At 40.3% G+C, this 72089-nt stretch overlaps 1 protein-coding gene across 1 annotated transcript; it reads left to right on the top strand.

The window, feature by feature from the left end:
* Positions 1-32554: 32554 nt before the first annotated feature.
* Positions 32555-47953, top strand: Xkrx (XK related X-linked). Its single transcript, XM_004668785.2, has 3 exons — positions 32555-32901; positions 37516-37784; positions 47208-47953. The coding sequence occupies exons 1-3, from the start codon at positions 32564-32566 to the stop codon at positions 47951-47953; spliced, it is 1353 nt and encodes a 450-aa protein (XP_004668842.2). The 5' UTR covers positions 32555-32563.
* The last annotated feature ends 24136 nt before the right edge of the window (positions 47954-72089 follow it).

The following is a 72089-nucleotide window of genomic DNA, read 5'->3' as shown; positions in this document are numbered from 1 at the left end:
GTCTGTTGAGGTATCCAAGTCAGCTTGTGACCAAGTGAGACCCTTCCCTGGTGCAATCCCAGTTACCTTGGGTGATTTTGGTCTCAGTCAAGTTGCTGCCTGGGTCGTCGGGCTGCTGTTCTGATTTCTGGAGCTGGGCACTTGCTTTTCCTACGGGGCAAACTGAGCCGCTGCTGCTGCCTCTGCTGCTGTTGTAGCTGCCACCACCGGAGCCACCACCCTGCCGCTGCCGTGTCCACCTCCGCTGCTCACCCCAAAGCCGCTGCTGCGGGATCTGCCACCGCTGCCGCTCCTGGGTCCGCTGCTGCTGGGGCCACTGGTACCGGTGCTGGAGCTGCTGAAGTTGCTGCTGAACTCTGCTCCTGCTTGGGTCCTGCTGTCAGCCCAAGTTGGCGTGGCTGGGTCACGGGCCGCTGCTGTGTTCACTGGAGCTGGGTTCAGGCGGCGGGGGAGGGGAGGGAGCTGCGGCTGCTTTGGTTGTATCGCTTCTCCACGTGTGCTTCTACCTCGCGGTCTGCTCCTCCCTCCGTTGCTCGCTGCCGCTCTCCCCTCACGTTTCCCGAGTTGCGGAGAGCGCGGTGTGAGGGGAAAATCCCGCACCTGGCTTGTCCTGCGGCTCGAGCCGAGCGTCCGGCAGCTTTCTGCCACTCCACGGCTGCGGCGGGTGGCCGAGCCGCCCCAGAGCCGCTGTTCCCACCTGTGCAGGCTCTGGATGCTCTGGAACTCTTCTACTTCTCCGCTGCCGCCTCAATTTCCTATACACCTCACTTTTTAGTAAAAGTGTGTATTTTGCTGAGTTTTTTTGGTCTTTTTCCCCCCTAGGCTGCTTTGGCGTGGTACCTACGCCGCCATCTTAACCGGAAGTCCCCCAGGACCTTACATTATTAATAAATTAGTTGCTTTGGTTAGGGAACACATTAATACAGTACATCTTATGGTTTTAAGATCACAGTATATACACCATTAGACTCCACTCACTAATTCAATTGGGATCCAAGATTGGCTCCTCATGGTACAAAGAGAGGAGGGAATGAAGGACAGTAGGCCTAAGTTTCTGTTTCCCAGCAAAGTCTAAGTTTTTATCTTCCAGTAAGGGTAGGCTTAACACTTACGGGAAACTGATTACACCATACATTCCTGTAGTCATAGATAAGTTCAATTTCCCTAGCCCCAGCCCGCCAACTTTGCCTGCCAAAATCCTGAGCCAACCAGAAGAGTACACTGTTTAAATCAACCAATCATGTACCCATCCCCTTCTTCTATGTTCAAATCCCTATAAAAACCCTACCCTCCCACTACTTGGGGCTCTTGTACAGATCCACTGTGTTGATGAAGTCAAGAGACCGAGCTTAAGCTCAAAATAAAGCTCCTTGCCCTTGCATACGTGTTTGGTTCTCCTTGCTGGTCACTGGGGGTGCCGAGAACTGGGCATAACAATCAGACCTTTTATTGTTACAGCATCACTGAAGCAAAGGAAGACAGACTTATTTTATTTGTTTATTTGAGAGAGAGAAGGGTTGGGGGGGAGAGAGTGAGAATGGATGTATCAGGGCCTCCAGCCACTGCAAACAAACTCCAGGTGCATGTGCCACCTTGTGGTCTTGGGGAATTGAACCTGGGTCCCTTGGCTTTGCAAGCAAGTGCCTTAATCGCTAAGCCATTTCTTCAGCCCAGGAAGACAAGTTTTTGAAGAGAGATAACTCTATTCTACATAATGCCTAATGTACCTGAGAGGTCAAAGTGGATGAGAATTGAGAAATGGCAAGGGTTTTGAGATTTTATTAGACTTTTTGTGTGACATTTACATTTGAGAGTTATCTTCCAACTTTTTTTATTTATTTATTTTTTTACTAGCAATAGGAATTAAAGTTTTCAAAACTCCATCAGCTTCTGTGCTCAGGATACATATTTACTTTCAGTTCAGAGCAAAACAGTGTATATAGGAACAGTATGTAAGATGGTAGCTGCAGCTGTGGCAGCCAGGGCAGACCCTTTCTGCTCTGCCCATTAGCACTTTCTCTAGTATGAAAATGATCCTTTTCTGTACTATTTAACAAACATATGGCTATTGAGCGCTTGAAATGTGGCTAATGTGACTGAGGAACTGAAAATTTTAATTTATTGGTTCTTATTTGAGTTCCAATTTACATAGCCACATAGGGGAAGTGGCTACTAGAATGGATAGTGCAAGGCTCACTGCCTGGAAAAGGCATCAGTTGAATTAGGTAAGCAAATCATATATTCTTGAGACTTGTTGCCAAAAAGAGGCCTAGTTCGTTCAGAGGAAAAAGTGATGTCCCTTGGTGAAAAGAGTTTAAAGTTTCTTATAGTGCAGTTGAAAGTTGGGCTTCACCTAGAGGGATATAGACTGTCAGAATAGGAGAAAACAAGGCACAGTTATACGAGATGGGTTGGAAGAGGTAGGCAAATGCTTGAAACTAGAATCTAACACTGTAAATGAGAAAGTTGAGAATAATGATTATTCTGAAATAAAGCATTAGGACTGGAGGGATGGTTTAGAGGTTAAAGCATTTGCCTGGAAAGTCAAAGGTCCCAGGTTTGATTCCCCAGGACCCACGTTAGCCAGCTACGCAAGGGAGTTCATTTGCAGTGGCTGGAGGCCTTGGCGCTCCCATTATCTCTCTCTCTCCCTCTTTCTGTCTGTCAAATAAATAAATAAAATTTAAATTAAATTAAATAGAGCATTAATCCCACAGGTTAGATAAGTTTAGTGCAGATTATAGACCCCCTATAAGTTGTAGTACTCCACATAAACAATATTCTGCAAAAATTGCTTAAAACACATATTCCCAGGGCTATTTCAGACTACTCAATAAAATTTTCTAGTTTGGAGCCTAGGAAGTCTGTATTTTAAATATTTATGATGGGGCTGGAGAGATGGCTTAGCGGTTAAGTGCTTGCCTGTGAAGCCTAAAGACCCCAGTTCGAGGCTTGGTTCCCCAGGTCCCACGTGAGCCAGATGCACAAGGGGGCGCACGCGTCTGGAGTTCGTTTGCAGAGGCTGGAGGCCCTGGCTCGCCCATTCTCTCTCTCTCCCTCTATCTGTCTTTCTCTCTGTGTCTGTCGCTCTCAAATAAATAAATAAATAATAATAAAAAATATTTAAATATTTATGATGCATATTCAAGTTTAAGATCTATTAGATAGGGAGGGTGATTTGAAGCTTTTGGTTGAAATAATAACAGGCAGATAGAATTATCTTAGGATGTATAATAGGACCTTAAAAACTAGTGTAAGAAAACCTGTCAGGTGCCTGTTAAAGAAGTTCAGCTATACACTTTCCAGGTGCTTTCTGAATAGTGTCCTTGAATTTGTCAAATTGATTCCTAAATGTTCTTTACAACATTTGGATTTTTAAACAGTTTCTGACTATGACCCAGACACAAGAGCCTGATTTCTGGTTGCAAACTGAGCCTAACTACTTAAGTTATTTTAGTATAAACAAGTCTCTTCTATGTGAAATGGAGTTCATCACAGGTCTTGTGTCATAATGGCATTGGGGTGCTACATTAATTCATTAAGAGCTTACAGGAGTTCCTGGCACATAGTGCACAGTCAAGGCTGGTATTATTGTTATTTAAACTAAAGAGCACTTCAGCTTATTTCAATTTGTATAATAAAGCCAGTCAATTAGATTTCACAAAAACGTGTTAAATTTGCCCATTCAGTGTATTAAAATTGAATGCTAGGCATTTTGCTTAATGAGTTGTATTTCAAAGCATAATGTTTCACTTAATTTGACATGTGGTTATCCACAAAATAAATCTAAACAGAATGAATTGTTCTTCCCACTGAATGATTAACCTATGGTCAGTTCTCAGCTATGAATTTTATATCTTCATAAACCTCACTCCTTTTCTGGTGCTATTAGCTTTCAGTGAATGCTGCTAAGATATTTGTTTTAGATAAACAATGTGACTCCTTTTTTAGAAGTAAAGCCAAGTGGGAAAGGCAGAAGTTCTAAGAGATCATGACTCCACATTCTTGATCTTTTCTGTTATCTTCTGCTCTTTGTTCACCCATTAAATCATGCTGCAATAAGAAGCCTCTTTCTCCTCACGGCACTCTAGAATATCTCTTTCACTTGGCATTAAGACTAAGCACTTCCAGCTTTAAACACTACATGTAAACCATCCAAGCTCAGGAAACCTTGTGGAAGAGGGGGCAAGAATAATATAAAAGCAGGGGGAGGGGAAGGAGGGCTGTGAAACACCGTCTTCTGGATACAACATGGCCATTTTACTCATGAATTCATGAGTAGCTGTGGTTTCCTGCACAAGATTGAGCCTGTCAGTATTTCACAATGGGTAGGGGAACCATTCATAAGACCCCCATATCTCCTAGAGTAGCTAATGACAGCTGGCAAGAAAGGCAGGTCATGTTCTTCAGTGATATTACTCTGGGTAAGTTGCCTGTCCCATAGTAAATAACCTCTCACCCATGATCATGCAAACATTTATTTTATTTTATTTTTTTTGGTTTTTCAAGGTAGGGTCTCACTCTAGCTCAGGCTGACCTGGAATTCACTATGTAGTCTCAGGGTGGCCTCAAACTCACAGCAATCCACCTACCTCTGCCTCCCAAGTACTGGGATTAAAGGCATGCACCACCATGCCTGGATAAAACAATCTTAATTTAATTCAGTGGGTCAAAAAACATATAAAAATAGGATGAGAATTAATACAGAAGAAGAAGGGTGCTACTGGGAGGGAAAAGAAGAGTATTTGGGTGAACAAGACAAAAATACATTACAAAATTGTATGAAAATGTCAAAAATGTATAGGTTGGGCTGGGAAGATGGCTTAACAGGTAAGGCATTTGCCTGCAAAGCCCAAAGACCCAGATTCGATTCCTCAGGACCCACGTTAGCCAGATGCACAAGGGGGGCACATGCATCTGGAGTTTGCAGTGGCTGGAGGCCCTGGCATGCCCATTCTCTCACTCTCTCTCCCTCTTTTTTGTCAAATAAATAAAAATAAAAATAAATGTATAGGGCTGGAGAGATGGCTTAGTGGCTAAAGCACTTGTCTACGAAGCCTAAGATCCAATGTTTGACTCTCCAGGTCCCATGTAAGCTAGATGTACAAGGTCACACTTGCACACAAGATGGCACATGCATCTGGAGTTCAATTACATTGGCTGGAGGCCCTGGTGTACCAATTCTCTCTCTGTCTCTTTCTCTATCTCTCTCGCATAAAAAAGGCTTGCTTCAAAAACATTTTATAAATGTATAAAAAATAAATTGGGCATATATATCTAATGCTGATGGCAATTGGGTAAAGCATACATACATCATTTTCTTCATGCCAGCAAGTAACTGACCATTTGACTGTGAGTTACTGTTTAATGCATTTATTTATTTAATTATTTATTTTGAAAGAGAGAGAAAGAGGCAGAGAGAGAGAAAGAATAGGCATGCCAGGGCCTCTAGCCTCTGCAAACAAACTCCAGACCTATTTGTCACCTTGTCCATCTGGATTTACATGGGTACTGGGGGATCGAACTCTGATTATCAGGCTTTGCAGGTATGCAACTTAACCACTAAGCCATCTCTCCAGCCCAATACATTTTATATTTGAAGACTGAAAACATATTTTATTGCTTTAATCAAAACAGAAGTTGGTTTTTGGGGGGTAAGTTATGCAGGAAAAGTAATTTAAGACTTCAATTCTGGAATTTGTCTGCTGGGATGAAAAGTATTGTATCTTCTAAAATAAAGATTTTTTAAATTTTAATTTATTTTTATTAGTTTTTTAGTCAGTGAATATAGTCAAGTTAGTACCATTTTTAGCCTATTCCCTGTCCTCCCTCCTCCACAGGGACCCTCCTTGTTGGGGTGTATGGGTCGTGAATTGGGATAGCCTTCAGTGTGGGGTAGGAGGAAATGTCTCTGCATATCATGACCCAACATGTGGCTTTGACATTCCTTCTGCCCCCTCTTCTGCAAATTTCCCTGAGCCATGCAGGGTTCATTTTAGGTCTGCTTTAGTGTTGAGATCTTGGGAGCCTCTGTGTCTCTGGATATCTGGTTTGGTATTGGTTGATTGTTCTCTCTGTCTGTCTTCTTCATTATTGTGCTGGTTCCCAGTTTGCCAAGAAAACAGCATTCTTCCATGTTTCCCCAATTATTCTTATTTTCAGCTGGGGCCCTTTTGAGGTATGATGGGGTGGGTCCCTCCTTAATATTTGCATCTATCTGAAAAAGAGAAGCAGATTCTCTGACAGAGCGAATAGAGTAGAGTTAGTACCAAATAAATGGGATAATCTTTTTTTTTTTTTTAGAGAGAGAATTTAATTAACATTTTTTTAAGTTTATTTCAAGATAGGGTCTCTAGCCCAGCGTGACCTGCATCTCACTCTGTAGTTTCAGTCTGGCCTTGAACTCATAATGGTTCTCCTATTTCTGCCTCCCAAGTGCTGGGAGTAATGGCATGCACCACCATGCCCAGCAAAAGTTGCTAGCTATTAAAAAAATGTACTAGCTACAGATGATTGGGCTTCTGCGTGAGAATGAAAATACTTAGTAGCAGAGGCCAGTAAGTTAAAAAGGAGACATAAAGGGAAGAGAAAGGAAGGGAGGAGGGTACTTAATAAGTTGATATTGTATATATGTAAGTACAATGATTGAGATGGGGAGGTAATATGATGGAGAATGGAATTTCAAAGGGGAAAGTGGGGGGGAGGAGGGAGGGAATTACCATGGGATTTTTTTTATAATCATGGAAAATGCTAATAAAAATTTTTAAAAAATGTGCTATCAAGAAAAAAAGAAAAAGTGAGCACCTCTAGGGTTAATATATGCTTAATATGCCCAATAAGAAAGAACATGAAAGTGTGTGCACATAGTTTTGTTATTACTAAATTATACTGGGAAGTTATTTTCTTTTTCTAAATGTCAAGGTAACTTTTAATATTTTAATTATGATCACACTGTAAATACAAATATCTTCTCTTTTTAAATTTTTATTCTAACCTCTCTCTCTCCATATCTATACCATGATCATAATTCCCTCCTACCAACTTTCTTTTTCCCTTCTAAGCCCCTCCACTGCTGAATCTTTTCTTTCCAACTAGTCTGCTTTTTTTCCCTCTTTCTTCAAGGCATGGTCTTGCTGTAGCCCAGGCTGACCTGGAATTTACTATTTAGTTGTAGGCTGGTCTTAAACTCACAGTGTTCCTCCTACCTCTGCCTCCTGAGTGCTGGGATTATGGTGTACACCACCATGCCCAGCTAGTCTTTTATTTTGATGTCATCATTTTCTTTCCCTACTATTATCCAGGTCTACTGTAGGTAGTATCAGCCAATATGAGGTCATGAATGTCTTGGTCACTTTTTGTGTGGAAGACAGTCCTGCAAAGCACTGCTCTCCTGCCTTTGGCTCTTACATTCTTTCCACCACCTCTTCCATAATGGTCCCTGAGCCCTGAGGGGTGTGATAGAGATGTCTCAGTGCTAAACACCCCACAGTTACTTCTTCTCAGCACTTTGATGATTTTTGAGTCTCAGTAGTCACTGCCATCTGAAAAGAAAACCTTCTCTAACCAAAAGTGAAAGTAGCATTAATACGTGGACATAAACATAAGTATTTAGAGGGCAGTTTGGTTGCCATAATATATCCATTTAGCCAGACAAACAGTAGTAGGTTACACTCCCCAGATCATATGATCTCCCCAGCCATAAGCTTTTGATTAGATTTTCAGTACCAGGTATCTATTTCCTCCTGTAGCATCAACCTCAAGTCCAATCAGAGCAGTTTGTTTCCCCCATGACAGACATGCCATCATTGTACCAGTTGATAGATTTGGCCTTGCTGGCCAGCCATGAAACTTGTAGGGTCCACTGCTAATTAATACCATTGATTCTTTTTCTCTTCCAACAGGCTATATAGGTCTTTCTGGCATCTTGACAACCAAGCAACAGAGAGGAGGCTTCCATTTCAGCTCCAGTTTGATTTCTTAGTGCTCTGCAGCCCAAGAATGTGGTGTATTCAGCAACAGAATCTTACCATCTAGTTCCGGTGAGAAACCAGTGTTTTGGCAATAATCTGCAATGTTTGGAGTGGGGGCAATAGGGACCTCCCTGACCAACAACTTGTTGGAAGGTACTTGACCCCTGGCAAATCAATGGATTCTGTGTACAGCACTATCTACCACCATAATGTACTTTTCCCCAAACTGTTTTGTAACTTATATATTATTTAGCTGGCAAATAAGTAGGTTTCTTTTTTGTTTTTTCAAGGGAGGGTCTCACTCTAGCCAGGCTAACCTGGAATTCACTATGTAGTCTCAGGGTGGCCTTGAGCTCATGGTGATCCTCCTGCTCTGCCTCGGATGGCTAGGATTAAAGACGTGTGCCACCACACCTGACAAATAAGTAGGTCAATGTTGCTTAACCCTCTTTCCAATCCCTTCTTTCTTTTATCCCCCTAACCTGACCTCACTTAGGTCATTACACTCCCCATATTCAGTTCCTCTACTTACATATCTACTAAATCTTCTTCTTAACCCTTCTCCCTTTTTCTTGGGCACTTCCTAGCTTCCTGGCCTCTACTACTGACTTTTTCTCCAACTCATATACAAATCTAAACATTTGAAGCTAGGTCCTACATATGAGAGAGAACATGTGGTATTTGACTTTCTGGGCCTGGGTTACCTCATAGTATATTTTTTTCCAGATCCATCTACTTCCCTGCTAATTTCATAATTAATTTTTCTTTACATCTGAAAACAACTCTATTGTGTAAATGTACCACATTGTCATGATCCATTTATCAGTTGATAGTCATCTAGGCTGGTTAAATTTCCTAGCTATTGTGAATAAAGCAACAATAAACATGGATGAGCACATATATATTTAGAAATATATAGAGTTCTTAAGTTATACACCAAGGAGAGGTATAGGTGGATCATGAGGTCCCAATGGCTAATTGGTGGTTTTATTTCCTTACCAGCTGAGGTTCTATTCAGAAAGCCCTTGCTTATGTTGGTATGTTGAAGTGTTTCCTCTATTTTTTCATCTAACAGTTTCAGGTCTGATGTTAAGGATTTTATTTTGAGTATGTTATTGGGCATGGAGAGAGATAAATGTCTATTTTCATCCTTATACATATAGATATCCATTTTTTTCCAGTAACATTTGTTGAAGAGGCTGTGTTTTCTCCAGTGAATAATTTTTTGCATTTTTATCAAAAAACAGAAGGCTGAGCTAGAGTGAAACCTACCTCAAAAAACCAAAAAAAAAAAAAAAATACCCAGAAGGCGTTAGCTGACTGGGTTTACATATATTCTTTGCCATTGATGTACATACCCGCTTTTGTTCCAGTACTATGCGGTTTTTGCTACTATGAATCTGTAATCTATCTTAAAATTATGTATGGTGAGGGCTAGAGAGATGGCTTAGCGGTTAAGGTGCTTGCCTGCGAAGCCTAAGGACCCCGGATTGATTTACCAGGAACCACGTAAGCCAGATGCACGAGGAGGCACATGCGTCTGGAGTGGGTCTGCAGTGGCTAGAGGCCCTGGCATGCCCATTCTCTTTCTCTCTATCTGCCTCTTTTTTACTCTTTCTCTCAAATAAATAAATAAATAACATATTTTTTTAAATTATGTATGGTGATACTGCCAGCAGTATTTTTGTTGCTTTGGCGATTTGAGATTTTTTTTTTTTCCTCTAAAAGAATGTTAGGATTTCTTTTTCTATTTCTATGAAGAATTTCATTGAAATTTTGATGAGAAGTACATTATGCCTATAGATTGTTTTTGGTAAATAGACATTTTCATACTATTGATTCTTCAAATCCATCAACACTGAATGTCTTTTTATTTCTTTTTTTGTTTGTTTGTTTGTTTTTCAAGGTAGGGTCTCACTCTAGGTCAGGCTGACCTGGAATTCACTATGTAGTCTCAGGGTGGCCTCGAACTCATGGCAATCCTCCTACCTCTGCCTACCGAGTGCTGGGATTAAAGGCGAGCACCACTATGCCCAGGTCTTTTCATTTCTTAATGTCTTCTTTCATTTCTCTCTTGAGTGTTTTAAAGTTTTCATTGTAGGGATCCTTCACTTCCTTGGTTAGGTTTTTTCCAAGTGTTCTTGTTTGTTTGTTTTTTGAGGCAATTGTGAATGGGAGTGTTTCCATGATTTCTTACTCAGCATGTTTGTTATTGGTAAACAGGAAGCCGACTGATTTCTGTGTGTTAATTTGTATCCTGCTATGTTGCTGACAGTATTTCTAAGTTCTAACAGTTTTCTGGTAGAGTCTCTAGGGTCTCATGTATAGAATATCATTTGCAAATAATGACAATTTCACTTCTTCCTGTCCTATTTGTATCCCTTTTATTTGTGTCTTTTGTCATTTTTTGAAGCTTTTGTGCCAGGGCCTTCAGCCACTGGAATCAAACTCCAGACACTTGGGCCACCTTGTGCACATATGTGACCTTGCACACTTGCATCACCGTGTGCATCGGGCTTATGTGGGATCTGAAGTGTTGATCATGGCTCCTTAGGCTTCAAAGGCAAGTAGCTTAACTGCTAAGCCATCTCTCCAGTCCTCTTTTATCTTATTGCTGTAGGTAAGACTATTGTTTTTAATTTTTATTTACTTGTTTATTTGACAGAGAAGGAGAGAGAGAGAGAGAATGAATGGGCACACCAGGGCCTCCAGCCACTGCAAACGCTAATTCCAGATGAGTTCACCCCCTTGTGCATATGGCTAATGTGGGTTCTAGGGAATTGAACATGGGTCCTTTGGCTTTGCAGGCAAATGCCTTAACCACTAAGCCATCCCTCCAGCCCTACTATATGGACTCGCTTGTCTTGTTCCTAATTTTAGTGGAAATGCTTTGTGTTTTTCCCATTTAGTATGTTGGCTATAGGTTTGTCATAAAAAGCATTTATTATGTGGAGATATGTTACTTTTAGTTCCTGTTTCTGTAGAAACCTTATCATGAAGGGGTGTTGGATTTTTTTTAATATTTTGTTTATTTTTATTTTATTTGAGATCGACAGACTGAGAGAGAAAGAGGCAGAGAGAGAGAGAGTGGAAGCTCCAGGGCCTCCAGCCACTGTAAACAAACTCCAGACGCATGTCCCCCCTTGTGCATCTGGCTAATGTGGGTCCTGGGGAATTGAGCCTTGAACTGGGGTCCTTAGGCTTCATAGGCAAGCGCTTATCCACTACACCATCTCTCCAGCCGAAGGGTGTTGGATTTTTAAATGACTTTTGCTCATCTATTGAGTTGATCATGCTATTCTTATCCTTCAGCCCATTTATATGATGTATTACATTTATTGATTTCCATAGGTTGAACCATCCCTGTATCTCTGGAACAAAACCCACTTGATCAGAGTGAATTAAGTTTTATATGTTATTGTGTTTTATTTGAGAGATTTATTTTTGATATTGAAGTCTTTATTGATTTAACAGTAACAAAGCAACCATTGGTGAGAATTTCCCACCCTACTTCCAAACACTTTCTGGCTTGGAAGGACAGTTAAAACAAAACTGGTCACGGACTCACACAGACCTGCCTAGGATAGCATGGTGGCCCGCTGTCTATGGCCAACCTTGAATGGCAGAGAGGTGGAGAGGGTAGAGCACAACAGGGAGAATGGGGAAAGTGCCCCTGTCTTTGCATAGCACACAACTAGACCTGGAAGCACTGGACAGGGAAGGGCTTCTCATACAAAATTCCTACAGAGATGCTTAAAATTGACACCTGGTTCTGCCAACCCCTAAGTATATCTATCCCAATTATGCATTCTGGAACTGGGGAAATAATCACAGGATGAGTTCGGGGACCCACTGAACCACTGTCCACCTAAAATTTTCCAAAACTCATTGATCACCTGACCTCAGTAAGCACCTACTTTAACTGGTGGGCCACAGTGCTGTTTGGGGTCTCCTGGAATCAATGTCAGTTCAGAGCCAGTGTCCAGTAAGCCCCTAAAGGTCTGATTATTTCCTTTTCCCCAGTGTACAGTTACCCTAGCCAAAGGTCACAGGTCCCTCTGAGGAAGTATAAGACTAAGCTTAATATTGAAACTTTTGGGGATTGTGGAAGTGTCCTTCTTCAAGGGGACCCAGCCATCCCTTCAATCAAGGGGCTTAGGATCTGTATACTGGCTCAAGTCTGGAAACTGGTTAAGAGGCCTTAATTCTCTGTTGCTATAATTCAAAGTGGCCTTTTGTTCCTTTGCTCTGGAACGTTTTTGGCTTATGCAGATCAAGCAGGAACTTAGTAGGCTTTTTATCTGTTTCACTTCAGGGAACACCATGATTAATCAGGCAGTACCAAAAGTCTACACTTGTCATACTGTTACGAGCATTGTTTTGCTGTCTATTATGGTGAACACCTTGCCTTTGGCCATTCAGTGCTGCCACATGGCCCTTGTACGCCAAGATCCAGTTATACCCATTGCATCTAAGTCACCTAGTGCAGCAACTGCAGCTCCCACTGTGATGTCTTCTTTACATAAAGGGCCAATGATTGGGCACTTTAAGTATGCTGGTGCTCCATCACAAATCTTTTTCTTATAGACTTAGTGAAGGGTACACCTTCTGGATGCTCCCATTGTGGGGGCAAGGATGAGTTTACATGGCAAATCCACTCCAGTATTTCAAGTTCTCTGAACTTTTTAGTCCCTTTGTTAACATTAAGCCAAGGGATATCCAGCAGCTCAAGCTCATTCACAGTAGGACATCTTTGGATCCATACTTTAGCCAACCAATCAAATAAACTCTTGGCACCTCTTCCAACTGCATGAGCTGCAGTGTTAAATCTAAAATATCTGCTCAGTGTGCCCATTTTAATAAATTCAGCCTGATCTAATCTCATGTTCCTTCCACCATCATCCCACACCCTTAAAATCCTTTCCCACACATATTCCCCATGCTTCTGCTTGTAAAAGTTAGAAAGCTCCTGAAGTTCTTTTGGGGTGTGTCTCACCTCCTCTTGAGTCACACTTTCTATCTCACCTTTAGGGGCATCCCTGTATTTAGCTGGCTTTTGGGGCAGTCGCTGGCAATGCCTGTTATAGAGGGAGATGAGCTCTGTGCACCCTGTAAGAAGGCAGAAGGGAGGATTAAGGAACTAACTTGTTACTCTTGTCAACAGCTATGACATCAAAATGCCAGGTGTAAAGGGAAGATGAGCATTCATTGGTGAGGGATAGAGGGCTTGGGGCAAGAAAGAGGAGGCAGAGGGGCATCAGTGTATTCAAGAGTAGAATTTTGGGATCAGGGGAAGTGTAGGAACACAAGAGAGTTTAAGTTTGAAAGTGTCCATTGGGGTGGCAGTGTACTTATCCCTGGATGAGATAGAGTAAGGGCTAAGGAAGAAGGGGGCCCAAGGAATAGCTCTGATTCTGGCTAAGACAAGTGGGAGGAGCTGGGGCCAGGGTAGGTGGAGTTAAGAAGTAATCAGGGACAGGCAGAGGCAAAAGGCATGAGTTAATGTTACAGTTCAGTATTGTAAGCCAGCATCAGCCAGGGGAGCTTATTAGTCTGAATCTTTGGTTATATTGCAGTTATATTTTTTAGTTATATTTTTCTTACTGGGTGATTAAGACCACATAGGCTGCCAGAATTAACTGTATATTTTGGAGGTGAATAATGGCTCTGTAGAAGAGACTTTTAGGGACCTGTGAGGAGTTCTATGACTCTCAGCATTGTGATCTGCTAGGATAAGTGAAGGCTATGCTGACCAAGTGGTCCTCCCTCTTTTGGGAAGCCTGGAAGACTGATTTTCCTCTAATGTGACTGTCCTGTTGTAAATAGACTGACTTGGAATTTATATCTGGGTCTCCATATCCTCTCTGATCAAGAGGACAGGTAACTTAACAGAGGCTAGAGGCTAGCAAGTGCCCCATCATCTCCCATAGCCTTCTGACCCGGGAGAAGGAACCAAAATATTGATTATCCTTTTAACTTCAATGTTGTTGGCCAGGCAGGTCCCTGTTGCCTCCAAAACATTAGAGGCTATTGCCAAGGCCCTTGGTTCTCCATGAGAAAGAGATAGTAAGACCCTATTGATGAAGACTTCACATGCCTGAGAGGCAAAGTGACTGAGAAATCAACTTGGTGCTGAGCAGAAAACCTTCTCCCTGCAGCTCAGCCAACTGAAAGCTGCACTTTATGCAGCCTTATGGGAGCCAGAAGTCATCAGTGGTGAAAATAGTGGACAATGGAAACCTCAAGTTTTGCCAGACAGGTCAAATGACTGAACAAGTACAATAGTGCATGTCTGCCCTGGGGGAAACCAACTGCTCTCTAATTGGACTGAAGGCCCACACTATGGGAGGGAATACATACCTGGTACTGAAAACCTAATCAAAAGCCTATGGCAGGGGAGGTCATGAGCCTTAGGGGTATAAAGCCTGCTCATGTCTGGATAAATGTATATATTACTCTCATCAAATTGCCCTGAAAGCACTGCACTTAATGTTCATACTCATATATTAATGCTACTCTCACTTCTGGTTGGAGAAGCTTCTCTTTTCAGATGTTGAAGACCACTGGGATGACCCAAAAGGCAACATAGTGCTGAGAAGAAGGGATGGAGTGTCCAGCACTGAAACATCTCACACCCTCCAAGACTCAGGGTCCATTGTGGAAGAGGTGGCGGAAAGAATGTAAGAGCCAAAGGAAGGGTACCACTCCTTACATACAACTGTCCAGACAGAATTTGGCCTTGATATCCAAGACCTCACAGTACCTAGCAATACCCACACAAGACCTTCATAAAAGAAGAAAAAGATGATGATATCAAATTACAAGAGAGACTAATGGAGAGAAGGAGGGGATATGACAGAAAGCAGAGTTATGAAGAAGAAAGTGGGTGAGGGGAAGGAAGAGAAATACCATGGTTTGTTGTCTGTAAATATAGAGTTGTGAATAAAAAATACATATATTAAAAATTAAAAATGTATATTATGTAGTAACATTTTTGGCTTAAATATGAAGATATGAAAAAATTACAATTTTTAAAGCATATCAGAATTGGGATATATATATATATATATATATATGTATATATATATATATATATATATATATATATATATATATGATGAGGAGAGTAGCACTTTTAAAAGCTAAATAAGATGTCCATCCAATTTATAAGTCACTTTCTGGAATTAATTCAGCTATACCTAACATACCCAAAGAATAGAGGAACTGGACTAAATTGCCATGATGTAATAAAGAAAAAAGCAGACAAGTCTCATGGAAAAGAGAGGGAATGGGCATGCCAGGGCCGCTTGCCACTGCAAACAATTTCCAAATGTATGCTCCACTATGTGCATCTGGCTTTGCAAATAAGCCCCTTTAACTGTTGAGCCAAGAGGAAAAAAAATTAGCTGGGCATGGTGGTGCATGCCTTTAATCCCAGCACTTGGGAGGTAGAGGTAGGAGGATCACCATGAGTTTGAGGCCTCTCTGAGACTACGTAGTGAATTCCAGGTCAGCTGGGCTGGAGTGAGACCCTACCTTGAAAACAAAACAAACAAAAAAAGAAATATTTTTCAATCTATAACTATTCAAACCTTAACCAGCTCTACAATTCTGCCTGTGGTACTTTGGTAAACTTGTTCAGTAATGACGTAAATTAAATTTAAAGTATTAATATTGATTGTTGGAGGAATTACATCATAAATCACAAAATAACTTTGTTTAGAATTTTCTTTTACTGTTCACCATGAAGTAAATAGCTTTCAAGTGTGTGACAGATAAATACTGTTTAATGTTTCCAAATGTTACCTTATAAAATAAGGGAAAAAAGAGTAAATAATCCCTCTGTGAGATTTTTTTGAGGCAGAGTCTTAGATATAATAACTTAGTAGAGAATTAAATCTTAGTGAATCATTTCACTTTAAGATCTAGTTAAAAGTTTGACAAATAGAGGAACTTAGCTAACTTGGTTGGGTAATCTAAATTCAGTCTTTCATAGCCATTATCATGACCAGATTAACATCAGTAAGGTCAAGTTTTAAATTTACAGCCTGAATACCGTAGTAACCTGCTACCAGCCAGGGCCTTCCTTTGTTAGTCTGATGTAAGTCCTAGGCTCATAGTCATTTTGTATCTCAACAAGTCTGTAATCTGATCAAGTACTTTCATCTACATACTTTACTTATACCTTCATATACATACTTTTACTCTACAATCTATGTAACCACTCTGTAACAATCTTTTTCATAACATCCAGCATTTATAGCTTTCTTTGCAGTTTATCTGTTTTAGTCAGTTCTTCTTATAGCTATCAACAAAAACTTTCATTGTCCTGACCATGAGACTTTTAATAAAAGGCCTTTTGAAATAACTTTCTTATAAAAGATTGGATCCGATTTGATTTATACCATTTATCCAGAATAAGCATAAAGATTTTATCATTTATTGATTTTGGAACTTTGTTTCTTATAACTTTCCTGAAACACATTTTTAAAAAAAATATAAAAGCAAAGCCGGGAGTGGTGCGCACGCCTTTAATTCCAGAACTCGGGAGGCAGAGGTAGGGGGATCGCAGTGAGTTCAAGGCCACCCTGAGACTACATAATGAATTCCAGGTCAGCTTGGGCTAGAGAGAAACCATACCTTGAAGAAAAAAAAAAAAGCATGAAAGCGGATTCAAACATTATTAGAAATTTTAGAAAAAAAAATGTTAAATCTCAGTATCAAGTACATCTAAATTTAAACATAAATTTTATGGCTGTTATTTGTTAGTACTTTCATAGAAGCATAGAATGATAAATTAAACATAAAACAGTTACAAATTTCTTATAAGAAGTCCCATCTATTTATAGCAACTTGGCATTTTCCTATCATCATGCTGGGGTTAGGATCCTGAGATCCCCTGTGCTTGCAGCCCACTGGCTCTGCAAGGCAGGGGAGCTAAGAAAGAGAGATTTTATTCTTCCCTAAATTCCAGGAGAGTTTTGGACTTCCCTCAGGACTACAAGGCAGCTTTCTTATCCTGCCATTTTACAACTCTTTAAGAGTAGGAGAATCTTGCTTGCTTTTTTTTTTTTTTTTTTTTTTTTTTTGGCCTATGATCTTAATTACTTTTAGTGTCCCTTCTGGGTTAAAAGTTGGCTATGCCATCTAGTACAATGGGCTTGGTGGAGAACATCCCCCAAAATGAAATGCAGCCTTAGGGCTGTGAGCCACACACGCATATATATTTATATATATATATATATACTTACACATACACACTTTCATTTTTAAGTGCACTTTTTAAAAATGTTTGTTTATTTTTATTTATTCACTTGAGAGTGACAGGCAGGGAGAGAAGGGGAGGGGGAGAATGGGCGCACCAGGGCCTCCAGCCACTGTAAACGAACTCCAGATGCATGCACCACCTTGTGTATCTGGTTTACATGGGTCCTGGGGAATTGAGCCTTGAACCAGGGTTCTTGGGCTTCACAGGCAAGTGCTTAAATGCTAAGCCATCTCTCCAGCCCCTTAAGTGCACTTTTCATATAGACTCTAGACAGCCATTTCCCCTTTACAAATTTATTCATTCATTTATTCATTCAGAAGCTATGCATTCCCATTTAAAATTTTTATTCTATATTCAACTCCAGAGATTAAAATCAAAGCTTGTTACCAAGCAGGGGATCAGGAGAGGCTGAGGGAGTTTAAGGAGCCAGAGGAGCTGTTGGGGTGAGGTCATCTATGGCATCCAGGTCAAAAGCAGAGGTTGAGGACGAGTATGAGGGGGATAGAATGAGAGTGCATTCCTGAGACATTGGCTAGAAGGACCTGGTGAGAAGAGCAGGTAGCACAGAGAGAAGGTCATGAACACAGAGTGAAAAATGTTTGAATATAGGGTATTTTGGACCATCTGCCTGTATGTTGGCAGAAGTTTTCTAAATTAGTGGTAATTTGGAAATCAAAAGAACTATTTTCAGGCCATCTGTACCCATTGTTCAGCTTATGTTATGGCCAGGCAGAGTTGTAGAGAAACATAAGATGTCATCCAAGAATCATAGAGGCTTTAAGTTCTTAAAGAGACAGGGAAAGAGCAAAACAAGGGTGAGAGAAAGGAACCAGGGCTTAAGCTGGGTTTACCCAGAACACAAATATGACCCACTTGACCTTCAGGGTGAACAGGGCCTGCACCTCCCATGTGGGAAGAGGCCATACAGGTTGCAACTGCTGGCTTGTAAGCCCATTAGTGGGCAAGGCAAGCAACTGTGCTCCCAATGGTGAAAGCAGCTGGCAGTGAAAAATGAGATCTCAGGAGCAAGAGGAAGAGAACAGAGGAGGAGAGTGTCCTGAGATGGTGCAACCCAACCAAAATGTGACTCTTAGGGTACAGTAGACCAGAGAGTGAGAGACCTGAGGTGTTGTGAGTGAGTCTTTCTTGAGACCTAGGGTTGGGAACTAAAAGTGGCTGAGGGTTATAGCCTGGTGTGCCAGCACAACTTCCATGAGGTGGGATTAAACCTGAGAGCAGGCCCACCCAAGAGGGACACTTACCAAGAAGGGGGGAGAAGACGAGGAAGGGAAGAAGAAAGCGACCAAATTGTTGTGGGTGTGAAAGCCAGTAACAGGCAGAGATGGTTCAGAGTCTTCAGAGGGTCAATGGCAGCTCGGTGTTCTGGTCAGGGGAAAGGAGGTCTAGCCACCCAAGAAGGTGACTGGAACCCTCCTGTCCTAGTCAAGGCACTAAATGTAAGGTTCGGGAGTAAACAAGACCACGCAAACCATTCTGAGGCAAAGATGAAAGCTTTTATTCAGGAAAAACACAAGCTGCCCGGGCTGGCTCACAAGAGAGGAGCACAGCCAACCTGGTTTTCCAAATAGTGGGCCTGATAGGGCTTCTTCAGTTGGGGGGAGGTGAGGAAGGGAGAAAGCTGAATAAGAAAGGCTCCTTTAGGGGAGATCTAAGATAGCCAGGGTATGACACCAGAACAGTGACCAGGTCACTTATGAGATAAGGGGACAGGAAACCATGACCTGTGGCATTGTTAGGCTAGGAAGGGATAAGGACTGGGTGGTTTCTTCAGGAATGTGGAAAACCTACTTCCTTATGTCTCTGTCACCCTCTTGCTGCCCATGGTGACTTCATTTTGGGAGCCCGCCCCAACCTAACATCTAGAACTACTTCTGGTACCACAATCTGTATTAGTCAGGATTCTCTAGAGGAACAGACCAATAGAATGAATTGTATTAAAAGGGAATTTATTGGATTAGTTTATGGCAGTCCAACAATAGTAGGTTGCAGGCCTGAGAGTCAAGGAACCTGTTAGCTGCTCAGTCCATGAAGCAGGATGTCTCAGTAGTCCTAATCTAACACTGAAGGCCTGGAGGTGTCCTGGAGAGATGCTGCTCTTCAGTCCACGCTGGTGTTCAGTCCACACTGGAAAGCAGCAAACAGCAAGCAGCACCAGCACCCAGGTGGGAGGAGGGGATTCCTTCCTTCCCAGAGCTTCCTTAGATAAGGGGCACCCTGAAAGGGGCCGCCTACTCTGGGGGAAGGGCTCACCCTGAGGGAAGGACTTCCTCCTTTAGTTAAGCCTTCCTGGAAGGAACCTCAGAGACCCACTTCCCACTTAAGAGAAATATCTGTGGATTCCTAAACAGATCAAGTTGACACAAATTTAACCATCACAATCTCCCTACTAGTCTCCCATCTGAGAGAGGTGGCAGTATACATGCCCTGGGAAACATGTTTCTGTTCAGGACCATTTCTCACTGGGCAACTATGGCAAGCAGATGGTCCACCAGAGTTACAGGCAGTGCTCAACAAGCAAAGGGAAACCACAGACCACTTGAACATATCTAAGCTCTGCCCAAAGGCATCTCTTATCCTGAGTCTTCATTACACATGTGTGTGAGCTAACCTCTGGAATGCTCACTAAGAACATGTAAACCCATGAGAAGAGTGGGCCATAGGCCTGGAGCACAGCATTCAAAGACTCATGATTCATGCGTGGGTAGCAAGATCACTGAGAAATCAAGCTGGTGCTGAGTGGAAAAACCTCCCTGTAGACCAGCTAGCTGAAAGCTGGAAAAAGCTACTCTGCATGCAGCCCTATGGGAGACAGAAGTCACTAGCGGTGAAAACAGTGGACACTGGCAGTCTCAAGCTTGGCCAGACAGGCCAAATGATCAAATGAGTGCAATAGAGGCATGTCTGCTCCGGGGGAAACCAATTGCTGTCTAATTGGACTGGAGGCCTACTCTATGGGAGGGAATACATGCCTGGTACTGAAAACCTAACCAAAAGCCTATGGCAGGAGAGGTCATGAGTCTTAAGTGTATAAAGCCTGATCTTGTCTGGGCTACAGCAAGACCTTACCTTGAAAAAAAAATAGAGCAATCACAAATAAATAAGTTAATGTTACACCTTAAATGGATATATTATTCTCACTAAACTGCCCTGAGAGCACTGCACTTAATGTTCATATTCATATGTTAATGGTAATCTCACTTCTGGTTAGAGAAACTTCTCTTTTCAGATGGCCATGACCACTGGGATGACCCAAAAGGCAACATAGTGCTAAGAAGGAGGGACGGAGGAGTGTCCAGCACTGAGACATCTCATGCCTTCCAAGGCTCAGGGTCCATTGCGGAAGAGGTGGCAGAAAGAATGTAAGAACCAAAGAAAGGGTACGATTCCTTACAATGCAGCTGTCCAGACAGAAATTAGCCTTGTTATCCATTACCTCACAGTGCCTAGCAAAACATTCACAAGGCCCTCAGAATAGGAGAAAAAAAAAAACAATGACATCAGAATAAAAGAGAGAGTAATGGAGAGAGTGAGGGGATATGATGGAGAGCTGAGTTGTGAAGGGGAAAGTGGGGGAGAGGAGGGAAATAGCAATGTTTTTTGTCTGTAAGTATAGATGTTGTCAAAAAAAAATTTTAAGCCAGACATGGTGGCACATGCCTTTACTCCCACCACTTGGGAGGGAGAGGATCACCATGAGTTTGAGGCCACCCTGAGAATACACAGTGAATTCCAGGTCATCCTGGGCCAGAGTGAGACCCTACCTTGAAAAACAAAACAAAACAAAGCAAAACCAAAAAGGACTTGTGATCCATCTGCATCAAACTCCGATCTCATTTGCCTCTAAAACCTGAAAGGTGAAAAGCTGTAGGGTAACTAGGTCCATTCAAAATTCAGACAGAAATCGCTCTCCAAGGAAATGGTATTTCTGTACATGTATGCCCCTCCCACTGGATAAGGATGGGCTGAAAGATTGAGTCTCAAAGATTAATAAATAGTTGCTGAGTGCATGTACTTCAGAAACCATGAGGACAGTTGTGTACCAGACAGACATAAGACAGTGGTGCTCCCTTCAAGAGGGACTGCAAAGGGCCAAGGGCCCTGCTACCAGCAGCTGGTGTCCAAGATGGAGAGATGACAATGAGCTTCTGCCCTGTTCCATGGCTACTAGCATCTGAGCCCTGTATACCACACCAGTGCCTGATGCAGAATGGCACTCTCTATATACTGGCTGCAGAGGTTGCAACCCAGATCGAGCTGCATTCTGATGGAAATGTGGGGCTGTCCTGTTTAAACTGTGACAGCAAGTTCTGAGAGTCCTTTAAGAGAATTTTATTGAGAATTTTTGCATCTATGTTCATGACAGAGATTGGTCTGCAGGTTTCTTTTTTGTAGTTGTTGTGACTTTATGTGGTTTTGGTATCAGGGTAATGCTGGCTTCAGAAAGGTGTTTGGTAATGTTCCTTCCTTTTCTATCTTATGAAATACTTTGAGAAGCATTGGTGTTAGTTCTTCTGTGAAAGCTGATAAAATTCACCAGTGAATCCATGTGAGCCTGGACTTATTTTAGTTGGGAGACTTCTTTTTCTTAACTGCTTTGATCTCATTGCTTGTTACAGTTCCATTTAAATGGTTTATCTCATCTTGTTTTAATATTGGTAGGTCATTTGTATCTAGAAATTTATCCATTTCTTTTACACTAACAAATTTAGTGGAGTATATGTTTTTAAGGTATGTCCTTATGATTGTCTGAATTTCATTGGCATCTTTTGTAATGGTGCATTTTTCATTTCTGATTTTTAATTTGGGTCTCTTTTCACTTTTTTTGGTCAGTTTTGCTAAAGTTTCATCAATCATATTTATTCTTTCTATGAGCCAACTCTTTGTTTCATTTTTTTTGTATTTTTTACTTTAATTTCATTAATTTCTATCCTGATCTTAGTTATTTTGTTCCATGTACTTATTTTTGGCTTGACATTTTCTTTTTCCAAGGCCTTAAGGTGTAACATTAACTTATTTATTTGTGATTGCTCTATTTTTTTTTTTTTCACGGTAGGGTCTTGCTGTAGTCCAGGCTGACCTGAAGTTTACTATGTAGTCTCAGACTGGCCTCAAACTCACCGTGATCCTCTTAACTTAGCCTCCTGAGTGCTGGATTAAAGGCATGTACCACCATGCCTGGGAGAGAGAGAGAGAGTGAGAAGAGAGAGAGAGGGAATATGATTGGGCACACGAGGGCCTCCTGCCAGGTTCATGCACCACTTTGTGGATCTGGCTTTTCATGGGTACTGGGAAATTGAACTCAGGAAGTCAGGCTTTGCAGGCAAGTGCTTTAACTGCTGAGCCACCTCTCCAGCCCTATTTTATTTTATTTCATTTATGAGAGAGATGGAGGAAAAGGCAGAGGGGGGCAGAGGATGGGTGTGTCAGGGTCTCTAGCCATGGCAAATGAACTCCAGGTGCATGTACCACCTTGTGCATCTGGCTTTACTGGGTACTGAGGAATTGAACCTGGTTCCTTAGGCTTTGCAGGCAAGTGACTTAACCACTGAAACATCTAACCAGGCCAAGAGACTAATTTTTAAAAATATAGACATTTAAAACCATAATTTTCCCTTTTAGGACTGCCTTCATTGTATCCCATAGGTTTTGGTATGCTGTGTTTTCATTATCATTTGATTCTGGGATTCTTTTTAAATGTTTTTGTTCAGTTTTTATTTATTTGAGTGCGACAGACACAGAGAGAAAGGCAGATATATATACAGAGAGAATGGGCACGCCAGGGCCTCCAGCCATGGTAAATGAACTCCAGACGTGTGTGCCCCTTTGTGCATCTGGCTAATGGGGGTCCTGGGGAATTGAGCAAACCAGGATCTTTAGGCTTCACAGGCAAGTGCTTAACCACTAAGCTGTCTTCCAGCCCTCTGGGATTCTTTTTTTAATTTCCTTCGTGATTTCTTCAATGACCCATTCATTGTTCAGTAGTTTAACTGTTTACTTTCCATGAGTTTGTTTATGTACTATAGTATTTCTTGCTGTTGATTTGTAGTTTTGTCTCATGAAGTGATAAGAGTATGAGGAATTATTTCAATTTTCCTGTATTTTTTATGATTTCCTTTGTGTCTTAATATATGATCTATTTTAGAGAAAGTTCCATGTGCTGCTGAAAAGAATGCGTATCTGCAACATTTGGATAGAATGTTCTGTTGTCTGTTAGATCCATTTGTTCTATGAAGTCATTTAATTCTGATGCTTCTCTGTTTATTTTTTGCCTGGATGATCTGTCAGTTGGTGAGAATGGGGTACGGAAGTCACCTACTACTATTGTGCTTGGGGATATCTGTGACTTTACATCTACTAGTGCTTGTTAAAGAAATTGGGTGCACCCATGTTTTGTGAATATGTTTAGATTTGTAATGTCCTCTTGTTGGATTGCTCCCTTAATCGATATAAAGTAACCTTATATTTTAGTTTCTTAAGGTAGGGTCTCACTCTAGCTCAGGCTGACCTGGAATTCACTATGTAGTCTCAGGGTGGCCTCGAACTCACGACGATCCACCTACCTCTGCCTCCCAAGTGCTGGGATTAAAGGCGTGTGCCACCACACGTGGCTAAAGTAATCTTTTTTTAAAATCTCTTCTAACTAATGTTGGTTTGAAGTCTGTCCTGTCAGATATTAAAACAACTATACCCGCTTGTTTCCATCCTTTCACCCTAGGCCAGTGTTTGTCTTTTATGAAGAGTTGAATTCCTTGGAGGCAACCTTTTAATATAGTGCTAAAGCCTGTGTCTTTTGTTGGAGCATCAAGACTATTGAGATTTGCTATTTTTCTATTACTGTCTTGAAATAACTATTATTCAAGTATGGTTTATTCTTTCCTGTGTTCTCATGTATGTGCTTTTCCTTCTCTTCAGTCTGAAAGATCCCTTCAAGTATTTTCTGTAGATTTTCCCTAGTGGTCATGTATTCCTTTAGCCTGTTTTTAATCATTGAAAGTTCTGTGTCTTTCAATTTTATGGCTGATAGCTTTGTTGGATATAGTAGTATGGGTTGGCAGTTGTTGTCTTTCAGATCTTGGAATACATCATTCCAATTTATTCTGGTTTTTAAAATTTATGCTGAACAATCTACTGCTATCCTGAAGGGCTTGCCTTTATGGGTAACTAGATGCTTCTTTCTTTGCTTTCAATATATTTTCCTTGGTCTGAGTGTTTAGTACTTTAATTATGATATGGCAAGGAGAGGTTCTTACTTGGTCTTGTCTGTTTAGTGTTCTCAATACCTCCTCTACCTGTACTGTCACCTCTTTCCTTATTTGGGTGAAATATGATTTATGATTTTTTGAAAGTACTATGCCTTTAGATTGGAATTATTCCTTTCCTATACCTTAAATTCTTAAGTTTGAGCTCTTCATAGTATCCTGAATAACTTGAGATTTTCATTCATACCTTCTTATTAGTATGTCTTTCACTTTGTTGGAATGTTCTAGATTTTTCACTTTGTCTTCATGTTCTGATTTTCTGTCCTCTTTCTGATTCCTTCCATTGGTAAAACTTTGTAGTTTTTCTTTTAATTTGACTCATTGTATTTTTTTCATATCTAGCATTTATGATTGGTCTTTCTTTAATATTTCTAATTCCTAACTCATGTTTTTTATTGAAATCTTTATTTTGTTCAGTTAATGTGCTGTGTTTTCTTTTAGGAGTTTGTTTTTCTTTGATTCTTTTGATTTCATCTTTGATTACTTTGGGAATATTATAGTCACTCTTTTTCAATATCTGTATGACATTTTATCTAATTCAGTCTTACTGTTACTATATTCAGAGCCTCTGAGGGGCAAGTACAAAGATGAATGGTATGTATAAGAGATTTGCTAGGAGAATACCCTGTGACAGAAAATGGGGGAAAACCTTGGAGACAGCTAGAAGAGATATCAGACTGTAAAAAATTTCACTGTTATGTATGAAGGAAGGCCAGAAGAATTCTTGGCAGGAAATGTATTAGCACAGTTCTAATAAAATTTAGACAGGTTGATGTGGCATCCTGTAGCCAAAGCCACCTACTGGAATAGATCTATGTTTCTAGGAAATATGCCTGCTGTGCTCAGTCATTGGCTATAAGCCATGTGGCCTAATCAGAGCAGCAAATACAGGGGCAAACATGGAGCATAGCACCAGGTTAATTGTGCTGTCACATTGGGAGAACTAAGAGGCACTTGGTGTGGGTATGTGTGATATGCATGTGTATGGTGCATGTGCATGTATGTTCATATATGTAGGGGCATACCTGCATGTACTTGCATGTGTATGTGCATGTGCAGAGGCCAGAAGTTGATGTTGGTGGTCTTCCTCTATCACTCTCCACCTATTTTACTGAGGCAGTTTCTCTCACTGAATCCAGATCTCACTGATTTGGTTACATGCTAGCTAACTTGCCCTGTGGATTCTCCTGTCTCTATTTTCTCAGTGCTTGGATTACAGGGGTACCACCATATCTGGCATTTTGTATGGAAACTGGATATTTGCACTCAGGTCCTTATGCCTGGGTATTAAGACTTTTACCAACTGAGCCGTCTCTCCATCCCTGAGAGACCCATGGTTGTGGCTGTGTCGATCAACAAGATTTTCTATTGCTTTGGGTCACTGGCTCCCAATTCAAGGGATGGGTCTTTGGACTGAGTGAGCATAAGTCATATGCCCAGTTCTTATTACAAGGGGATTGACTTCCCACCAAGATTCCTAAACCTTCTCCCTAAATTATGGTGTTCAGATAGCAGAAAGCCTCACACTGAAGATATATTCCACTACATTTTGTGAAATCTTTGAGCACAGATATTTGTCTTGTTTGTTGTTAATTACAAACATTTACAAATAATTATTTTTGAAATAATATATTGCCATGTATCTCAGACTGATTTGGAACTTACTTTGTAGTCAAGGCTCTCCTTGAACTCACAATCCATCTATCTTAGCTTCTCAAACACTGGGATTATGTGTGTTATCAGTGCTTTGCTCATGCACAAATAATTGTTGGTATAGCTGTATGAATGTAGGCACTGGTATTCGAATGCACCCGTCACTCACTCACTCAGTCAACCAATCTGTTTAGTTACCAAGGAAATGCAAATCAAAATCTACTAGGAAGGCTATAATTAAGACAGATAGTTGTTGAGGATAAGGAGAAATAGGAAATCTCATATGCTGCTGATGGAAATGTAAAATGATGCAGCCACTTTGGAAAAAGTTTGGCAGTCCCTCAAAAGTTTACACATAGTTACCATATGATCTAGCACTTCATACACACACACACACAACATATATTCATGCAAAGAGTGGTACACAAAAATTCCTATTTGCTATATTCGTGAGAGTCCAAAAGTTGAAATAACCATGTGATTTGATTATATGTGGCAACTTGGCTGGGCTGTGGCATCCAGTTGTTTAGTCTTGGCTGTGAAGATGTTTTTCAGATGTGATTAACATTAAAAATCATTTGATGTTGAGTGTTCTCCAAGTTTTCATGTGTTGAAATTTTGTTTTGTTTTTTTCCAGGCAAGGTCTCTCTCTAGCCCAGGATGACCTGTAACTCATTCTGTAGCCCAGGATGGCCTTCAATCTATGCCATCCTCCTACCTCAGACTCCTGGGTGTTGGGATTACAGACAATGCCTATGCTTATGTGCTGAAACTTAATCACCATCATGAAGTATTAAGAGTGTAGAAACCTGGGAGCTGGGAAGATGTCTCAGCAGTTTAAGTGACTTGCTTACAAAGTTTGCTAGCCTGAGTTCAATTCTCCATCCACCCACACAAAGCTGGACATTTGTTTCTAGTGACAAGAGACCCTGGTGCCTACACACACACACACACACACACACACACACACACACACACACACATACAAACACAGATTTTTTTTCAAGGTAGATTATCACTCTTGTCCAGGCTGACCTGGAATTCATGGTATAGTCTCAGGGTGGTCTTGAACTCACAGCAATTCTCCTACCTCTGCCTCCAAAGTGCAGGGATTAAAGGTGTGTGCCACCACACCCGGTATTTATTTTCTTTCTTTTTTTCCCTTTTTTCAAGGTAGGGTCTCACTCTGGTCCAGAGTGACCTGGAATTAACTGTGTAGTCTCAGGGTGGCCTCCAACTCTCGGTGATCCTCCTACCTCTGCCTTCCAAGTGCTGGAATTAAAGGCGTGTGCCACCATGCTCAGCTTTATTTTCTTTTTTGAGGTAGGGTCTCACTCCAGCCTAGGCTGAACTGGAACTCACTCTGTAGCTCCAAGCTGCCCTTGAACTCTTGGCAATCCTCCTACATCAGCCTCCCAAGTGCTGGGATTAAAGGCATGTGCTATTATTTTCTTTATTTCTGGGGGGTTTTCGAGGTTGAGTCTCACTCTAGCCAAGGCTGACCTGGAATTCACTATATAGTCTCAGGGTGTCCTCAAACTCATGATGATCCTGCTACCTCTGCCTCCTGAGTGCTGGGATTAAAGGCGTGCGCCACCATGCCCAGTGTGTGCTATTATTTAAAAAATAAATAATGATCATCTTATCTCTTCTCCCCCAATTCCTTCTACCAGGCAATGTAAATAGAGCTCACCAGCTGCCTGGCAACTCCATCACCCCCAATTCAATGGTGCCTTTGTGACAGTACTTCTTTCTCTTCAAGGCTCACAGTACTTCTTTCTCTTCAAGGCTCATTTAGATTTGTTTTTTCCACTTTAACTAGATCTTTTATTTTTTTTTTAATTTTTTTAAAATTTATTTATTTGAGAGCGACAGACACAGAGAGAAAGACAGATAAAGGGAGAGAGAGAGAATGGGCACGCCAGGGCTTCCACCCTCTGCAAACGAACTCCAGACACATGTGCCCCCTTGTGCATCTGGCTAACGTGGGACCTGGGGAACCGAGCCTCGAACCGGGGTCCTTAGGCTTCACAGGCAAGTGCTTAACCGCTAAGCCATCTCTCCAGCCCAACTAGATCTTTTAAAGTAATATGGTAGGGTGAAGCTGTAGAGGTAACTCACTTGTGGGGTTTGTTATTGTTTGTTTGTTTTACTTTTGGCCCAGATTCTACCTATAGATGATACTGACAAGGGAATGGTCTCAGAACTGAAATAGTAATGATCTTTGTCCTCAAGGAATTTACAATTAAAAAAAAAAAAAGAAAGTAGGCCTAGAGGATACACGACTGACTTTGCCTTAGATGTCTTTATAGGATCCTAACAACTCAAACTGAGAATTCTATGGAAGGAGGCTACCCTTCCATCCTAGCTGCTGATTCATTGGATCTTTTTCATCACCTCTTACCAACTGGTGTTCTGTAAATGCCCATCTCTTTCCAATATTCTAACCTTCTTCCCTTTCTTATAAATGAAACTCCTTGAAAGCCTATGAGCAGTCTTCTTCAGGCTTCTGTGGCTTGGGAAGTTCAATCCTATCCCCAAGTCTCACATGGTTCAGGGAGATTCTGAACTTTCTTTTTTGTTCTCTCTCTCTCTCTCTTTTCTCTAGCCCAGGCTGACCTGGAACTCACAATGTAGTTTCAAACTGGCCTCAAACTCACAGAGATCCTCCTACCCCTGCCTCCTGAGCACTGGGACTAAAGGGGTGAGCCACCATGCCCTGCTTCAGGGAGATTCTGAATGTTGTAAATGTGCCAAGAACTTTTAGGTGGCTTTTAGACATAATCTTTATCCTTGCTAAGTTGGAGATTGGATGTCGAGTGACTAAAAATCAGATCTTGAGCCTTCTGTTTTTGCAAAATTCTAGTGCTTCACACACAGAGAGAGAAATTGATTCTTGAACAATATAGAAAATTCAGAGGACCATCTATAGGTATCATGTCAATTTATCAGCCCTTTGGGAGATGTATACTTTTAATGAGGAAGAGCTTTCCAGACTCTAGCATGACTGTCAATATTTCCACAATTCCTCATCCTGTGCAGAGTATGGTTGGATCATAGCAATTGATTGATGGATCAAGGAAAGTTTGGCAGAAACAGAAAAATGTTTCAGTTGGCTTCTCCCAGCAGGGCAAAGGACCAGAGAAATAAGAGACCAGACAATTTAGTGACCTCAAGCGCCAGAGAGTCTTAAGGTTGAAAATAGAGAAGCTGGTGGATGAGAGGAATCAGATGGCAGGAAACTTACAGGTTTGTATCAGCCATGGAGGAATCCAGTAAAGGTAGAATAGTCGGAGCTCTGCCCTCAGGATCCTATAAATCATTTGGAACATAATTAATGCACTTTAAAGAATTTAATGCTAAAATGTGGTAATGACAAAAACATGTCTGAGAAGAGACAAATATGGGCTGGCATCCTCTAAGCTGAGAGGCTAAATAACACAGTACTCAATCTGACCAAAGGTTTTATGCCCAGGTACAGTGACTACAGCTTTTAAAGATGAGTGTGACTGAGTCTTGCCTGGTTTCATAAAGGAAGTATGGCTGAGGAAACTCCATCATCATTATTTGCCAGTCACCACCATCATCAAGAGCCATGATAAACAGTCATTTGACATCCTCTCTCAGTTTACATCTCTATTAAGGAGGCACTATGCAAACAGTTCAAGAGAGGATGATGTGGCAATAGCACAAAGGGAGGAAAATGAGAATAAAAGAGGTGAGAGAAGGCTTCCTGAAAAAGGCTTCACTTGACCTGACCCTTCAAGGAAGATTAGTGTTTGGACTATAGTGGACTATATAGTGTTTGGACTATAGAGTGGGGTGAAGGTGGATGTAAGTGGCATTAACAAGACATAGAAGGTGGGAACGAGAAGGGTGAATATTATCATATAAGTGAGCAGACCTGTTAGACTAGTAGAGCAAAAGGTGTGTGGTAGCGTAGTGTGGGCGCTCACAATTAGAAGCAGTAGTGATTACAGACAACCTTGGATGGCAGACAGAAGAAGTCATTTTGAACAAAATTGGAGGATACTATAAGAGTTGTATATTTGGGGAATTGTGGAGGTGTGGGGCAGGAGGAAGGGAGACCAAAATAATTCCATCAGGATTCTATTCTCCATTCTTTTTTTAAAAAAGTATTTTATGTATTTATTTGAGAGAAAGACAGAGAGGAAGAGAAAGAGAGAATGGGTGCACCAGGGCCTCCAGCCACTGCAAACGAACTGCAGATGTATGAGTTCCCTTGTGTATCCTGGAGAATTGAACCAGGATCCTTTGGCTTCACAGGCAAACACATTAGCCGCTAATCCATCTCTCCAGCCTCCTATTCTCCATTCTTTGTAGCTTTATTCTCCAGTGTGGATGACCAAATCATTCTATCCTAGCGAAGTGGATGAGTTGGTCCTCCTTGCAAAGAGGTTGCTATAGCAGCCCCAAGAGTTGCTCTACCATATACCAGTGGTGAAAACCCCTTCTTCCATTTGGAGCCTTACAAGTAATCAGCACTTCTGAAGTTGTTCTCAATAGTCAGCCCTGGAAGAGGAGGTGCCAGCTGCATGGTGGCATGGAATCTGCTTCTGAAGGCATCGACCTTTAGTTGCTGAACCGCTGAGTCTGTCCCTGAATCAGCTCTCAGGAGACAAGGTGACAAACTGAGGGAACTTTGAAAAGCAACACAAATGTCAGGACTTATGACTTTTAATCTTAGCCATCCTTTTTTTGCCTGCTCCTTGGCCTTTGCTCACATAGATTCTTTTCACCGACTTCCTTTGGCAGAAAGAGATTGGCACAGACTCTGTTACATTTATATTATTACCCACAGGCAGATGTTTTCTCTATTTCCCTGGGGCTTAGAATTATGCAAATGAGACATGCAAACAAAAGCTCAGTGCAGTGGGGGAGGATTGTGTTTAAAAATCCAGGCAATTTTAAGAACTCTTTAATAAAGACACCCCTCTCCATCTTTCCTAACAGCTCTTTTGGCTCCTGGGCAGTCTATTTAGAATTTGGCACCTCTTCAGAACCTTTCAACCAAAGACCTGAACGTTTCTTCTAAATATCCTACCCTGGCCTCATTTTGTAAGTGCAGAGATCAAGGTATATGATACGTACTTTCAGTGTCTATGGGCTGGCTTTGTGTTTTGATCTCTGTCTGGCTCATTTTTTCCTTTACAGCAAACAGCTTGCTGGAAAAGGAAACTCTGACCCAATTGCCTCCCAAGTTCCACCTCCTGTGATATTATCTGGAGGGCGATAGGACCTGGGGAGGATCAACCCTGCGGCTAAGGGAGACACACCTGCCTAACCGCGTGGGTTGAGCTAGTGTGGGAGCCAGCCACTTAACTAGCTGTGTAGGGCGGGTAGAATTGGGTGACTACTGCTCCTGGGGAAGAGGAAAGCTGTGGTTCCCTCCCGGATTCCAGGGTCATGGTGAGACATTCTTCTGAAAGCTGTCCCAAGTTCCTTTTTGTAGTGCCTCTTTACCTGGAGCAGCCTGGAAGTCGGGCTTATTTTGTTTAACTGCAGCTGTCCCTCCCACTCGCCGGCAGACACCCCGCCCCAAGCTATCCAGGTGCTTCTGAAGCCAGGGACCTGCAGGCACACCGCACTCTGTGATTCCCTAGCGAGGTGGCTCGTTTGAGAAGCCTCTCCAGACTTTGGGGGATCCTGTTACGCGCACTGTGCTGCTATCCCTGTGGACTGTGTTTGGCGACTGGGTGGAGGTAACTCTTGCCACTGGCCAGGTGATCTCAGGGGCGGGGCTTGGGGCAACAGAGGAGATATTCAGACAACCCTGGATTCCACGCTGGTCCTGAGAGAGCTCCGGTGAGCAGGCGAGCTAATAGCCACAACCTAGCAGTAGGTTGGATATCTGGGCGCCGAACTGAATCTTCCAGGGAACCCCGAGGCTGTGCCTTCTCTGCTGCCCTCGCACAATTCTCCACTGACTTGAGAGGCCACACTAATCAGAAGTCTCCACGAGGAGCTGCTGAGTGTGTAGTGTGCCCGACAGAGTGGCTACACCTGGCTGGGGGATTGTGACTGCAAAAGGAACTGCCAGCAACAACTGTTCTCATGGCTCTTCACACGCCTGGAATGGGAGTCTAGACCCTGTGCTGGGATGCTTGCTTCTACCTTGTCCAAATTTGTTGACCATTGTATTCCTGGGCCAATCAACAGTCCAGTTCAAAGTGGTACTCCTTGGCTCTCCATCCCAGACTCTTATTGGAGTGGAGTCCAGAAGAAAAGGTCTCCTGATCTGACTAGTTGATCTCCACTCAGAGACTCAACCTAATAGAGCCCACTTGACTTATCTTGAACTGGAGGGGATACAGAGCTTTCTTGGGATGGGTTTGGAGGTGCTCTGAACACCACACCACAACAGAACCTCCATGATGGACAGAGTTTATGAAATTCCTGAGGAGCCAAACGTGGATCCGGTACCACCTCTGGAGGAAGATGTCATCCGTGGACCAAACCCACGCTTTACCTTTCCATTTAGTATCCTCTTCTCCACCTTTTTGTACTGTGGGGAGGCTGCTTCTGCCTTGTATATGGTTAGAATTTATCGAAAGAATAATGAAACCTTTTGGATGACATATACCTTTTCCTTCTTTATGTTTTCATCCATTATGGTCCAGTTGACCCTCATTTTTGTCCACAGAGACCTGGCCAAAGATAAACCACTATCATTATTTATGCATCTAATCCTCTTGGGACCTGTTATCAGGTGAGCAGTTTTTAATCTTTCCCCAGCCTCTCCAAATTTGTACAAAGATAAAGCTAATATTTACACTACTGATACTGTGCCTCTAAATCTAATTGATTCTCCCATTTCCTCCCACTCTTGGCTTCCCTGTACTCCATTCAAAAACGTTACGTGGAATCTTCAGTGTTACTGTGATGAACATGTGGCATGTATGTGTTTTAGATCTGTGAATGATATCATCACTAATACTTAATTAGATATTTCTTGCTGACTGGGACCAATAGATGTTGTCACCCAGTGCACTGAGTCTATAACTATAGACTATTTTTTAATAGTGTAGGGAATGAAACCCAGGGCTTTGGGTATGCTGGACAAGTGCTGATCTATTGAGTTACACTCCCTCCCATCCCCCAGAGTGTATGCTTTTAACTCTGCCTTTTAGATGTTCCATAAATTTAATAAAAGTTCCTTGTTGCCTCTGTTCCATCTCACGTTCAGTTTTTATGCCTTGAGTTTCTTGAGCTAGTCTTGATGTAATTTTCAATTCTCCATCAATCTAGTACTCTAGCCCAATGTAGTTCGTTTTTGTCTGTCTGTTCATCAGTCTCTTGTTGATCTCTTTTAATGTTTTTATTTTCAGTAAAATACATAGTATAGGTCAAAGGAAGGCAGTCCATCTCTGTATGCATACAGTAGCAAAGAGGTATAATATTAGGGGCTCCCATTGAGGTTGCCTGGCAGGGATGAGAGCATGCATAGTTGTAAGAAAACAGACATCTGTGTTTGCACTCTCATCTATATGCTATGGTGTTTTCAAGGTAGAGAATTATTGCAAAACTTATGAGGTCAGGAGGAAGGAATGGACTAAGTTTGTCATGACTGAGAGGCAAATATCTTCAGTCAACTAAGAAATATGGGTCACAGTGGATGTTGTAATTGCAATGGGAAGATAGATCATCATTATCTATGAGATTGATTGATGGAATTCTCTCCTTTATTAAATTTATTATCCTCATATGTAATTTCAATTTATCACTTATACATCCATAAAACTGGAAAAATATTTATCAGTATACTTTTCAAAGGAGAGGAGTTGGTTAGAGTTCCATCACAGAAAAATATTGGATGTCTTAACAAAGCAGTTATCTGGATTAAGAGACCTGGAGTCTCATTTTTTCTGCTGCCATTAACTAGTAATATGGTCTGGGTGAAATCTCTGAAGATGCCTTGGGCCACACACAGTTCCCTCTTCAGCAGAATCAATCAATGGATTAGGCTAGAATCCCAAGTTACAAGTTCAAGAGCTCACAGCAGCTAGCTAGATACTCTAAATGAGTGAAATAAGCTAAGTATAATAAACCAACCCCATCTGTGATGATAAATGATTAAAAAAAAAGTCTCAGTGTTCAATAAATGATGGCTAGTAGCTAGCGCTATCACAATTGCACAATTTGCGTAGGGGAGGCAGCCACACCACAGCTCTCATTCATTGTTTGTATCCATGCTGGAATTTAGACCCAGTACTGTCAGATCCCCTAACTTCTCACACATAGCAATCAAACAAGGATTTTATATAAAATTTTACAATTTTGGCAAGTGTCTAAAAGCAAAGAACACAGTATGGGCTATAGTACACCTAGTAGTCAAATATGACTCAGCTTACCATATGCAATTATTATTTTTTTTAGTATTTTGAGGTAGGGTCTCACTATAGCACAGGCTGACCTGGAATTTGCTATGTAGTCTCAGGGAGGCCTTGAACTCACGGCAATCCTCCTCCTACCTCTGCCTTCCGAGTGCTGGGATTAAAGGCATGTGCCACCACCCCTAGCCTCCATATGCAATTTTTGAACCAAGTGATCTAAAGGTCCTTTCCAGTTCTAAGTCTTTCAAATTGTTACAAAAGGAAGATGTCATCTTGAACTTTGAAACAAAGAAGTCATTAGAGGATCAAGAAACCTATTCTTCTTCCCCCTTTAAAATGCATTGTGATAACAGCTGAAGATGTAAATTTCAGCAAGTACAAACCCCTTAGTTTTGACTTCAATTTTTGTGGCCTCCCAAGTTGTTTTGAGCTTGGCAGCTTTATCTAGTATGTTGTTCACTATTTTCTTTTTCATTTTTTTATCAATTAGCTTGTACTATACATGGGTTGAATAGCCTTTATAACCTCAGTTACTTTATGCCCACAGTAGGACAACTAAATTATACACTCACATGATACTCTCTATATGCTTATTTTCAAGGTCAATTATAATTGAGGTGGTAAGAACTTGATTAATGCTATTAAGCACCCAAAGCTGGCTGTAAGCCTGGCTCCCTTACGTGAAATGCAGACATTCTTCTGCAAATGAAGATGTACTCTAGTTTTCTGAGTCACATAAACAAAGTAAACACCCTTACTTAAACCAGTGAATATCCCTAAGAATAGAGGCATAAGCAATGCATTTCAGGTCATTTCACTCCCCCCCCCATATGGTATCTTGGTAAGCAATAGTATTAATGGATTTGAGTTAAAAATCTAAAATCTTTTTTTTTATGGGCCTGCAATCAAAGCAGACTTTTGTCCTTTTTAAATTTTTATTTATTTATTTATTTGAGAGAGACAGACACAGAGAGAAAGACAGATAGAGGGAGAGAGAGAGAATGGGCGCGCCAGGGCTTCCAGCCTCTGCAAACGAACTCCAGACGCATGCGCCCCCTTGTGCATCTGGCTAACGTGGGACCTGGGGAACCGAGCCTCGAACCGGGGTCCTTAGGCTTCACAGGCAAGCGCTTAACCGCTAAGCCATCTCTCCAGCCCAAAAATCTAAAATCTTTTGTTGAAAATACATTTATATATTTTCCCTAACTAGAAAGAAAGTATAGGTGCTGTGCTTTCTTCTTTCTTTCTGTTACTTTTCTTGCCCAGGTCTTAGAGTTTGTCTATAGAAAGTAGCAGTTTTTGCCACACATTATGGAGTGGTACACAATGTCAGGGAGACCCTGTGGTGAATAGAAGCCAATACATATCACAGACCTTCCTGTTAGTATCCAATGCCTAGAAAGCATATCACTCCCTGGGCTTGTCTTTGATCTTTTTCTCTGTTAAACCATTTTCTGTTATCCTTACCTCTGCCATTCCTCACCTGTCTTTTTTATTTTATTCTCATTTTTTCATTTGCTCAGCAAATATTTGTCAAATTCCCGCTGTGTGATAAGGGCTGGAAGCAAGATAAATACAACTGCTTTTGTCAATCTATTGGGAAGACGTCTCAATTTCCACCACAAATATTCTTGTCATAAATAGTCAAGTTTCCATTCATTTCACAGTGAGTAGGAGGAAGTGATAACTTAGGTGTTCTAAAACAAGATGTTCTCATTGCTTTTTCTTCTGTTCACCACATGAGGACTGCTAGGGACTTCTGGTTTATATGGGGGAGATGAAGAGGCACAGCAGGAAATGGGTTTCTATCAATATTTCAAGGGTAATAGGCTCTCATAAGGATGCTTCCCTCTTTGTAAAGGAATAAATAGGTTTATAAGGGAGTTTTCCACAAATAGGTTAAGAGTTACAACAACAGGTGCTTTTTTGATAAAGCAAGGTATAAGAACGCCAATTATGAAATTAAATGCTTTGCTTCAAGGCTGTTTTAATCCAGGAAAGTGTTGTGGAGACCCAGGCCTTTTGGAACCTTCATCGTTCTCTCTAAGCACAATACTTCTTAATACTTTAGTGTTCAAGGTACATTATGTTTTCAATGATAAGCTGCCTTATTTTTTTTTCCTTTTTTTTTTTTGAGGTAGGGTTTCACTGTAGCTCAGGCTGATTTGGAATTCACTTTGTAGTCTCAGGATGGCATTGAACTCATGTCGATTTTCCTACCTCTGCTTCCAAAGTGCTAGGATTAAAGGCATGCACCACCATGCCTTTTATTTTTAAAAATATTTTATTTATTTATTTGAGAGAGAGAGAGAGTTAAAGAAACAAAGGCAGATAAAGAGAGAGAATGGGCACACCAGGGCCTTCAGCCATTGCAAACTCCAGACACATATGCCACATTGTGCATATGGTTTACATGGGCACTAGGGAATTGAACCTGGGTCCTTTGGATTTTCAGGCAAGCACTTTAACCACAAAGCAATCTCTTCAGCAATAATAGGCATTTTAAAGTATTTTTTATTTTATTTATTTGAGAGAGAGAGAGTGAGAAGCAGAGAGAGAGAGAGAATAGGCACACCAGGGTCTCCTGCCACTGCAAACAAACTCCAGATGCATGCGCCCCCTTGTGTATCTGGCTTACAAGGGTCTTGGGGAATTGAACCAGGGTCCTTTGGCTTTGCAGGTAGATGACTTAACTGCTAAGCCATCTCTTAAGCCCCAATAGGCCCATTTTTAATGAGACAAAACAATATATTTTCTTCAAGGAAGAACTTCTATAATGTATTCTTAGGTCAGTAAGTGACCAAACAGAAAAGGAGTTACTTAGATTCATGTACTTATAGAAGACATAGTCAACCCTTTGGTTCATGTGCAATGGGCAAAGAAGAGGAAAGAACAAAAAGTAACACACTTTGTCATGAGTTTTTCCTCTGTTATTACCTCCTTTTTCAGGAAAGTTTTAGTTAAGTTCGCATAATGCTTTACTCCTGCAGATGTTTGGAGGCCATGATTAAATACCTTACACTGTGGAAGAAAGAGGGGCAGGAGGAGCCCTATGTCAGCCTCACCCGAAAGAAGATGCTAATAGATGGCGAGGAGGTCCTGATAGAATGGGAGGTGGGCCACTCCATCCGGACCCTGGCCATGCACCGCAATGCCTACAAACGTATGTCACAGATCCAAGCCTTCCTGGGCTCAGTGCCCCAGCTGACCTATCAGCTCTATGTGACCTTGATCTCTGCAGAGGTACCTCTGAGTAGAGGTGAGTAAGGTTAGGAGAAGGGAGGGCTCTACTTAAACCAAGGGTCTTACAAGTTCAGGCTTGAGCTGTCTAGCATACTGGCTGCTAGCATCATGTAGCCAGTATTTCACTCCCTGAGCTTGTCTTTGATGTAAAAATTTAAAGGAAAATGGCATTAAAATCATTCTTCCTTGGTAATATTGGCAATATTCCAAGTGCTCAATAGCCCTGTGTAGCTAAGTGACTACTGTTTTGGAGTGTACTGATTTAGAACACTTACATCATCCTAGAAAGTTCTGTTGAGCCCCACAAGTAGTTGAAGAACCTTCTATATTTCATAAACTGAGGTAAACTATTTAAATGAAAAGTGTCACAGATAAACTTTATCTGGTCCCAGAATAACTAGTAACTGGCACCAGTCAGTATGGTATTTTCTCTTGTCAAGAGGGTTCAAATTATACTAGTAGTTGTTAGAGATAACCACCTTTAGACAAGGGCTTCCCAGGCATATGGGGAAGTTCTTAATTTTTTATTTGGTTGGTTGGTGGAGGTTGAGACAGATTCTTAATTTATATTCCAATCTGGACTAGTACTCCTGGCAATTCTCCAAAGTGTTGGGATTTACATGCATGAGCCACCATGCTAGGCTTAGGAGGTTCTTTGTAAACTTTTCTTCCTTCCCCAGACATGAATCAACCCCAGAGTGTGGGGAGGTCAGGAATCTGCATTTTTTAAAATAAAATGTGTCTTAGTCGATTCTCATCAGCCTCATTAGGGAATCACAGAAGTAATCATTCCTTCTATGTCATTTGAGAGAAACAATAGGGATGTTTGAGGAACTCTGGTGAGAGCCAGGCCTGATTCAATTTCTGACCTTCTCTGTGATCTTTGGAGGAAGTTACAAAGAGTCACTGCCATAATTTTCCCCCTTGTAAAGGCTGCATGTCAAGATGAGTAAGACCTCTAGTAGAGGATGAAATGTGAGTTAATGTGTTCAAAGTCAAGATAAAGTACTAATGAGTTTTAACAGCCTAAGGTTTGCTTCATCTGTTTGGCCTGTTTTAGATATCTGTACAGCTTTGGACCACTTTGTTATTAATAAGTGCTGACCATGCTTGGAAAAATTACTATCTCAAATAAATGCAAGGGAGAAATTTGTTTTGTTTTCTCCAGTAAGAATTGTTTATGGGGCTACAAGTTGGCTCATTAGGTAAGAGCACTTGCTCTGCAAGCATGAATGCCTGAGAGGGCCTGATTTGCCCTGAATTCAATTGCTCAGTGCCCACATAAACAGCTGGGTGAAGCAATGCATACCTGTAACCTCAGTCCTGTGGAGAATGGAGACTTGAAATTAGCTGACCCAGACTGGGTCCAAAATAGTACTTCTGTGCTCAGTAAGAAACTCATCTCAAGGAAACAAAGGGCAAGAGCAATATAGAGGATACTTGGTGTTCTCCCTTGGCCTTTGCCTGTGTATGTACAGAGTGCATTGCATCTACACACACACAAACACATACATACCAGTACACATATTATATGTAGAGTAAAAGAATTGTTTATGAAGTTCTATTGGTCTTGAAGCTTTTTGAGTAAATAGAAATAATAGTACCTAAAGGAGAAAACTACCTGGCAATGATACTTTTCTTCCTGAGAATTTTGAGTTATGAAATTATCTAATTAAAATATGTATATAGCAGGCTGGAGAGATGGCTCAGGGGTTAATGTGCTTTCCTGCAGAGGTTATGACCAAGGTTTGACTCTCAGTACCCACATAATTCCAGATGCACAAAGTGGCACCGGGATCTGGAGTTGGTTTTCAGTGGCTAGAGGCACTGGTACGTCCTATTCTCATTCTCTTGGACTTTCTCTCTCTCTCTTTCTCTGTGTGTATGTGTGTGTCTAGCTGCCTGTGTCTCTCTGATTGCAAACAAATAAATAAAATAATTAAAAGAAAATATGCATACATCAACAAGAAAAAGAAAGCCAATTGCTTAACATGAAACAAGTCATCTCTATCACATCTATCAGGGCCCAGGGAATATGACAGAGGAAGTGGTAGATCAAATATGACTGCTGCTCTCATGGCTAGCCTGAGAACCTACTTCAAGGAGGTGGTGGTAGACATTGAAGAGACTCAAAACTCATCAAAGCAGAAAATTAGAGGCTACTGAGAGCTCAACAATAAAGAAGACTTACACCCACTCCAAGGCTCAGGGAACATTGTAGAAGGGGAAGGGTAGAATAAATATAAGAGCCACAGGGCGGGAAGGTATATTCTGAATCATTGTCCCCACTCCTCAAAGACTGGTACATTCATGACCCCACATTGAATACCAATAACTCCACTGGAGAGGGCCCTAAATGAAATGGAGCTATAGGACAGGGAACATAATAGTGTAACTTGATTGGAATATGACCAATTTGTAATATCCTCATATATTAAGGTTCTCAACAAAAATGAAGAAAAATATGCATATATGATAAACAGCATATATACAAATTGGTTTATTCATAGAGTATTGTATATGTACAGAAAATTTCTGAAAGTTATAAAAGAAATGACCTCCAGTGGGATCCAGCAGCACTCTGCATTTGCAAGGCCTATCCATATTGTAGCATGTCTCAGTACACTCCATTCTTTGTTTTTCTTGTTCTTGTTTTTCAGAGTAGGGTCTCACTCTAGCCCAAGCTGAACTGCAATTCACTATGTAGTCTCAGGCTTGCTTTGAACTCAAAGCCATCCATCTACCTCTGTCTCCAAGTGCTGGGATTAAAGGTGTGTGCCACCATGCCCAGTTAGTTCTTATATTTAAATTATAAACATCAGGTGTTCTCTTGGCATGAATTCAAAACCACACAGAATAGATACAAAATATGAAGTATAATCTCCCAATTTCTGTTAATCATTGAGTATGTATCTTTCTAGACTTCTTACTGTATAAACATACTGCGCTGGGGATGTAGCACCGTGGTAGAATCCAGTCTGGCATGTAGCAAGGTTTTGGGTTAAATCTCCACTGCAGAAAAAAATGTACATATAATGTATATATTACACATTTCACCCTGTGATTCAATATGTGAAACATTCTGTTCAGCAACATGTCTTTTACAAAAATATGCTGATGCTTATTTTCAACTGTTATTTATATATACATACATCTATAAATGTGCAAAGTATATTTCCCTCATATGAAATGGACCATTCTTCATTTCCATTATTTTCTTTTGGTAAGATTAGTTTTTTTCAAAGCTTTCATACAAAAGAAGTTTTTTTATGATTACAAACTATGATATTGTTAACATCTTTGTATGTACCTGTGTTAACTAAATGAGACTTTGTAAAATTGTTGGGTGAAAAGAAATGCATGGTTAGAATTTTATTGATGCCACCCTATAACCATCTTAAAATGTTGTATGAATTTATACTCCTACCCACAATATGTGAATGTATCTGATTATTCATCATCTCAAACTTCTGGCTTTTAAAATAATTTGATGTCTTAGCTGGCTGAGGTGGCTCATTCCTATAATCCCAGCACTCAGGAGGCTGAGATAGGAGGATTGCAGTGAGTTTGAAGCCAGTTTGTGGCTACAGGTCAGCCTAGGCTAGAGTAAGACCCTACTTCAAAAAACGTGATTTAGTTGTGAGTGAAGCTGAGTATGGTTTCATGTTTTATCATTGTCTGTGTTCTGTGACTTGATTACTTACATATCTACTCACTCTTTCTAGCAAGCTATTTTTGGTATTAATTTGTAGGTGCTATTTACTTATTCTGGCCACTAATCCTTTCTTTGCTATGTATGTTTATACATGTAATCATTTCTATAAATTCTGTGTATATATACACATTTTAAATTTGCATGTATAGTATATCATATATGTATTGGGTGTGCAATAACTATACCTAAATACATAGTATATTTCTATTATCATCTTATATTCTGAAGTATTAGGTTTTTACATATTCTCTCTTTCTTGCTTGTAGACTTCTGTGCCTTGTTTTTGTTCCCCTCACCAATAAGCAACATTCACAAAAGTATAAGCGTTTCGTTGAAATTATGATTTGGATTTCCTTAAACTAATGAGGCTATGGAATTCTTACATAATTAATTTGTTTCATATTAGAAGATGGTATTCTTCAATTTATTAAACATTTTGAAATATACCACAGAAAAATTTAACACAGTTTGTTTCCTATAGATTTTGCACATTTTTGTAAGTATTATTTCTAAGTGTTATTTCCATTTTTAAATAACCTTTTATAAATCTTGCTAAGTGCCAAGATAAACCTAATTACTATACTTTTTGAGGTAGGGAGATGAATAGGAGAAGGAATACAGAAATTAGGAAATACTATGTACTGCAGTTATTTCTCTAAGTGCATTACAGGCAATTATTTCATTTCATTTTCACAACAACTCCACAAGGTTAATATTATCCCCATTTCATGAAAGAGGAAATAGACAATGTAAATCTCCCCAAAGTTCCCTAAGTAGTGGCTGGATGGGAATTGAGTGCTGCTTCCTGGGCCCATGTTTCCAAACATAGTGACATCTTGATCTCTATAATATGAGTTTATTTGCAGGGAGGCAGATGGAAACTGTTTTGACATTTATTGAAAGCATCAGGTTCTCTTCTATGAAACTACTATTAGTCAGCGAGCTCCAATTTGAGAGAAGGCATTGCCCACTTGGCTAGATGTACATTTTGTTGTCCTTAACTCTAAAGAGCATCAACTGTTTACAAAAAGGACAAAGAACAGTTTTGAAAGCCAAGAGCAGCCACAGCAGCTGGGATTGGTGGCCAGAGCCTTTAATTCTAGCAGAAGCAGTGAGAGGAGGATCCTAGGAGGATCGCTGTGAGTTCGAGGACAGCCTGGGCTAGAGTAAGACCTTACCTCACAAAACAAACAAACAAACAATACAATATCTAAAAGCAGCTACTTCACCATTTACTCTTTGAGATACTAATACTCTGCTTATATAGCTGAAAAAAAGGTCTTTAGAAACAGAGCTATGCTTTCATTTATTATTTCATGGGGAAGACTGCCATTTTCTTAAGGTTAAGTTGACATGCATCTCCATGGCTCTAGTTTCCTAGGAAATACTGCTTTCATAGGAATGAAAAGCTCCAGCTTTTCTTCTGGATGAATATTGCTCAGACCTCCCACTTTCCTTGAGAGCTCCAGATATTTCAGTATTAATTTTCATAATCAGTACCATTTGATATAAAGGGAGAAAAGGAAAGGGTCACTTTAGTGTCTATATGTGAGATTTAATTAGAGTAAGGCATTCTGGCCCTTCTGTGCTCCTAGAATAATGTATAGCGTTACAGAGGTCAAGGTTCAAGAAATAGTGCTTTTCAAGGTAGTGCATGCATCTGGAGTTTGTTTGCAACAGCTGGAGGCCCTAGCATGCCCATCCTCTCTCTCTCTCAAATAAATAAATAAAAATAAATATTTTAAAAAAAAAGAAAAGAAATAGTGCTTTTAACATTTTTAGAACACTCTACTAGAAGTTCAGAGATTCTTTAATTTTACTAAAGTGTCAATGTGATAAATTATTATTACTGATCACAAACATAAATTTATATTTTGAGTTTATAATATTAGTGAATTGGTATATTAAGGCACATAAATATTCAATTATTGCCACAAGCTTCTACATAGCTGATTCAGGGATTTCAATCCTAAGTATCTATGGTGCCTCTCTACTCAGAAATCTTCATTATTCCACAAACATTTGTCAAGTACTTACTCTATTTCAGGCAGTATGTTATACTGTGAGGATATAGTAGTGAGCAAAATAGATATGGTCCTTTCTTCATGGAATTTCTAATATATTTTAACACATAACATTTTTTATTATTGACAATGTCCATAATTATAGACAATAAACCATGGTAATTCCCTCCCCCTCACATTCCCCTTCATAACTCCACTCTCTATCAGATCCCCTCCCCCTCTCAATCAGTCTCTCTTTAATTTTGATGTCATCATCTTTTCCTCCTATTACAACGATCTTATGTAGGTAGTGCCAGGCAGTGTAAGGTCATGGATATCCAGGCCATTTTGTATCTGGGAGAGTGTATTGTAAGGAGTCCTACTCTTTGGCTGTTCTGTTCTTTCCACCACCTCTTCCACAGTGGGCCCTGAGCCTTGGAAGGTGTGATAGAGATGTCTCAGTGCTGAGCACTCCTCTACCACTTTTTCTCAGCACGACAGTTCCTTTTGAGTCATCTCAGAGATTACCACCATCTGAAAAGAGAAGCTTCTCTAACCAAACATGAGAATAGCATTAATATATGGGTATGAATGTTAAGAAAAGTGCTTACTAGGCAGTTTGGTTAGCATAATCTATGCATTTAACCAGACACAAGCAGACATTAAATCCCCAGGGCTCATGACTTCCCCCATCATAGGTTTTCAGTATCAGGCAGGTATTTCCTCCTGTGGAACAGGCCTCCAGTCCAATTAGAGAGCAGTTGGTTTTCCCCATCCCATTATTGAACCTGTTAGCTCATTTGGTCTGGCTGGCCAAACTTAAGGCTTGCAGTGTCCTCTGTTGTTTATGTCCAGTGGTGATTTCTCTCTCTCTCCTGCATGTAGCATAGCTTTTTCTAGCCTTATGTCAGCTTTTCTGCATGGAGGAGGAGTTCAGCTCAGGTCCAGCAAGATTTCTCAGTGACTTTGCAACCCAAGCATGTGGAGTCTTCAGCAATAGGGTCTTACCATCTATTCCTGATGAGAAACCAAGTACATTGGCAATAATTCTTATTTAATAATTAAATTTAATAATTTCTGGGGGTTATCAGGGAACTCCCTGGCCAACAACTTACTGGAACTCCCATCCCTGGCACTGTAAATTTTCTAATAACAATCTATGGCATCTGGATGTGTCATTGTCCAAAAAAGCCAGTTTTCATATGACTTATTCATACCCTCTTAGATTTTGATTAACCTCCTACCCAATGTATAACATTTTAAAAGCACACACTAACAAGATTAGTTCCTTGAAGAAGATATCAAAGACAAGACTTCAATTAAAAAGGCCATTCTCTATAAATGTGCTATGATTGGATACTTTCACACAGTTTTCCTTCCTCATTTACTGTTTTCTCAGAAGGATGTTCTAGCATGTCTGTCCAATCCCTGTGCATGTATTCTGCTCATGTTAGTAACTTCTCAGTGTTGACTCTAAGTCCTATTCCTTTTTAAGTTTATTTTATGTTTCTAGGGTTATTAAACTATTGCATTATATTCTATCAGAAATTTCTAAATTAACAATTTTGAAAAATAGAGTAACATAGAAGGATATGCTTATTATTTCCTTATTTTTTCAGTGCTACAGATTGAATTCAGGGGCTTTGTACCAGTACTCTGCCATATACTCAGCCCAAAAAATTTTAAAAATGATATAAACCCCATCACACAAAGGGAGATATTTTGGTTTATTTCTTTCCATTTTCTTTTTGCATATGTTATTTTTCTTTATTCTATAAATTTTAGGTCTGCAGAGCAATTTTTTTCTTATTTATTTATTTATTTATTTACTTACTTACTTACTTGAGAGAAAGACAGAGAATGGACCATGGCCTCTAGCTACTGCAAACGAACTCCAGATGCTTGTGCCACCTTGAGCATCTGGTTTACTTGGGTTTTGGAGAGCTGAACCTTGGTTCTTTGGCTTTGCAGGGAAGCACCTTAACCACTATCTCTCCAGCCCTACAGTGCATTAAAAAAAATTATTTGCAAGGAGAGAGAGAGAAAGAGAGGAAGGGGTGGGGAATAAACGGGCACACCAGGGCCTCTTGCCACTGCAAACTAACTCCAGATGCATGTGCCACTTTGTTCATCTGGCTTTACATAGGTGCTCAGGAATGGAATCCATGCTGTCAGATTTTGCAAGCAAGTACCGTAACTGCTGAGCTATCTCTTTATCTCCAGTGTGATGTTTCTTTTTTCAAAGTAGGGTCTCACTCTATCCTTGGCTGACCTGGAATTCACTGGCCTCAGGTTTGCCTCAAGCTCATGGCCTCACTGCAATCCTGCTACCACTGCCTCCCAAGTGCTGACACTAAAGGTGTGTGCGACCATGTTTGACAAGTTCAGTGTTTTGATATACATATACCTTATGAAATGATTACCACAACTGATCAAATTGATATATTCACTGCTTCACCTAATAACCATTTGTGTATGTGAACACATAAGATCTACTCTTTGAGAAAATTATAAGGATAAAATACATTAGCAAGCTATACATTACAGCTCCTAACTTATTTATGTTGTAAGTGAAAGTTTGTACACTTTGACCAAAATCACGTTTCCTTCAACCCTCAACCCTTAGAAACCACTATCCTGTTTCTTTGAGTTCAACTTTTTAAGACTCCATATATAAATGAAATAATAAAACACTTATCTTTCCGAGTCTGGCTCATTAATTTAGCATAATGTCCTCAAGGCTTATCCATATTGTTACAATGACAGGATTTCCTACATTTTATTGCTAGGTGATATTACATTGTATATATACATCACATTTTCTTTACCACTTCTTCCATCAACAGACATTTAGGTTGTTTCCATATCCTAGCTGCTGTGGATAATGCTACAGTGATCATAGGAGTGCAAATACTCTTTGAGATCCTGACTTCCTTTCTTGTGGGTATGTTCCCAGTACTGGAATTGCTGGATTATCAGTTCTATTTTTAATATTTTATTTGTGTATTTATTTATATGTGTGTGTGTGTGAGAGAGAGAGAGAGACAGAGAGAGAGAGAGAGAGAGAACAAGCAAACATGCACATGGGTGCACCACGGCCTCCTGCCATTGCAAGTGAACTCCAGAAAAAAATGTGACACGTTGTGTGCCTGGCTTTATGTGGGCACTTGGAAATCAAACCTAGGGTGTCAGGCTTGCAAGCAAACACCTTTAAATTCTGAGCCATCTTGCCAGCCTCTACTTTTTTTTAAAGTTACTTTCATGCTCTTCTCCATAATAGCCATATCAATTCATATTCCCACCAAAAGTGTTTAAGAGTTTCCTTGTCTTCATTTCATTATCAGCATTTTTAAAATGATGGTCATCCTGACAGTTATGAGGTAATACCTGATTGTGATTTTTTTTTGCAATATAGGGGATGAAATTCAGGACCTTAAGCATGCTACAGTGTTCTGCCACTGAGCCCTGCCCCCAGCCATCACTCTGATTTTCATTTTCATTTTTGTAATGATTAATGATATTGAACATCTTTTTATATATTGGTGAGGCATTTACATTTCTTTGTATAAATGTGTTTATTCAGGTGTATGCTATATATATATATATGTTTACTCTTAACTTTGGCTACTGAGTCCTACCTGCCCCCTCTCTGGGCCTTTGCTTCCGAGTACACTACCAGCATCTGACTGATTGCCAATTTTTCTTGTTCCTTATTTTACAGCTGTACTAATGGTCTTTTCCCTGATATCTGTCACCTATGGGGCTACCCTTTGCAACATGTTGGCTATCCAGATCAAGTATGATGATTACAAGATTCGGCTTGGGCCACTGGAAGTCCTTTGCATCACCATCTGGAGGACATTAGAGATCACTTCCCGCCTCATGATTCTGGTGCTCTTCTCAGCCACTTTGAAGTTAAAAGCTGTTCCCTTCTTAGTGCTGAACTTCCTGATCATCCTCTTTGAGCCTTGGGTTAAATTCTGGAGGAGTGGTGCCCAGATGCCAAACAATATTGAGAAAAATTTCAGCCGTGTCGGCACTCTGGTGGTGTTGATTTCAGTCACCATCCTCTATGCTGGCATTAACTTCTCTTGCTGGTCAGCCTTGCAGTTGAGACTGGCAGACAGAGATCTTGTTGACAAAGGTCAAAACTGGGGACATATGGGCCTGCACTATAGTGTGCGGTTGGTAGAGAATGTGATCATGGTCTTGGTTTTTAAGTTCTTTGGAGTCAAAGTGTTACTGAATTACTGTCATTCCTTGATTGCCTTGCAGCTTATCATTGCGTATCTTATTTCCATTGGCTTCATGCTCCTGTTTTTCCAGTATTTGCACCCATTGCGCTCACTCTTCACCCATAATGTAGTGGACTACCTCCACTGTGTCTGCTGCCACCGGCACCATCAAGGAAGGTCTGAAAATTCAGAGCCATCCTGTGAGACTGAAACAAGACAAAGTATGGTCTGATTCTATCTTCTGGATATTATGGGGTGAGTCGGGTCTCATCAAGAGCAACTGTGAAATTGAAGGAGAGGAGGAGCTATACCAGAACATGTTCTCGCATTTTCTGGTAAGCCTGTTAGAAGAATGATCTCCAAGTAGGTTTTTAAATTGACTGCTATGTTTGGAAACCAGAAGTATTCACTGTTTAGTGGGAGAGTCAGAAATTCTGGTAATCCCCCCTCCTACCCAAGTCTGTTGGAATAACTTACTTCCAAGTACTTCAAGGCCTGTGGATTTCCATTTTTGCTCATTTGTATGAGGCATTGCTGAGCTTCCCTGGTCTGAACTGAAACCTCAGAACTCCCACAAAATACATCCCAACTGATCAAAGGATGGGATAGCTTACTATCTATAGGCACTGCCCAGAAGCTATTGTGAAACCTTTAACTGTGAGGGTGACTGGAGTGTTTTATTTCTAATGAGAAGCTATTGCTACAAAGAAAATTCAAACTATTAAAAGAGCTACTCCTAAAATTAGCTAACTCCCCATTATGATTTTACTAATGGTCATTCAGCACAAACCTCTTTTTTCAGCAATCCCGAGGAAGAGTGTAGAGTAGAATCCCTTCAGGTCATAAACCCGAATGACTGTCTTTGTGACAAGGTTTCATGTACCCCAGGTTGGGCTCATACTTGCTATGTAGCCAAGGATGACCTGGAACTTCTGATTTCCTGCTTCTACCTCCCGAGTTCTAGGATTACAGGCATGTGACACTACGCCTGGTTCATGTGATACTGGAGCTCAAACCCAGGCCTTCATGCCTATTAGGCAAGCACTCTACCAATTAAGTTACTGTTCTCAGGGAACTGCGTAGGCCTCCAGCTTGTCAAGTGGGATGTTTCAGTGAAGTCTTTCACTCAGTGCCTGATGAACAGGGATGCCCTCCAACTTTTCCAACCCAGCTTTCCTGTGTTCTTAGAATTTTATTATTTTGTGTCAACCTCAGAAAAGCTGGACTGTAACTGAAAATGTTTCTGATCTGAGAAAGAAATGATTACCTCATGTCTACTACTATCCTGAGTATTTCATCATTATTATTTTTTTTGTTAGAGGAGAAAAAGTAATAATGGCTGGGGCATCACCTTTGTATTGTTCTAAGTTGGGATGGGCAGCTTACACTCCACAGTGAAGTGTAGGTAACAGACGAAACCTAGATCATATTAGGTTATCAGTACTACTTTCTCCTTGCAGGATTAATTAGGAGCATAAATATTTATTTCAACCCTCTAATTATTAACATGCACCCAGTAGGCAAATACATATCTCTCATGTATCCTAATGGTTATATGTTATATCAGTTGTATATTTTGGTGGGTGTGTCAATGCGATGCCTAGAAGGTAACCAGGAAGTCGATATTACTATGGCCACTACTAATTGGAAGACCAACTATCCCAGCATTTACCTAACAAATTCTTGTCCCTCATAGGCCAGGAAAGTGAGATGAACTCTTAGAAGTGTATAATGGTTGTAGCCACCACAATGCTGTAGGAAATTATAAGCAAACTCACATATGGTTTCCCATCATCATCCAGTTTTAATCTTGTTAAGAACTTGTTGGTAGCCATTTTCCCTCCTATTTGTCAGGATAGTATGTTGGGGGAGCTCCCTCTTTTAAGTTGTGGAATATTAACTAGAATTATCCTATTTTCTGGTATGTCTAGTAAGATTTGCCCAACTCCAACTGCCTTTGGAAAATAAAAATATTGGCTGCTTAATGTGGGAAATAATATGGTGGCTTTGAGGTAGCAGAAATTTCCTTTTACAACCTCACCTCCCTCATACCATTGACATGATAGACACTTAGGTTGTTGTTATACGAAGCTGACACTGACTTCTGACTGCTGTCTATGATAAGCTTGAAGGAAATTATCAGACCTCCAAAACAATACTGCTTCTTCAGAATCCAAGCAAATCTTTCTCTCCAGTGGTCAACATGTCCTCAGTTAAGAGAGGGATCAACATGAAACAATAATTTGCTGCATAAAGTTCCTGTGAACAACTACTTAATTGGAGGGTACTATGGAAACAGAGAGAGGAAGACATGCATACCAGACCAAGCAATCAATCAGAACTGGAGTGGAGATGCACAAGACAGAAAAAGAGTCCCTCAGTACCAGACCAGGTAAAAATCCTGTCCCCATGTGTCATCCTACCCTCAGTGACTTAATATCCTAAGAATGCAGAGAGTTTAGGGACAGGGTGTGGAGTAACTTCCAACCTGAAAAACCTGTTGCCCTTACCCAAGGAAAAGAGGAGTGAATGAGACAGAATGCAAATGCATCCCCAGAACCTCCTATGCAGTAGTCTTCCTGTCCCACAGAAATCTTCCAGACACAGAAAAAGGAGTGTAGTATATAAGATAGTGGGCAAGGGAAATACTCCTTTCCATTTAAAAATACATCTTTGATTGACCACTCTCTCTTTACCATTTGAAATTTGTTTTTCAGTATTGGAGACCTTGTACAAGCTAGACAAATGATGCACCACTGAGCTATTTTCCAAGTCCTTTTGTATCTTTTTTTTTTTTATTCTGGCACAAGGTTACACTAAGTTTCTTGGGCTAGTTTTGAACTTACTCATATGTTCGGCAGGTTTTGAACTTCCACCTTACTACATCAGCCTCCCCAGTAGCTGGAATCAATTGCCTGTAACACTAGGCCCAACTATATCCTGTAAAATTTAAAAATGATAGAGTTCAAGTATAGGAACAAATGCAGAATGGAAGAGAAAGCAGAGACTGGGCGAGCAAGTGACTTCTGGGGGAAAAAAAAAAAAGAGAACCATGAAGTATGGGGACTAGGTAAGAACTAGGTAAGCAAAACTTTTTTCTCAGTGATCAACATGTCATCAACAGCTATTCTCATATGACTGGAAATTTGGTGAGCTAAGTATGGAGAAATTATCATATAGGGAAATAAAGTAAATAAACTGTCAGTTTATTTGTTGAAAAATAAGGACTATGTGCATAGAACTGTGAAGTACTGTGGGGAAATTAAATAGCTTACATTTATGAATACTTGTGGTATGTCACTACTTGGTACCTTATATACATTCTTTTGTTCAATCCTCACAACCATCCTAATATGTATTACTATTATCCCCAAACTATTTTATCTTTTTTATTTTTTTTAATTCATTTGTGGAAGGAGAGGGAGAGAAAATATGAATGGGCATGACAGGGCCTCTTGCTGAAAACTCCAGATACATGCATCACTTTATGCATCTGGCTTTATGTAAGTGTTGGGGAATTGAACTTGGCCTGGCAGGCTTTGCAAGAAAGTACCTTTAACTGCTGATCCATCTCCATCTTTTAAAGCCCATTCTTTTATACTTCCTATTGCCATAAATGCTTTTATTCCTGCCAAGAATCTGACTCCTAGTTCTAGAGAAGGCCAAGTCAAGTGAATTATGGAGAATAAGGAGCTCTTCCTCTGCTACTGTACTTCCGAGAACCTAAGTCAAACTTCAGTGCATTTTCATCTCCCTCCTCACATCTGTGCCTCATAAGGTCATGCTCCTTTATCATTACATATCATTACGGAGATTATTGTCTCTTCCCAGAGTGGGGGTGTGGTAGGAATCTGGGATACTATGACCAGCAGGATGGCCAATCTAAGGCCATGGAGAAGCCTTTAAGAAATCCTTCAGTACAAATCCATTTGATCCAGGACCCTGTCAAGAGTGGGAATCCTCAGTCTCTGAAGATTTTTCTATTGTCCTTTCTTACCATCCTTAAAGAACACATATGTTAATAGTCTTATGTCTTCTCTCTTGAAAGACTGGCACAGTCTGAGACACAGTTTAGACCTTAGAGCTTTGGGGGCACATAGTTAAGCTATGTTATAGGCCTTGGCAAGAAAGCATATGTCATGTAAAACATGAAGTGAGGCCAATCTTCATGAGATATGAAAACTAAGTATGAAAAGAATACAATTCATGCATGAAAATAATATCAATAACATATAAGTAGCACTTTATAATATACAAGGCACATTTATACTACTCTTACCAGTGTATCATTGTTAGAACAAGTCCTCTAAGCTGCACACACAGATTTACTTTTTAGGTTTCAATTTACTATCATTAAGCTTTTATTTTTTTAAATTTTTGTTCATTTTTATTTATTTGAGAGTTATAGAGAGAGAAAGAGGCTGATAGAGAGAGAGAGAGAGAGGGAGAGAGAGAGAGAGAGAGAATGGGCATGTCAGAGCTTCCACTGCAAATGAACTCCAGATGCGTGTGCCCCCTTTTGTATCTGGCTAACATGGGTCCTGGGGAATCTAGCCTCAAACCACCAGGGTCCTTAGGCTTCACAGGCAAGTGCTTAACTGCGAAGCCATCTCTCCAGCCCATAAGCTTTTATTTTGTGCTAAGAAATATCTATATGAATAGCTCAAAGTACCACATAGATGCCACAAGGGACAAAAATGAATCTCAGATATCTAGCACAGTATCATATCTTGTTATACATATATTTATACATATATTTGTTAGCTGGTTTGTCAATATTAAACTTAAATAGGCATATGTTTTTTCTTGGCATAGGGTTGTTCACTGTGCTACTGTTTATAATGGAAATGCTGAAATTGGCTGTTACATACCTAGAAGCCCTGAAGAAGAACAGAGTAGATATATCCAGCATATGTTGAGGGAAAAGATAAGTGACAAAAACTGAGTTGGATACAATGTAAAAGATGAGGTTATAAAGAATCATTCAAATTTTAGAAATAAGAAACAAAGGTATTATAGGAAAAATAATCATTCCATACCCCTTCAAAGATATATGCTGTGCCCCAGAACCTGTGAATATGTTATTCTACACGAATGGGGAATTAAGGTTGCTAAATCATTGATTTTGAACTGAGTTATCTTTATGTGAAATGTCACAAGAGTCCCTTTAAGAGCGAAGATAATAAGAAAATGAAGGTAGGGAGATTAGAAGAAGTTCTGCAGGTGACTATGATATAAGCAGCCACAAACCAAGGGATGCAAGAAGCTGTAAAGGTTCTCAGAAGGCATAAAAAGCAAGGAAACAGATTGTTCCATAGAGCCTGAAGGAGTGTGGCCCTGTGGGCACATTGATTTCAGCCCACTGAGTCCAATTTCCCACTTTTAATCTCCAGAACTAAAGGAATTAATGTGTCTTGTAAGCCACCCAGTTTTTGGCATTTGTTACAACAGCAGTAGAAGCTAATACACAAGGAAATATAATTACCTGATGTTTTAATGTTATATTAAGAACATTTTCTAAGTTGGACATGGTAGCTCAGGACTGTGATTCCAACACTCTGGACACAATGGGAGGAAGATTGGGAATTCAAGGCCACTCTAGATTACATAGTGAGGTAGAGGCCAGCCTGTGTAGCCTGTATGTTTTGACAAATAGACTGTGATAAGTATCCTTCATTATTGTGTCACTCAGAGGCCTATGATCCACCTATCTATCCCTTAACTAGCAGTAGTGTCTTGTTTAGGTATGGAGAAAAGTATATCACTGCATGTGGCTATGTAGACAGGCTGATCTTTAGCTTATATTAATTCTCCTGCCTCAAACTAGGGGCATAGAGGACAATGCAGAGTTGATATAGGTTCTCTCATCAGTTTTAACAAATGCACCACTCTAGTGGGGCATCACAGAAAAGACTGGGGGAAGAGGCTTTGCGTGTGTGATGATAGGGAACATATTGGCAATCCTTATATCTTTGTCTTCAATTTTACTATGAACCTAAAATTGCTCTGAAAAATAAAATCAATAGCTAGGCATACTGGCTCACACCTGTAATACTAGCTCTTGGGATGCTGAGATAGGAGGACTTCCATGGGTTAGAGGCTAGCCTGGGGGAGTTGAGACCCTGCCAAAAAGCAAGCAAGCAAACAAACAATAGAAAAGTCCTTTTAAAATTCCTAGACCATCAGAAACAAACAGCACATGTTCTCTCTTTTAAGTGGATGCTAGCTGAAATGACCCCAAGCCATCTTGCTCATCAGACAACACAGGCATGCATTGCAATTCCTATAGGGTAAATTAAGTAATTAAAATAGCCCTGCACTGACACTTGGACTGTTTCTTAACTATGGTTGGCATGTCTATAGTTTCTGAGAAAGTTGGCTGTGGCCCTCTGTTGTCTAGCATATCCTACAAACTGTTTCCTATTGCCTTGAGTTGGGGGGATTCCCCTGTTTTGCCTGAGATGCTCTTCTGTCTGTCAGTCCCTAGTTAATAACATTTTGTATAATTCTGGCTTTCTTCTGTGGTATCTTGCACACTTGACAGATGGTTTTAACACTAGGCTTCCCTGAAACATTACCCAAACCAACTTGTGGCTTTGCCTACTCTAGACGTTCTTATGCTCCATGTGCTAACTTTCTTGGCTTTGGGCTCCAGTCCTCCTTGCTTTCCTGACCCAACTGGCTCTGCCTCTCTGGTTTAACAACCTCTGCCTGTCTCACTTATGCCACTCCTCTGCTGCTTCTTCCTCATTGGACTGACCCACTTTCCAATGAGGCATTCCTTCCACCAGCCTCAGCCTCAAAGTATTCACAGTATTCACAATGGCTAGACTAGCTTCTCTGTCTTCCAAACAGAAAAGGAGATGGAATAGGAAAAAGAAACAGTCATGTCAAAAAACTAACTTCCCTGGGAGTGACATGGAAGAAACATGTGCTTAATGAGGCAAGCGTTGATTTCAAAACCAGAACAGAAATGTTGAAATGCATTTCATTAACAATGAAGTTGACAAACTGAAGAACAGACCAATCTGTGTTTATTTTGAAAAAAGCAATAAAGGGTATTTCACTAAAAAATTAAAATAAAAGCCATGTGTGGTTATGCACGCCTTTAATCCCCAGCACCACTTGGGATGCCAAGGTAGGAAGATGGCCGTGAGTTCAAGGCCACCCTAAGACTACATACTGAATACCAGGTCAGCCTGGGCTACAGTGAGACCCTGCCTAGAAAAACCAAACACCAAAAACAAATCAAACAAACAAAGGGGCTGGAGAGATGGCTTAGAGGTTAAGGCACTTGTATATAAAACCAAAGAACCCAGGTATGATTCCCCAGTATCCACATCAGCCAGATGCATAAGGTGGCACATGTGTCTAGAGTTCATTTGTAATGGCTGAAAATCCTACTGTGCCCATTCTCTTTCTCTCTCTCTCTGAAATAAATAAAGTTAAACAGAATTCTTTAAAAAATAAAAAGAAATTCAAATTAAGAAAAGGAATGGGGAGAACGCTGGAGAGACTGCTCAGTGGCTAAAATACTTGCCTGAAAAGCCTAATGACCTGAGTTTGATTCCCCAGTACCTATGTAAATCCAGATGGACAAAGTGGTGCATGCATCTGAAATTCATTTGCAGTGGTAAACATGCTAGCATGCCCATTCTCTGTGTGTGTGTGTCTGTCTCTCCTCTGTAAATAAATAATAGAAATATTTAAAAAGAATGAAGTTGAAGCCAGGTGTGGTGGAACACGCCTTTAATCCCAATACTTGGGAGGCAGAGATAGGAGGATCGCTGTGAGTTTGAGGCCACCCTGAGCTGACACAGTGAATTCCAGGTCAGCCTGGGTTCGAGTGAGACTCTACCTCGGGACAAAAAAAAAAAAAAAAAAAGAATGAAGAATGAAGTTGAAAGCTGATGTTTGCAAGAACAGGGAAAGTCTAAAGTCTATGGGTGTAGCCTGGCCTGGAAGAATATATGTGTGTGGCTGTTGTGTGAAATCTTCTCTGGGAAGAAAAGGATGAGTGTTTCCTCTCCCAGGCCTTGACAGAATAAAGGCTGAATCTACCAGAGTTCACCATGGTGAACCAATCAGTTTATTGGGCTTCTTTTACAGAGAAAAGTAAAATGGAAACTAGGAGTCCAGCTGTAAGAGTTCAAACTAGAGATGACTGTTTGTTTGGCAATGTGTTACATATCATTAAAAGGATGGTTGTAGTTAATGAAACAGCTGTGGGAAGAAAATGAAACCAAACTAGGTCATGTTGACATATCTACAATGCTTTCATATACTTTAGTGTGATTACTGAGAAAAATATAATAGTACACATAAAAACAGTTGCTTACAAAAGAACACCTACATTATAGTTCAAATTTTATTTTTTAACAGACATGCATATATTGTATTCGTAGAAAAATACCTATTATGTGTATAAATGTGCATCAATATGTTATTTTTTATAGTAGATTACAAGTGATAATTTTCTTCTTTTTCAACATTCTACATTTTCAAAAGCCCTGTTCCCTGTCCTGCTTTGCTTCCATAACTCTGATAAAAGGGTAGAAAGAATAGGTAGAATACATGTGCTTATTTTATTCCTTTGTACTGCTTGGTGTAATTTTGAGCATATGGTTCACACAATAAATCTTATCCAATTATTATTTCTGTGTCACTGAGGAAAGAGTGGAGGCGCTGCAATGAAGCAACACGGCCAAGATTGCACAGGTAATTAAGGGTGAATTAAAGAATAGAATCAAGGGTTTATAACCCTAGTCCAGATTCATTTTTTCCAACTTTGTAAATAGTTCAAATATAAAGTGGGGCATGGTGGTGTATGCTTTCAATCTCAACACTTCGTAGGCTAAGGTAGGAGGCTTGCAGTGAGTTCAATACTGGCCAAGGCTACAGGGTAAATTCCATGTCAGTGTGGGTTAAAGAGTGCAACTCTACAACAAAAAAGTTAAAATACATTGTGAATAGGACAGAGTATGATATTTACATGTCAGGCATAGACTCCATTCTGGGGCTGCAGCCTGGGTGGGGATGGAACAGCTGAAGGTCAGCTGCAAGCAGGTCTGCAGGCCATTGTGGGTAGGGGCAGAGTTGGAGGAGTTTCATGCCAGGACTGGCTGCCATTCCATGGCAGCTGTCTGGGAGGGGAGACAAGCTGACTGTCAGCAGTGAGCATCCTACTAACTTGGATTCTACTTCTCACACCCACTTTGAAAGTCCCCCTGCCCAAAACAAAGATTTATCTGAAGAAAGGTTGAAGCAAAGGGTAACTTTTTATGGGCCTCAGCCCCCAGAAACTTTTTGGAGATGATATGACTCCAGAGCCAGACAGTGAGTAAGACTAGAAGAAAAATGCCCAGCTTGGACGTTAGGAAAGACAGGCCACCCAAAGTCTTACCAAGATTTTTCTGGGAGGTGGCACACACAAAGTAGACCCTGCTCAGGCTCCAGTACACCCACCCTAACCTACTGGATCATCTTTAATCCCATATCCACCTAGATCAATTTAGTACAGGTTACCCAATACAGGCTATACAAAAGCTGCTATTGCTGTATCTGGAGTGAGACTACTGATCTCAAGGTGGGCAGACCCCAATGGAAAGCAGATAACACATGACATCCAGCAAAGGTATCCCTACCAAGATTACCTAGTCCCACAATGGAAGCCTTCAATGAAAGTTTAAAGGAAACCTAAGACATAGAAGCCCAAAATGAAATCTCAACAAACATTTTGTTTGTTTATTTATTTTTTGGTTTTTCGAGGTAGGGCCTCACTCTAGCCCAGGCTGACCTAGAATTCACTCAGTAGTCTCAGGGTGGCCTTGAACTCATGGCAATGCTCCTATTTCTGCCTCCCAAGTGTTGGGATTAAAGGTGTGTGCCACCACACCTGACTTCAACAAGCATTTTAAATGAACTTAATGAAACTATGAACAAATGGATGGTTTAATTAGAAGAAACTAGTCAAAGAGTAATGAAACAGGGCCTCCAAGAATGGCTGAAGGAAATGGAAGAAAATCAGCAAAAAGAATTCAAATTACAAATAAAAGTTTAGCTCAAAGAATTGGAAGAAAAACAACAAATAGAACTCAGAGGATGGTTGAAGAAAAGGGAAGATAACCAACAAGAACAACTTAATTGATGGCTGAAGGAAACCAAAACGAATAAAAAAACAGGACTCCATAGACGGCTTAATGAAATTAACGATAACCAAAAAGAGATCAACAGAAGGATAAAGGAATTTGAAGCAAATCAACAAATGAATGAGCTCATGGGCTAATGCAACAAGCCCAGCAAGGACATATCCAAATGCAGGAATAAGCTGCAAGAGACAATAAAAAGGAAATGAAAATGGAGAGCTGGAGAGATGGCTTATGATAACACGTGACACCCGGAGGGGTTTTTTTTGTTGTTCATTTTTTAAAATTTATTTGAGAGTGACAGAGGGGGTGGCGGGAGAGAGAATGGGCACCCCAGGGCTTCCAGCCACTGCAAACGAACTCCAGACACTTGTGACCCCTTGTGCATCTGGCTAACATGGGTCCTGGGAAATCGAGCCTCAAACCAGGGTTCTTAGGCTTCACAGACAAGTGCTTAATTGCTAGGCCATCTCTCCAGCCCCCCCCACCACCTTTTTTGAGGTCCATTCTCTATTTCAGGCTGACCTGGAATTCACAATGAAGTCTCAGGGTGGCCATGAACTCAAGGTGATCCTCTTACCTCTGCTTCCCAAGTGCTGGGCTTAAAAGCATGTGCCACCATGCCTGGCTTGACACCCTCTGTTTTTAAGTGATTAATGCACATGCCTGCAAAGCCTAAAAACCTGGGCTTGATTCCCCAGTCCCCAAGTAAACCCAGATGCATAAAGTGGTGCATGCATCTGGAGTTCAGTTTTAGTGGCTGGAGACCCTGGTGTCCCCTTCTCTCTGTTTCTCTTCTCTCTCTCTCTCTTTCTGCTTGCAAATAAATAAAAAGAAATGCATAAAAATAGAATTTAAGCAAGAGATGAAAATGCTGAAAAAAATATAACAAAAATGCAATAATTCTCTTTAAAGGCTTACAAGGCTGTGATTGGACATGAGGCCTGCTCAACGGGAAAAAAAACTCAGAACTGGTTTGGGGAGCCAAGTCAGTATCCCATGGTCAGGAAAATCAAAATATCAAGAAACAAAGTGTTCCCTATACAAATTGAGTGGGTAACCTCACTAAATGTCTCTCAAGCTCCTAGGCATCTCTCTTTTTTTTTTTAAATTTTTATTTATTTATTTATTTGAGAGCGACAGACACAGAGAGAAAGACAGATAGACGGAGAGAGAGAGAATGGGCGCGCCAGGGCTTCCAGCCTCTGCAAACGAACTCCAGACGCGTGCGCCCCCTTGTGCATCTGGCTAACGTGGGACCTGGGGAACCGAGCCTCGAACTGGGGTCCTTAGGCTTCACAGGCAAGCGCTTAACTGCTAAGCCATCTCTCCAGCCCTAGGCATATCTCTTTTAATCAAAACTGTTATCATCCTTGGTCAGAGCATCTGCTTTATTTGAAAGATGGCAGAGAATACTGGAGAGATCTAAGATTCATCAACACGAGAGAGCCAAGCAGGACATGGTGGTGCACGCCTTTAATCCCAGTACTCAGGAGGCTGGGGTAGGAGGATCACTGAGAGTTTGAGGCCACCCTGAGACTACATAATGAATTCCAGGTCAGCCTGGGCCATAGTGAGACCCTACCTTGAAAAACAGAGGAGGGTCAGGTGTGGTAGTGCACACCTTTAATCCCAACACTTGGGAAGCAGAGGTAGGAGGATCGCTGTGAGTTCTAGGCCACTCTGAGAATACAGAGTGAACTCCAGGTCAGCCTGGGCTACAGTGATACCCTACCTTGAAAAAAAAAAAAAGAAAGCCAAATACTCTCAACAAGATATGCCACCTCTACCACATCTGAACGGATCCAGAAAAAATTGCAGAGGAAGCAGTGACATGAGTGTTGCTCCCAGTGCTAGCCTGACTTCAACATTCAGGAAAATAGCAACAAATACAGTGGAGAACTGAAACACATTGAAACAGAAATACAGAGGCTACAGAGAAGTCAACATTAATTGTTAACACACCCGTTAAAGCTCAGGAACAGTTGCAAAAGAGAGGGGAGGTAGACTAAGAGCCAAGAGGCAGGTAGAAATACCCTAAGACATAGCTCCCCCAGAGACAGACAGAGGCCCAAATTACCCCACAGTGAACACCAATAACCCTACTGAGGAGGGCCTGCAGGAAAAGGGGACTGAGGGAGGGGACATATGTTAAAAAATAATTTTAAAAAGCCGGGTGTGGTGGCATACACCTTTTATACCAGCACTCGGGAGGCAGAGGTAGGAATATTGCTGTAAGTTCGAAGCCAGCCTGAGACTACATAGTGAATATCAGGTCAGCCTGGGCAGGATGAAACCCTACCTTGAAGAAATAAAATAATCATAATAATAAAGGGGGAAAGGCTCCCATGAAAGCCTCACCAACAGAAGAGACCACATGGGTAACAGAATATTGGAACTCGAGGACAAGCCAGAGAGTTAGACATTGTCAGGTTGAAAAAAATGTGCAATCAGAACGGGAACTTTCAGACACCCCAAACGGCCTAATATTTGGATCATAGACATACAGGAAGGGGAAGACATAAAGGCCAAGGGCATAGAGCATACGTTCAATAAAATTGTTGAATAAAAATTTCTCAACCTTATAAAATAGAGACCAATCCAGATATAGGAGGTGCACTGAACACCGAATAGTCACACCAGAGTAGAGGCATCCCACATCACATAATAATTAAAACACAAAACACATAAAACAATGAAGGAATGTGATAAGCTATAAGATTTAAACAGCTTATAACATGCAGAGGTAAGCCTCTCAGAATTACCTCAGATTTTTCAGTGGAAACTCTTAAAGCCAGAAGAGTTTGTAATAGAATATTTAGAAAGCTATATAACCATAACTACCTCCCAACCCAAACTACCATACCCAACAAAATTATCCCTAATAATATAAGGTGAAAGAAAAAGCTTTCATGATATAAACCAGCTGTATGATTACATGAGCCCCAAGCCAGCCCTACAGAGACAGAGAATACTCTATGTATTCTCCATGCTCAGGAGATGAACCAACATGTGCATGAGCAGAGAAAGAGAAACCATCAATCAAAACTAGAATGGATATAAAAACATATAAAGACAGCCAGAGGGTGGTTCAGTGGTTAAGGAACTTGCCTGCAAAGTATAAAGACCTGGTTCTGATTCCTCAGTAACCACATAAAGCCACATGCACAAAGTGGTGCAAGTGTCTGAAGTTTGCAATAGCAAAAGGCCTGGGTGCAACCATTCTTTCTTCTCCCTCTCTCTCTCTTTCTGTCTCTTTTCTCATAAATAAATAAAAAGTAACATGTAAAGACCAGGAAAATACCAAACTCCACAAAATCTTCAACATGACAGGGATTAACTCACACATTACAATTATAACTCTGAACATTAATGGGCTCAACTCTCCAATAAAAAGACACAGGTTAACAAGCTAGATTAGAAATCTGGACCCATCTCTTTGCTGTCAACAAGAAACCCACCTTACAATTACAGATAAACACCACCGAAGAGTGAAAGGATGGAAAACAATATTCCAAGCAAACAGAAATAAGAAACAAGTAGGAGTGGCTGTACTGATTTCTGACAAAATGACTTCAAACCAAAAGTAATCAAAAGAGATAAAGGAGACCACTTCATACTTATTAAAGAACAATAAAATAAGAAGATATTATGATCATAAACTTATATGCACCAAGCACAGGGCCAAATAATTTTATAAAGTGAAACTTGGGGCTAGAGAGATGGCTTAGCAGTAAGGTGCTTGCCTGAAAAGCCAAAGGACCTCAGTTCACTTCCCGAGGACCCACATAAGCCAGATGCACAAGGTGGCACATGCATCTGGAGTTCATCTGCAATGGCTGCAAGCCCTGGCACATCCATTCTTCCTCTTTCTGCCTCTCTCTCTCTGTCTCTCTCTCAAATAAATAAATAATAATAAAGAAAAATCTACTATAGAGGGAGACTTCAACACTCCACTATCATCAATAGACCGATCCTCCACGCAGAAAATAGATTAATGTTGGAGCTAAATAACACCATAGATCAAATGGACTTAACAGACATCTATAGAGCAACCCACCCTAATTCTACTAAATACCCATTCTTTTCAGTAGCTCATGAAACATTCTCCAAAATAGACCATATATTAGGGCATAAAGCATGTTTCCACAAATTTAGAAAAACTGATTTACTTCCCTGACCACTTATCTGACCACAATGCATTAAAAGTGGAAATCAAGGGCTGGAGAGATGGCTTAGCAGTTAAATGCTTTCCTGTGAAGCCTAAGGACCCCGGTTTGAGGCTCGGTTCCCCAGGTCCCACGTTAGCCAGATGCACAAGGGGGCGCACGCTTCTGGAGTTCGTTTGCAGAGGCTGGAAGCCCTGGCTCGCCCATTCTCTCTCTCCCCCTCTATCTGTCTTTGTGTATGTCGCTCTCAAATAAATAAATAAATAAAATTTAAAAAAAAATTTAAAAAGTGGAAATCAAGCTGGGCATGGTGGCATATGCCTTTAATCCCAGCTTTTGGGAGGCAGAGGTATGAGGATCACCATGAGTTCAAGGCCACCCTGAGACTGCACAGGGAATTCCAGCCCGGGCTAGAGTGAAACCCTATCTCAAAAAAAAAAAAAAAAAAGTGGAAGTCAACAACAGTAACAACAGAAAACGCACCAACTCCTGGAAGCTGAACAACTCAGTATTAAACAATGAATGGGCTGTGGAAGAAATCAGGAAGAAAATCCATAAATTTATATAATTGAATGACGATGAAAACACAACATACCAAAACTTATGGGACACAGTAAAGGCAGTTCTAAGAAGGAAGTTTATAGCCCTAAATGCCAACATTACAAAAACAGAGATATTTCAGGCTGGAGAGATTTCCTAGTGGTTAGGGCACTTGCCTGCAAAACAAGAGGACCTCTGTTTGATTTCCCAGTACCCACATAAGCCACATGCACAAGGTGGCACATGCATCTGGCGTTTGTTTGCAGTGGCTGGAAGCCCTGGTGCACCTATTCTCTCTCTCTCTCAAATAAATAAATAAATATGAAATTTTAAAAAACAGATATTTCAAAAAACTTAAATACCCATTTGAAATTGTTGAAAAGACAATAGCAGTCTAAGCCCAAAAATACCAGATAGAAATTACCAAAATCAAAGCAGAAATCAAAGAATGGGAAATAAAGAAAAAAATTTAAAACATTGTTGAAACAAGATTCATTGCAATTCCAATATAAAATTACAACAAAGTTCTTCACAGAAAAAGCAAAAAGTAGCTTCAAAATTCAGAAGGCCTCAGCCAAAAATATCATCAACAAAAGAAACATGTGGAGGTATCACCATACTTGATTTCAAGATATATTTATTACAAAGCCATATTAACTAAAACATCATTGTACTGGCACAAAACAAACACACAGATCAATGGAATAGAACAGAAGAGCCATCTCCAAATCCAAGCAACTACAGCTACCTTTGACAAAAGGAACAAAAATGCATAATGGAGAAAAGACAGCATTTTCTACAAATGGTGTTGAACAAATTAGATAACCACATGTAGAAGAATGAAATTAGACCCACCTCTCACCCTGAACAAAAGTTAACACTAACTGGGTTAAGGACCTCAATATAAGACTTGAAAATCTAAAACAACTAGAAAAATAAAAACAGAGAGAACACTCCACAGTATAGGAAGAGGGAAAATCTTCCTGAATAAGACCCTAGTAGCACAGGATATTAGATTAACACTCAACCACTGTGGCTGCTTGAAACTAAAAAGCCACTTACAGATAAGCAAACCATCAACAGAGTCAATAGATAACCCACAGAATGGGAGAAATTTTTCACTAGCTATAATTCAGACAAAACTCTACAATGTAGAATGTACAAAGAACTAAAAAAAAACTAATAAAGTATCAAACAACCCACAATCCCCATGGGGTTGACCTGCATCCCCAATGAGGAAGGCCTTTTCAGAAAAGGGGCAAGGAGGAGGGAAAGGATGGTACCAACATGTGATGTTTACATACAAAAATAGGTCCATATCTAATAATAATAAAAAAAAATAAAAATGAAATAGCCCAACCAAAAATGGGGTAGAGAACAGAGAATTCTCAAAGGAAGAAATACAAATGGCCATTACACTTAAGATGATCGAATTCTTTTTTTAATGTATATTTTTTATTGACAACTTCTATTCTTACAGGGAATAAACCATAATAATTCCCTCCCCTTCACACTTCACAGTTCCATTTTCCATCATATCCCCGCCCTCTCTCCATTAGACTCTCTTTTATTTTGATGCTGTCATCATTTCCTCCTATTTTGAGGGTCTTGTTAAGGTATTGCTAGGCACTGAGAGATCATGGATATCAAGGCCAATTTATGTCTGGAGACTTGCTTTTTGAGAAGTCATATGCTTCCTTTGGCTCTTATATTCTTTCTACCACTTCTTCTATAATGTACTGTGAGCCCTGGAGGGTGAGAAAGAGATGTTTCAGGACTGGACACTACTCCATCACTTATTCTCAGCACTATGTTGCCTTTTAGGTCACCCTGGTGGGCACCACCATCTGAAAAGAAAAGCTTATCTAACCAAAAGTGAGAGTAGCATTAATGTATGAATATGAACATTAAGTATAGCGCTTACATGGCAGTTCGGTGAGCATAATATATACATTTAGTCAGATAAGAGCAGTCTTTACACCCCTAAGGCTCATGACTTCCCCTGCCATAGGCTTTAAAAAATTATTTATTTATTTTTGTATTTGAGAGCAACAGAGAGAGAGAGAGGCAGAGAGAGAGGAAGAGAATGAGAGCACCAGGGCCTCCAACCACTGCAAACAAACTCCTAGTGCATGCACCACCTTGTGCATCTGTCTTACGTGGGTCCTGGTGAATCGAGCCTTGAACTTGGTTCCTTAGGCTGCACAGGCAAGCGCTTAACCACTATGCCATCTCTCCAGTCCCCATCATAGGCTTTTGATTAGGATTCCAGTACCAGGTACATATTCCCTCCCATAGAGCAGGCCTCCAGTCCAATCAGACTGCAGTTGGCTTCCGCCAGAGCAAACATGCCACTATTGCACACGTTCTGTCATTTGTCCTGTCTGCCCAAACTTGAGGCTTGCAGTGTCTACAGTTTTCACTGCTGATGACTTCTGCCTCCCATAGGGCTGCATACAGTGCAGCTTTTTCTGGCTTTCATTTGGCTGGTCTACAGGGAGAATGTTTTCAGCCCAGCTCCAGCTTGATTTCTCAGTGACCTTGCCATCCGGACATGTGGAGTCTTCAGCAATAGGGTCTTACCATCTGTTCCTCATGGGAAACCAAGGGTCTTGGCAATAGTCTGTAATGTTTTGGAGGCAACAGGGACCTTGATGGCCAATAACTCACTGGAAGGTATCCCATCCCTGGCATTGAAAATTTTCTAGTAACAATCTATGGCTTCTGGATGTGCCATTATCCAAAAAAGTAGGCTTTCATAGATCTTACTCAGAATATCATGAAATTTGATTGACTCTCCCTCCCACCCTTTTTTTACTCAATCTCTTCCCCTGGCCTCATGTAGGCCATTCCACTCCCTATAATCTGTTCTTCTACTTCCATATATACAAAACCACCCCTAAAGTTCTTCCTTCTCCTCCATCCCTTGTAGTCTTTTCCTAGATTACCGACCTCTGCTATTGAATTTTTGTTCCAGCTCACATACAAGAATAAACATTTGTAGCTAGGATCCACATATGAGAGATAACATTTGGCTTTCTGATCCTGGGTTACCTCACTTAGTATAATCCTTTCCAGATCCATTTACTTCCCTGAAAAATTCATAATTTCATTTTTCTTTTCTACTAAATAGAACTCCATTGTGTAAATGTACCACATCTTTAGTAGTATCTATTCATCTGTTGAGGGACATTTAGGCTGGTTCCATTTCTTAGCTATTGTGAATAGAACAGCAATAAACATGATTGTGCAAGTATCTCTAAGGTAGTGAGAAGAGTCCTCAGGATATATACCTAGGAGTGCTATAGCTGGATAATATGGCAAATCTATTTTTAGCTGTCTTAAGAACCTCCACACTGATTTCCACAATGGCTATACCAGACTATATTCCCACCAATAGTGTAGAAGTGCTTCTTTTATTCGGCATCCTCACCAATATTTATTGTCACTTGTTTCCTTGATTATAGCCATTCTGAGAGGAGTAAAATGGTATCTCAAAGCAGTTTTAATTTGCATTTCCCTGATGGCTAAGGATGTGAACACTTTTTTAGATATTTATATGCCATCTGTATTTCTTCTTTTAAGAACTCTCTACTTAGTTCCATAGCTCATTTTTTTAATTGGGTTGTTTGATTTCTTATTGTTTTGTTTTTTGAGTTCTTTGTATATTCTAGATATTAATCCTCCATCAGATATATAGCTGGCAAAGATTTTCTCCCATTCTGTAACTTGTCTCTGCTCTATTCACAGTGCCCTTTGCTGTACAAAAGCTTTGTAATTTCATGAGATCCCAGTGGTTGATTAACAGTTTTATTTCCTGGATAACTGGGGTTATATTCAGAAAGTCATTGCCTATGCCAATATGTTGCAGGGTTTCCCCTACTTTTTCTTCTAGCAGCTTCAGAGTTTCATGTCGGATATTAAGGTCTTTGATCCATTTGGACTTGATTCCTGTGCATGGAGAAAGACAAGGATCTATTTTCATCCATCTACATATAGATATCCAGTTTTCCTAGCACCACTTGTTGAAGAGGCTATCTTTTTTCCAAAGATTTTTTTTTTTGCATTTTTGTCTAAAATCAAATGGCTGTAGCTGCCTGGATTAACATGTGGGTCCTCTATTCTGTTCCATTGATCTATATGTCTGTCTTTGTGCCAGTTCGATACTGTTTTTGTTACTATGGCTTTGTAATATAGCATAAAATCGGGTACAGTGATACCACCAGCCTCATTTTTGTTACTCAAAATTGTTTAGGCTATTCAAGGCTTTTTTGTGCTTCCAAATGGGTTTTACGGTTTTTTTTTTTCCTATTTCCATGAAGAATGCCATTGGAATTTTAATGGGGATTGCATTAAATGTGTAGATTGCTTTTGGAAAGATTAACATTTTCACAATATTGATTCTTCCAATCTTAGAACATGGGGTGTCTTTGCATTTTCTAGTGTGTTCTGAAAATTTTTGCTTGAGTGTTTCAAAGTTTTCATTGTAGAGATCCTTCACTTCCTTGGTTAGGCTTATTCCAAAGTACTTTTATTATTTATTTTGAGGCATTTGTGAATGGGAGAGATTTCCTGATTTCATTCTCTGCTTGTTTGTTGTTCATATATAGGAAAGTTGCTGATTTCTGTGTGTTTATTTTGTACCCTGCTACATTGGTAATAGTGTTTATCAGCACTAACAGTCTGTTGGTAGAGTCTTTAAGGTTCTTTATATATAGAATAATATCATCTGCAAATAATGATAATTTGATCTTTCTTTACAATTTGTATCCCTTTTATGAGTGTCACTTGCATTATTGTTATAGCTAAGACTTCCAGGACTATATTAAATAAAAGTGGAGACAGTGGACATCCTTGTCTTGTTCCTAATTTTAGTGGAAATGCTTCAAGTTTTTCCCCATTTAGTATTATGTTGGTGTAGGTTTGTCATAAATAGCCTTTATTATGTTGAAATATGTTCCTTCTATTTCCATTTTTTATAGGATTTTACCATGAAGAGATGTTGGATTTTGTCAAATGCCTTTTCTGCATCTATTGAAATGACCAGGTGATGTTTGTCCTTCAGTCCATTTATGTAGTGTATTACACTTGTCGAGCTGCATAAATTGAACCATCCCTGCATCTCTGGGATAAAGCCTATTTTGTCAGGGTGAATGATCTTTCTGAAATATTCTTCTTCTTTCTTTCTTTTTTGTTTGTCGAGGTAGGGTCTCATTCTAGCTCATGCTCACCTGAAATTCACTATGTAGTCTCAGGGTGGCCTCAAACTCACAGTGATTCTCCTACTTCCATGATACATTCTTGTGTTCTGTTTATCAATATTTTGTTGAGAATTTTCACATCTATGTTCATGAGGGAGATTGGTCTGTAATGTTCTTTTTTGCCCTGTCTTTGTCAGCTTTTGGTATCTGGGTGATGCTGGCTTCATGGAAGGAGTTCGGTAGTATTCTTTCTTTTTCTATTTTGTGTAAAAGTTTCAGAAGCATTGGTGTTAGTTAGTAAAATTTGCCAGTGAATCCACCAGGGCCTGGACTTCTTTTAGTTGGCCAATTTTTTATATAACTGCCTGGATCTCTGTACTTAGTATAGATCTATTTAGATGGTTTATCTCGTTTTGATTTAATTTCTGTAGGTCATATAAATCTATGAAATCATCCATTTCTTTCAGATTTTCAAACTTAGTAGAGTACATGTTATTAAAGTATGGCCTTACAATTTTCTGAATTTCTTTTTTTTTTTTTTTTTTTGAGGCAGGGTCTCACTCTGGCTCAGGCTGACCTGGAATTCACTATGTAGTCTCAGGGTGGCCTCGAACTCACGGCGATCCTCCTACCTCTGCCTCCCGAGTGCTGGGATTAAAGGCGTGCGCCACCACGCCCGGCTGAATTTCTTTGTTATCTGTTGTAATGGTGGTTTATGTATCTTCTCTTTCATTTGGACAGATTTGATGAGGATTTATCAATCTTGTTTATCCTTTCAAAGAACCAACCCTTTGTTTCACTGATCGTTTGTATTGCTTGTTTGGTTTCTATTTTATTAATTTCTGCTTTAATCTTTATAATCTTTCCATCTACTGAGTTTTGGTCTGCCTTGTTCTTCTTTTTCCAAGGCCCTAAGGTAAAGTATTAAGTTGCTTACTTGTGACCTTTCTAATTTCTTCTTCTTCTTCTTTTTATTTTTATTTTTTTTTTGAGGTAGGGTATCACTTTAGCCCAAGCGACCTGGAATTCACTATGTAATCTCAGGTTGGCCTTGAACTCATGGCAATCCACTTGCCTCTGCCCCCCAAGTGCTGGGATTAAAGGCATGTGCCACCATGCCCGGCTCTAATTTATTAATATAGGCACTTAAACCTATAAATTTTCCTTTTAAGACTGTCTTCATTGTTTTCCAAAAGTTTTTGCATGTTGTGTTCTCATTATTGTTTGATTCTATGACTTTTTTGATTTATTCAATGACCCAATCATCATTCAGTAGTGTACTTTTTAGTCTCCATGGTTTGGTATATGCTCTGTAATTTGTCCTGGTGCTGATTTGTAGTTTAACCCCATTGTGATCATATAGAGTACAAGGAGTTATTTCAGTTTTCCCATATTTGTTAAATTTGCTTTGTGTCCTAATATGTGGTCTATTCTACAGAATGTTCCATGTGCTGCTGAGAAAAATGTGTATTCTGTAGCATTTGGATGGGATGTTTTTTATATATCTGTTAGGTCCATTTGTTCTATGACATCATTTAATCCAGATGTCTCTTTGTTTATTTTTTGCTGGGATGATCTGTCAATAGATGAGAGTGGGGTATTGAAGTCACCCATTACAACTCCCCACCATGAGACTTTCCACCTCAACCAGAGCCCAGAAGAAATTACTGAGGAAGTGACATTTTACTGCTAGCCTGATAAACAGCACCAGAGTGATGGTGACAGACACTATGATTAATCAAAAGCAGGAGTCTAGAGGCTACAAAGAAATCAACACTAAATCATACTGCCCACAGGCCTGCCATGGCTCAGGGAACATAGAAAAAGCCAGGGGGTAGAAAGAGGGTAAGAGCCACAGAGTAGGTAGGAATACTTTTAGGTATGGTCCTCCCAGTACTTCACAGGTACTGGCTGAGGCCTTCATGATCCCACAATTAATACCATAACCACACTGTGGAGGGTCCCCAGGGTAATGGGAGTCAGGGAAAGGGGATAAAAGGGTATATCCTGTTATAATATATATTAAAATATACATAAAAGAAAGTTATATAATGAACCTCCATGTACCATCACTCAGCTCAAACAATGATCATTTTTGTCAATCTTTACCTTTACCTTTTTTTTGCAGTGCTGGAATTGAACCCAGCACCTTGGACATGCTAGGCAATCATTCTACCACTGGAATGTATCTCTAAACCTATTGTGTACATCTTATTTTATCTAGACACTAATACTTTTTTCTTTTAACCTGATTAGAAGATTTAAAAATTTACAGAACTAACTATGAAATATAGATAGATATATCACTAAGAATGTATTAACAAGATATGACCACATGCTATCATCAGGCCAACAAATACAATAATCCCTTAATTGTCAATCAATAGTCAAATTTTCATAGTTGTTTTCAAGCACTCTTTTCACAGTTTATTCAAATAAGGATCCAAATGAGGCCCACCTATTGTACTTGGTTACAAAATTCCATTTAATTCTCATATTCTGTAATACTCTACCCTCCCTTTTATGTGTCACTGACTTATTGGATAAACTGAGTCACCTCTTTTCTCCCAAAGAATGTCCTATACTTAATTTGCCAAATGCTTTATTGTGATATTATTTACTTCATTCTTTGTTCTCTATATTTCCTAAGAACCTATTATGAGATAGATTTGATTACTTTCCATGTCAACTTGCAAGTAAGGATATTGTGATGGTTAATATTATCAAATTGGAAACTGGGAACATGGCTCAGTGGATAAAGTGCTTGCATCCGCAAGCATGAGATTCTGAGTTTGTATCTCCAGGACCCACATAAGTAATAGGCATGGTGTCCTACCTCTTTAATCCCAGCATTGACGAAGCAGAAAGAGAAGAGACCCCAGGATTTCCTTGCTAGTTTGTCTAGCCGAATTAGTGAGAGGCTTTGTCTCAAAAATAAGGTGGAGAGATATTGAAGAAGACACATAACTTCAAACTCTGGCCTCCACATACATGCTCATGTATACACACCTGGACCCACACATATGAAGAAGCATACACATGAGTTCATCCTGTACACACACACACACACACACACACCACATTATTAATTTGATAAGATCTAGAATAACCTAGAAAACAAGCCTCTGGAAATGTCTATAAGGCAGTTTCTATATTAGGTTAACTGAGGTATAGGAAGACCCAATCTAAATGTGGGTGGCACTATTCCATGGACTTGGGTCTCATACTGAATTAAAAGGAAATATTAAACTGAGATCAGCATTCATCTCTCTCCTTCCTGACTGGAGATTGAATGTGACCAACTACTTCATGCTCTTCCCACCAGGTCTCTGATGGGTAACATTACCTTGAACTGTAAGCAGAAATAAACTCTTCCTCACTTAAATTGTTTTTGTCAGGTATTTGATCATATTAACAGGAAAAGTAGCTAATACAGATACCTATGACATTGTGCTATGCACTTCCCACTGCAGCACATGTTGTAATGCATTATGCCTAACCTCTGTGATTTGATTGATGCCAATATTTATTAATTGGTTCAGATATCTGCTTATTTCTCATGTTATAAATACCCCCATCAACTTAACTAATAGGCATTGCCTACATCCACTATTTCATTAAGAAGTTGCAACATGGTGATATTTTCTGATGTTAATGTTTCTTCTGCATTTATTAGCTAGAATCCCTCCATTATATTTCCTTACTCCGAGTCACAAAGGGGTTGGTGATATGGCTCAGTCAGTAGAGTGCTTACCTAGAAAAGGCAAAGTAAATGTTTTATTGTCTTTCTATCAGTCTAGTGAATAATGGGTGTATATTGGGTCTTCTTCGGGGGAGGGGGCTAATCCTTCAGTGCTTAGGGAGGTCATTTCTGCTGTGCTTCAGGCTTTACTTCCCGCTTGTGTGAAATATGAAGGTAAACCAGCAGCATAAGGCACTCTCAGACTGCTGTAGAGCACGTGTTCACCCTTGGACATGTGGGTGGCTTCTCATTCCTTTTGCTTACAATAATCACTTTTAAAATTTCTTATTCCAGTGAAAATGGCAGCACTAGGTTCAGAGAAACGCCATCACATGGAAATATGTAGATGAGTGATAGTGGAAGACATCAGGTGGTCTCCTTTGGCCTCTACATATGTATATACATGGTGTGGGCATCTGCATACACGTGCAGATACCATGCACACACACATAGCACACCATGCATACCACACACACATGCAAGTAAATAAAATGATAAATGAATAAAAATCTAAAAAAATAAAAATAAAATGATAAATGAATAAATAAAATTCCTTATTCCTCCACGTATC

This window comes from Jaculus jaculus, chromosome X (genome assembly GCF_020740685.1).
Source record: "Jaculus jaculus isolate mJacJac1 chromosome X, mJacJac1.mat.Y.cur, whole genome shotgun sequence".
NCBI lineage: Eukaryota > Metazoa > Chordata > Mammalia > Rodentia > Dipodidae > Jaculus > Jaculus jaculus.
Note: the sequence above shows the minus strand (reverse complement) of the source record. Positions and strands in the feature narration are given on the sequence as shown.

Bases quoted from the DNA above. Each gene is read 5' to 3' on its own strand.
- Xkrx (XM_004668785.2), top strand. From the start codon at position 32,564: ATGATGGACAGAGTTTATGAAATTCCTGAGGAGCCAAACGTGGATCCG. The intron at 32,902-37,515 runs GTGAGCAGTTTT...TTACTCCTGCAG, and splicing joins CTCTTGGGACCTGTTATCAG to ATGTTTGGAGGCCATGATTA. The intron at 37,785-47,207 runs GTGAGTAAGGTT...CTTATTTTACAG, and splicing joins AGAGGTACCTCTGAGTAGAG to CTGTACTAATGGTCTTTTCC.